This window comes from Zootoca vivipara, chromosome 14 (assembly GCF_965207765.1).
Source record: "Zootoca vivipara chromosome 14, rZooViv2.hap1.1, whole genome shotgun sequence".
NCBI classification, from domain to species: Eukaryota; Metazoa; Chordata; class Lepidosauria; order Squamata; family Lacertidae; genus Zootoca; species Zootoca vivipara.
The window spans coordinates 25,345,137-25,412,281 of record NC_142597.1 but is presented as its reverse complement, the minus strand read 5'-3'; the positions used below and the strand labels follow the sequence as shown (position 1 = coordinate 25,412,281).

General features: G+C 45.3%; 1 protein-coding gene across 1 annotated transcript; it reads left to right on the top strand.

Moving 5' to 3' along the window:
* The first annotated feature begins 24,848 nt into the window (after window positions 1–24,848).
* On the top strand, window positions 24,849–66,856 carry JAM3 (junctional adhesion molecule 3). The gene is made up of 9 exons (XM_060268585.2): window positions 24,849–24,980; window positions 51,076–51,141; window positions 52,457–52,570; window positions 52,782–52,934; window positions 54,763–54,965; window positions 58,826–58,925; window positions 59,042–59,171; window positions 61,130–61,184; window positions 62,403–66,856. Exons 1-9 carry the CDS (start codon window positions 24,929–24,931, stop codon window positions 62,436–62,438), a joined length of 909 nt encoding a protein of 302 aa, XP_060124568.2. The 5' UTR covers window positions 24,849–24,928; the 3' UTR covers window positions 62,439–66,856.
* The last annotated feature ends 289 nt before the right edge of the window (window positions 66,857–67,145 follow it).

Genomic DNA, 67,145 nt, shown 5'->3' with positions numbered 1-67,145 from the left:
TCATGTGAGTTTTATAGCACTACCAATGTCTGCATTGGAAAAGCCCTATTAGGGGAGGCAGGCAAAGGAATCCAGAGAGACTTTAGCTCAGTGGCAGAGCATGTGCTTTGCATGGAGGAGTTCCCAGGTTCAATCCCTACTAGCATCACAAACAATCTCCAAAATGGGGTTAGAGCCTCACTGCAGGGAACACAGAGGAATGAATATCGTGTGCTACAATTTGGTGTTTATTGCAAGAGAGCAGGGAGGGAGGAGAGCTGTAGTGGAAGAAGATACATTTTGCAGGCAGAAGGTCCTAGCTTCCATCCCCAGGATCTTTAGGTAGGGATTGAGAGAAATCTTGGGCAGCTGCTTCCTGTCAGTGTAAACAGTACTGTTCTAGATGCAATAGTGGTCTAACTTGGTAGAAGGTTTCCTAGGCTCCTCTTTGGGAAAGGACAGGACTCTACGGAAGAGCATCCATTTTGCACGTTGAAGGTCTCTGCTTCAATCCTTGGCATCTCCCAGGTAGGCTGAGGACATCCCTTGTCTAAAACCTTGTGGCTGGAAGCCATATGCTTTTGAACACTGGTTGGTGGAAACTCCAGGAGAAGAGAGTGTTCTTGTGCTTGGGTCCTGCTTGTGGGCTTCCCATAGACATCCAGTTGGCCACTATAAGAATGGAATGCTGGACTAGATGGGCCATTAGCCTGAACTGGCAGGCTCTCATTAGGTTCTTTTGTTGTTGTTGTTTAGTTGTGTCCGACTAAGTGCAAAAACGAAATAGCCCCTTTTTAGTAAATTTTTTAGCCATGCTAGTAATGAGTAGCTTTCATGGAAAAATACGCCTTAATAGTGTGGATGTCTCTTGGAGGCAAAATATGTGATGTTGGGGCTGTAAGTTTCACACCTACCCAATTATTTTTATTATTTGTTTTGTTTCATAAAATTTATACGCTGCTTGATTGCAAAAAAAGTCTCAAACCGGTTTACACAAAAAAGATTGAAAAATAAAAATAACCAATAGGAAAAATTAACAATAATTTAAAGCTTTTGAACATTTAAAATAACAATAGATGAAAAACAGATTGAAACTCATATCAACTTTCTAAAAATCTAGGCCAGCTTGCCTAAGCAAAAATGTTTTTAGCAGGCACCAAAAGGAGTGCAGCGAAGGCATCTGCCTGATATCAATAGGCAGGGAGTTCCAAAGTGCAGCCACATTAAATGACTGAGTTTTTACAATTGCAGAATGGGTATTATGTGGCACCTGTAACGGCACCAGTGCCATTGATCAAAACAGTCCAAGGGCATGTATGAAGTAAGGTGATCTCATAGTGAGGGCCCAAACTGACCAGAGAAGGTCCGTATTGTATTGAGATGGTTTTTTGGGGGGGAACATTACTGAAAAGATGCAGAACACCCAATGCGGTATCTTTAAACCATGTGAGTTTCAACCAGCTTCCGTGGGGGGATATTTTTCTCTCTTCCTCCAAAATACCAACATAAACGAAAAGTTGGTGTACCTGTAAGTTCACGTTTTAGACAGCAGTTCCCATCAGTTCTGGGGGAAATAGTGTCTCCCCTTCCACAGTAGCTCCTGATGCTGCTATTACTGTTGACCTAATTGAGAAGAACAGCGCAGCAGGAGCCTTCCAAGTCTTCTAAGGACGCTTCCCTCCTAACTGCTGCGCTCTTCTCCCTGTGACAGCCAGATAGGGGTTCACATCAGGCTTTGTGACTAAGCATCCTCCCCAAATACAGTTATTAGATAACCATCATCCCTCTTGGGGAGCGAGAGAGAACCAAGTGCGGTGTTCAGGCAGCCGAGAGACATCATGGATGATTAAAGGGGCAAAATGCACTGACTCACTCATCTCCACCGCTGTGATATTTGCTCGGTTCTCGGGCACAAGAACAGGCTGCAAGGGACCATGTGCAGTCACGACATGCACCCTCGGGGGACAGACACCTCGATGGGGGTGAGGCACGTGCATCACCCGATACTCCTCTATGTGGTGGCAGTTTCTGTGTCGTAAATTGTGGGAGCCGATAGCGGTGCCACTTTTCCTATGCTGAGCACTCCGCTGTTGTGCAAAGAGCAGGTGAGATTTTGCTCACAAGGAAATGCAGGAAGCTGACCCAGCTGGATTTCTGCCTCCTGCTGAGCTGTTCAAGCAGAAGCAAGGAACCTGTGGACCTCTGGAGATTGCTGGACCACAGGTCCCGTCATCCCTGACCAGGCTCAGAATTGTTAGGGACACAAAATGTCAACACCCACCCAGTGCTGTCTCCATACAGCTGTGTGCTTCCGTCACTGGGCTCTGTTGAAAAGAACTTCTCCGTGCGAACCAGGAAGTGACCCCTCTAGACAACAGAATGACTCTTCTTAACTCTGAAGGTATCTGAAGAAGTGTGCATGCACACGAAAGCTCATACCAATGACAAACTTAGTTGGTCTCTAAGGTGCTACTGGAAGGGACTTTTTTATTTTGTTTCTTCTTAACTCCGTGATTGTGATCTCCTGGGTGACGCAGACGCCATTAGGCAGTTGAATGGGCATGCGTACTCTACCTGTTTTCCTTTGGCGTCCTGGCCAGGCCTTCTACTTCTTCTCTTATCAACTGCCAGTCCTAAGGGCAGGGGAGTCAGCACTAGGCTATGCTCATCTTGTCTGGCAGTTAACCCTCTCTCTTCCTAGCTATTTCCTTCATTGGGAGCTGGCTGCAAACCTTCCCTGGCGGCTGGCTCATTCATGACAGGGGCAAGTTGATGAACTTGGGTAACCTCATGACTCCCCTCCTTCCTTGTGACAGGATGATGATGTAACAATGATGTATCAATGATGGTTCTGGAAATATATTCTGGATAGGGAGGGAAGGTCTTCAAAGAGCTTGTAACCCATGTCCGGGCTTCTTACTCTGTGTTGCGCAACAATAAAGATTGTGGTCTACTGACTACTGTTTTGTTCCCGTATTTGACTGGAACTTCCTTCTTCTGCTAACTGCAGAGACCCGCAGGCACTCGCACCCCGACGAGCTGGGCTGTTGTATTCTCGCACCCCAGAATTTTCCATCTCAGAATCCAGTGCCCGCAGACCCAGAGTCAACACCCAGCTGCACAGCCTTCCCCAGCTCAGGTCAGTAGTGGTACTGCTGCACTTTAATCAGTGGGAGAGCACGCGTGGGGGGCCGGCTGGGGCAGATAGACCAGGCAAGTAAGCTCTCCCAAGTCTCTTCCATTCCTTCCCTCTTCCTTGGCTTGAACAGAGCAAGGCAAGCACATGTGACTGGCACTGGCCTCACCCCTCCCAGGCAGGGAAGTCTATCTTTCACACTTCACAGAGCCCTGTTGGTGCCTCCCACATGCACTGTAAATTGCCCACCGGCAGAGAGTGACCCTGGGGACCAGGGAAGGCAGCAGTGGGGAGAACTACCTGTAGAAGGCAGGAGGCCAGGCTGCTGGTTGGTAACTGGACCTCATCCTGAGGGAAAATAAGTATAGAGATCAGTTCGGGGTCGGAGGAACTGTGTTTTGTCTGATTTTATTTGTGCCCAGTGGTGTTTTCCTTTTCTGTTTAATTTAAAGTGCCTTTTGTGTTTAAAATCCTGTTACTTGTAAATAGTCAAGAAAATATTTGTTATTTGTTTAAAAGCCCAGTCTGGTGCTGTGATCACAGTGTCTTCCCCTTCCAGTGCCTTAAGAAGGGCCCTGGGAGGGGGAAAGCCCCAAAATGTGCAGGTGCCAACCCTCCAGGAGAAACCCAAAGTTAGGGGTTTTCATCTCCAAACCCCAGGAGTCAGCCAGAGGGGTCTCTGTGCCCCTCAAGAAAGGCATAGGGAAGTCAGTGAGTGGTGGCAGCTACTGAAGAGTGACAGAAGCCCAAGTTTATCCAGTTGAAGATTTATTTTTATTTTTAGATTTTAATCTAAGCTAACCTAGCAGTTTGAAAGCATGTCAAAGTGCAAGTAGATAAATAGGTACCACTCCAGAGGGAAGGTAAACGGCGTTTCCATGCACTGCTCTGGTTCGGCAGAAGCGGCTTTGTCATGCTGGCCACATGTTGGTGTCAGCCGCCCTGAGCCCGGTTTTTGACTGGGGAGGGCGGGGTATAAATAAAAATTTATTATTATTATTATGACCTGGAAGCTGTACACCGGCTCCCTTGGCCAATAACACGAGATGAGTGCCGCAACCCCAGAGTTGGTCACGAGTGGACCTAATGGTCAGGGGTCCCTTTACCTTTATGAGTAAACGATTTGAAAGTGGTGCTAGCAAGCACAAGAGACAGAGACTCGAAAATGCTAAGTTAAGACCAATCACTGCTTTTGTGCGTTAACCATTCATTGAAGCAACAAGAGCCGGCAGGTCACTCTTTAAATCTGGTGGGCTATTCAGCTATGGATTACTGCCTTGATGCAGTCAACTGTTTGGGCATTATCAACTAAATTTATTCCTTCTTTTCATCCTCCACAAAGAGATGGGCGGTTCTAAAATCATTTTTGCCACCTCAGTCTAAAGTGCCTAAATATTTGTCAGACACCAGGTGGGATGCACACGCAAAAACCACAGAAGCTTTTTTGGAAAGTTATAGTGCTATCATTGACACCCTCAGTCATTTGTACTCGTTGTGTTAATGGGAAGGGGAAACCAGGCTCCAAGCTAACAATCTTTTGCAGAAAATGGAAGAACTGGAATTTGTGTTTATGCTGCATTTTTGGACCCGTACGCTAGGTCATTTTCACAAGGTCAGCTAAGCCTTTCAGAAATCAGACCTGTTATTGAGTTCTTGTGCAAGTTTGTACAGTTCGCTTCTGAATTTTTTCTTCTAGTCGTGAGGGTGGGGGATTGGGTGGGGCCTCACAAGTGGAGTAGCCTAGGGCCTCTATTTATCTAAATCCAGCCCTGATCCCTGTCCTTGACCACTGGCCATGCTGCCTGGGCTTGATGGAGTTGAACAACATTTGGAGGATCACAATCTCCACATCCTCATGTCGAAGGAGTGGGAAGGTGGCAGTCCTTCGATGCAGCTTTGCACATTTCTTCACTGTGCCCTGTGAAATCTCCCCCCCCCTCAAAAAAAATTACGAGTCACACTGAACACAGACCTCACAAACTGCAACAGATGCTTTAGGTGGAGAGAATGTAATAAGACGAGCCTGCAGGATCAGGCCAGTGGCTCATCAAGTACTGCATCCTATATTCTCACAGCGCCAAACCAGATGTATTAAAATGCTGGTGAATTTTCATGAGGGCTTTAAAAGGGGAGTTGGAAACAGAAATACTGCAAAATGTGGAGAACTGAATTTAAGATTGGGGGGGGGGCGACTGAGGGAACTGAAACTGATAGATCCTGCCCACTTCCCAAGTACACTTACATGGGAGTAAAACCCCATTGAACACAAAAGTGGGGGCTTACTGAATATGCATGCTTTCGACTGGGCTTTTTGTGTCTAGAGTTGGTCTCTTTGAATTAGGCAAAACAGAGGATTGGTCGCTATCAGAGCTAGCACATTGCAAATGATAGTGGTTCCCCCCCCCCCTTAAGTTGTTTTAAATGGGGAAGATTAGTCACTTAAATACCCTTTCTCCTTTTTTGCGAGGAGCTTGCGTGTTGAAATCTAAACAATAAGCAAATATGAGGCAAGTTAGAAGACATTTCTTTATTCCTAAACCGACTACCGTAGTTTTGAAAAAATAACTTCACTGCAGCGCTCCCTGCTGAGACGTTGAGCTACAAGTGAACGGCATGGCCACACGGGGGAGCCATGGCGCTGACAGAAACAGACCGTCGCAAACATAAATGACAGCTAAACCTCAATATCTTGATATCGCCTTTCAAATAATGAATTTTGCCTCTGGTATTTACACCTAATGTGACTGACCCCTAGTAAGGGGTCCCCAAAGGCCGTCTTGGGGGAATCATTGCAGGGTGTTGACAAACACCCTGATCCCCCACCCCTACATCTTTTAAGTTTCTCAAAAACCATTGAGAAATTCCCAAGTATGTGTTAGAAGAGCATATATTCAGGGTTGTTGATACATGATGCATTTCTACAGGATTACATAAAGTGGGAGGGGAGCACCGTCTGCTGCAGGCTGAAGAAAAACTACTTCCTGAAAAATCTCACTCTTCAATTTTTTTATTAAAAAAACCTAAGTTTCTAGTCCTTGTGGATGCAAAAAATATGCTTAGAAGTGGGTTGGCAATGCATGCTGCAATCTCAGGATCCAGTAAGATGTGTCTAAATTATAGTTACCAGTAGCTGGGAAGGGGGTGAATTTGAAATTTTAGGAGCACAGGACCCCCTTCAGACCTGTGTTTTTCTTTTGCCATTTTTTTATTGGCACAGTAATGCATTAGTGGTGGATTTGTATTGCAATCCCCACACACTCTTCTGTTTTTTTAGTTGTTCTGCAATGCTTCCCCAATGTCATTGCATTATTGTGATCTTGGAGGGTCACTCTTGCACTATAGCAAGACAAAACACACACATCTCTGCAACAATGATGTAAAAAAAAAGTTACAGGATTTCTGCAAGAAGTTACAGGACATGCATTGATTGGAAATGAAACAGCAGGTTTCTGCCCCAAAACATTTGCCCCCAAATATTGAAAGCAGGATTGCATATAACTGCCCCAATGTCATCAAGAGCGCAAAGCATAAAAAAAGCAAAACAAATGAGACACCAGGAGGGCAGAATTAATTGTTCAAAGTTCAATGGAAATTCTACAACTTGCTGAAATTGCATCCATTGTTGCAGGTCGCAGAATCCAGCTATTCTGTGTGTAGAATGTTAATTTGGCATAGATAGATGATAGATAGATGGAGTGACCAGATGCAAAAAAGAGGAGCAGTTTCTCCCCCACCCACCCACCATTTCTTTGATGCTTTTATAGCAGAGGAAGTTTCCAAAGGTCATAGATGCCTTTTATCAGGACAAACTCTGCCTGCTAAAATTCCCTCTTCTCCACAAAGCTACTGGAGCCACATTCTTTAAAAGCACCTAAGCTTGTGACTTCCATCACATTGTCATTATTTATTGCATTTATTAATCATCTGCTACATAAGTTGTCATGAAGTGGCTTACAGTTGCTAAAATCCAAGCAAACATACACTTTCACGAGTTTAAAGCAATCATAAAAACCAGTATTATTTACTAAAACTATTCACCATGAAGTATTAGAGAGAAAGACAAATCCTACCTTGCTCTACTAAAAGATGAGCACTGTAACAAGAAAGGTCATTATGCCATATGATCCTAATTAAGTGCCGAATTCCTGGCTAAACAGGAACCTCTTTGCTTGGCGCCTAAAACCTAATGCAAGCGGCAGGCATACCTCCCTGGGAAGAGAATTCCTCGGACAGGGCTCCATTGCTGAAAGTCAAAGTCCTGCTTCTAGATTTTTAAGAGCTAGCAGAAAGGAAACAAAGAAACATCAAGATGGCTGCTGTATTAAGCGGCACGAAACACTGTGGCCTGATTACCCACCACCACCACCACCATTTTTGTGGCTTTATTTTTTCAGGAGGAGGCCTTCAGTCATTACAACGTTCTAACCCGCAAGATCCAAATGCTCTGTTGGCATGTTGTGCTGAAGGCGTCAAGCAAACAGCCTTCTTTTAAACTGGCAGAATCAAATTTTGGAATCAATTACCTTCGCTGTCTCTTGCCTTTACCCAGCCTTCCAGAAAGCTGCCTTGTCCCCGGGGATAGCTGCATGCGTATTAAGATTCTCAGATGAGGCCCTTCTCTGACTTCCATCAGCAGGGGAGTTAGTCACACAGCCACAAGTGAGAGAGCCTTTTCAGTGGCTGCACCAGTTTAGCTGCTAAGCCTGGAAGACCTGCTCCTTGCCTTGCAGGCCTTTCCCACCTGGCCTGGGTGAGGCCCTGATTGACAAAAGCTGAGGCTGCTGAACAGACTCTTGGGCTGCGGTATTGTTTAGTTGGGGGGTGTTTGTTTTTTAATTTTAGATCTTGTGATTTATGTGGAAACTTTTCAGTTTGACTGTGTGTTTTTAAATGTTTTATTTATTGTTTATGACTATTTTTGTTATGTTGCAGTTATGTATTTTTACCACGTTGCAAGCTGCCTTGAGCATAGTTTGAACTATGGAAAGGGAGCATACTAATAAAATTGTGTGTGTGTGCGTGCATGCACTATGTCTTTGGAATGTTTCTTTGGATTTTTACGTTTCTCCCAGAATGGAAGGATACTGGAGACTAGAAGACGTAAGAGTTCATTGCAGATTATAGAATGCAGAAGTATCTTCTATTCTTCAAAAAAGAAACAGCAAGAAATCCTCCACAGGCTGAAACCTACTCTACCACACACAAACACACACAGCATCCTTCCCTGGTACGAGAACACAAGCTAAAGATACAATTTGTGTGAGAGTATGTGTACAGTCATCATTCACTGGACACAGTTACCTGGAATTAACATGAGTTGCAGACACGATTCCTTGAGCTCTCCTGTGACACAACCTTAAAAGTGCAATTTCAGCAACTAACATTTTCCAAAGATTTGCATTTCAGTTACTAAAGAATAGGGACCCAGGTGGCGCTGTGGGTTAAACCACTGAGCCTAGGGCTTGCTGATCAGAAGGTCGGCGGTTCGAATCCCTGCAACGGGATGAGCTCCCGTTGCTCAGTCCCAGCTCCTGCCCACCTAGCAGTTCGAAAGCACATCAAAGTTCAAGTAGATAAATAGGGACCGCTCCGGCGGGAAGGTAAACAGTGTTTCCGTGCGCTGCTCTGGTTCGCCAGAAGCAGCTTTGTCATGCTGGCCACATGACCCGGAAGCTGTCTGCGGACAAACGCTGGCTCCCTCGGCCTATAGAGCGAGATGAGTGCCGCAACCCCAGAGTCAGACACGACTGGACCTGATGGTCAGGGGCCCCTTTACCTTTTACCTTTTTACTAAAGAATACCCAGAATTCGCAAGCGAAACCATCACCCACCTGCTGCCATTTGGCATCTTTCTGAGCAAGGCTCCTCAACAATACTGACATTCAAAATTAATAATAATAATAATAATAATAATAATAATAATAATAATAATAATAATGTTTAGCCTTATGCAATGAGTTGCAAGTTAACCTGATCTCACCCCTCAATGGAATGAATTCTGGAAGAACTAACTTGCCCAGGAGTCTCATCACAAATGTCCTTTGAAAATAATAATAAACCACTGGTTTTCAATAGCTGTTCAGCTTTTTGGTTAAGATCAAGTGTAAAAATCACGGGTTTTCATTGGTAGCATGAATGCTAAAGTAGAGCTACATATGTTGCTTTGTGAATTTCCATTTTAGGATTAATAATGTGCCTTATCAGCGCTGTTAAGTATAAAACAGAAATGAATATGTGACAGTTTCATGTTGCAGGTTGGGAGTCAGAGGTGGGTCTGGACCAGTTGAAGACTTTGCAAGCTATTCAGAAAAGACTGAAGGTGGCTGCATCATGCTATCAAGGTGGCTCCTTCCAATGCCATTGAGCCCGGTTTGCTTGTCATAAGAGGTATTTATAGGAGTGTCTATAACAAATGAACCCCTAGGAAGATTTGGCTTATGGCTCTGCCAATACCTTGTGCAGAGAGAACGGCAGAATGGCCAACCCAAATAACCCCCTGTGAGCTTTATTTTCCTATCCCTTGTTGCTTTCAGCTCAGCTTTCAGGGCGAGGGGAGTGCTTGTTATCCACACCACGTTGCCAAGACTTTGAAGGCGAAGAGGAGAGGGCTGGGTGCTTGCAGCAGTGAAACAGACACTCAGTTTGTGTTTGTGTCCATGTGTGAGAGAAAGGTAGTGTTTGGCTCCTTCCTCCCCACAGGGCATCCAGTCACAGGAAGGCTTCTCAGTATGGTTGCCTGCCCCCCTCTGTGTATAAGCTGGCCTCATCATAATTTCGAGTGTGCTATTTCCAAAATTTCACAGAGCTAAGGGTGGACACTGAGCAGCGCTCCTTTTCAGATTTCAGCTGGATTGGTAACTTGCAATGAGACTTTAGGAATGATGCTGTTCTCTCAAGCTTCCTATCTGCAAAATGGAGATAATATCAATGCTAGCCTTTGTAAACAATCCTATAGAAGAGGCTGCAAAGATTGTCCACTAGCCTGCTGGGAGTTTGCAGATTAAGGGAATGCCATTTTCCCCATAAAAACACAGGAAGCTGTCTTATACTGTGTCAGAGTCGGAGTCGGACCATTAATCCAGCTAGGTCAGTACTGCCTACACCAATGTCAACTGGTCCAGGCCCCAGGCCCACCTCTGACTCCCAAGCTGTACCATGAGACCCACTTTCACATATTCACTTTTGATTTAAATTTAATAGCATGAATAACTGATAAAAATGGTAAAGTGTTATAGCCCAGACACGCACACAGTGTCCTTTGGTTTGGTCAGCCTTAGCTGGAGTCAAACATGGCAGCAGTGGCTTTTCCATGACCCAATTTCGATTGCCTAACAACCCACCTGTACTTTCCAACCCACTGGTTGAAAATTTGTGGTCCACACTGATTGGCAGCAATGGTACTCAGGAGTTTCTAACCAGAAGTCTCCCCGAGTCCTAACCTGGAGATGTCGGGGATTGAACCTGGGAGTGGGACCGTCTGCATGCAAAGCAGATGCTCTACCACTGAGCTACAGCTCTTCCCCTAGTAGTATCCTGCTATATTTCTCTGCTGAGCCTGGAGGAAGGAGGCTTCTCTGCCAGACTGCTCACCCATCCGCATGCTATTTCTTGGTGTCTATGACGACCCACACAAGTGTTTAATTGCAAGGCCTGAGAGCCCCCCCAAACCTAATAGGAACTGAGGAATTGCAGGCAGACAAGCTTACGTGTTATTAATAACCACATTTATTCCTAGCTGCGTATGCCCCACTGTTAAGCCACGTTACCGAAGTGGCTTGCATTAAAAGATTAAAATACGCTAACAATAAAACACGCTAAAAATGGCCAATGAAAAGTGCAGCTGTGTTAAATAAAACCGGCAGAAATCAAATTATCTATTTAGGGCAGCGTATCTGAAAGTTCAAAAGACGGAAAATAAAAAGGGATTATTTGGCTGGAGACTGCTGACCTGATTTTGGACACACCACCAAACTTCCAGAGAATGGGGATAGGGTGTGGGAATATCCTTTTCCTGCCCTGATGCAGCAAGAGATGAGAACGCCAGGAATGGGTGGCTAGATTTAAACCTAGGTCTTAGATAATTCGACAGATTATTGCTCAAACTTTCAAAGCACCATCCTCTGGCAGCTATAAAACTCAGGGATGCCTCTGTACAAACCCACTCTTTAACAGTAACTGATAGTGAATCTTGACCTTGTGTTTTTCAGAATAGCAACTGCAACGTGAGCCCAAGGTCAACTAAGGTTTTTTTTTCCTTTTCTTGCTGCTGTAAGCACATTGTTAAAGTTTTGCCTTCACCAAAATGCTGAGCTCACTGACATATTGTTTTTTCCATCTCCATTTTTAATTTGGTCATAAGGAGAGCCTGGCTGTTGGGTCAGACCAAAAGCCCATTTAGTCCAGCATCTGTTTCCCATAGTGGCCAAGCAGATGCCTCTGGGCAGCTCACAAGCAGGGAGAAGGAGCAAGAGCTAAGCCTGGAGGAAAGGGGCTTCTATCCTTTGGCAGCCCTCTTGGTTTCTACACAGGTAGCAGAAGATGAGTGTGAGGGAAATTGCAATCAAACATATAACTATGCATGAGTGCTAGTTACTGCGCGAAGGGGTTAAGATCATAGTGTAAGTCCTCCCAGGCTTGGCTAGATCACACTTCATCTCCTTCAGAGGAAAGGGTTGGCAAAGTGTTTACACACACCCCTCACCCTGGAAGAAAGGAAGTCAAGTTCCCACCCCTGTTCTTTTTCTCTCTGCACCATGTAACCAACAAAGGACATAGCTGTCAAGTTTTCCCTTTTCTCGCGAGTAAGCCTATTCAGCATAAGGGAATTTCCCTTTTAAAAAGGGAGAAATTGACAGCTATGACAAAGGAGGATGGGTGTGAGCTTGCTCCCAAGCTTAGAGCATTTGTTTGAAAGTGATATTTTCTACCCAATAGTATTTGCCTGTGTTCTCCTTCCAGCTGCATGGAACAATGCATGCATCAGACTTTTGAATATGTAAATAAAGCATTTTAAACTTACTTAACAGTGAGTGATCTGTTCAGTGCTAAGAGGGTCCTGTTTCAGCGGACTGAACAAGGTACCTAAGCAGGTTTAACAGCCTATTCTCAGCTGTGTAACGAAGTCGCGCGGAAGCCGTGCTGCGAGGGCGGGGGCACCGGAGCGATCTCCGCGCCTCAGCGCCAGGACGCCCGACCTGCTTGAGATGGCCCTGCCTATTCTCATTGTGCACAAGTTGTGACTTGATTTTAGACTCTGCTGGGGCTTTCTGTGTGCAAGCCCCACATTTTGAAACTAGACACACAACTGATTCTTTGGTTGTTCACCCACACATGTGATCCACAGGGATTCACGCTGTAGGCTATATTTAATTCCTCTGCAGAGTGGGGTGCAGTAGATCCTGCCACCCAACACTAATGGGGTATGAGCTGGCAATAACCAGCCCCTTTGGGTGAGAGGTCTTCTAACAACTCTCAAAACCCTTAACTACAGTTCCCATGATACTTTGGGAGGGGAGCTAGGACTGTTAAAAGTTGAATGCAAGGGCTTTAAGTGTACTTTTAGAAAGTTGGGAGATTCAGCCCCAGATTTCCTTCTTTGGGGCCCTGAGTCTCTTCTCTAGATGGTTGGTGAGGATCATAAATATCTTGTTGCTGTTCCTCCCATTTCCAAATGCAGGGGATACCCCACCATCAACTAATGCTAAGCTGCCTCTCTACACCTCCTTCCATAAAGTAGGCACTTGTTCTTTTTCCAGGATATTTGCAGAGCCAAGGCAGGCTCCCCTGAAATATTGATACCCCAAGCATCTGCCCTAATTTGCCACAATGTTTGTGCTAGCTCTGCATGTGCCTCTATCGCCACTGACCTTTCCTTCCTACCACTGGGTTTTGTATGGGCAATGCAGAAAGAATGACACAGCCTCACCATAGACACAGCACTTCTAAGCAGCAAGAACCGACAAGGGGGCACCAGTTATTAGTCATCATTAATAAGCCAAAGGCTTATTAGGCAATTAGCCACGGCTCTGTGATTATGCATTTGGAAACTAAGCTCCACCTTTGACCGCAAGCCTGTGCTTGAGTCATGGGCGTACCCAGGGGGGGCAGGCGGGGGCAGCTGCCCCCCCAAACGCAAAAAATTAACGTACAGTATTTTACAGACCATAACCAGCACTTTTCCCCTCCAAAAATTGAAGTGGAAAAGGGCAAACGGGAGACGTGCTTTGCTTTAGTGCTTTAGCGAGAGCCACTCGGTCTCCGCTTGCTTGGGGGGGGGAACACAGCTGTAACAAAAAGACATCAAATAAATAAAGCAAAGTGGCTACTGGTAGTTAAGCAGTTAAGACAATGGAGCAGGGAAATATTTGATAGCTCACCACTTCACCCTATTGTTCTTCAGTGGGAGTTGTTAATGAGCATTCAGGGATCGCATTAAGAGTTCTACAGTATTGGCGATTTAATGAGGGTGCAGAGGATTCAATTTGACTGAGGTGGCTTTGCAAAGCTAAAAGGAAGTGAATAAGAAAAAGGGTGGCTGTAGCTTAGAAACAGTGATGTTTATATATGCTATGGTAATATATCAATAGAATCATATAATTGTAGTCGGAAGGGACCATAAGGGTCATCTAGTCCGGGGAATGTCCAACAGGTAGATCATGATCTACCAGTAGATCACTGGATGTCTGTGGTAGATCACTGGTAGATCACTGCTCCCCCCCAAGAAGCCCTGCGCCCCTAAAAAACGGGGCTTTCCTCCCTAAAAAAAAAGCTCAATAACTTTGACCTGAACCACCAAAAACAGGGTTTTCCTTCCTAAAAAAAGCTCAGCATCGCTTTCCTACTCCCTAAAGAAGCTCCACAACTTTGACCTGAATCCCAAAAAAGGGGGTAGGTCACTGCCAGTTTTTAAAGGCTCCTGTACAGGCGTACCGGTATCTTCCTCTTGCTGCAGAGTTCCAGCATTACAGCGTCACCCAGAGACACCCACAAATGTGAGTTATCCCTCTCTCTATTTCTTCCTTCCTTCCCTCCCTCTTCCATCCTTAATAAAATACTGGGGGGGGGGCAGGTAAGCCCAACATAGAAAGCCCATCAACATGGGGGGGGAATGACTCTTTCAAATACGGTATTTACCAGTAATTGGGGGGGGGAGGCACCTAGGCCTCTAGGAGTTGGCTGCTATGCCTAGAACAATTCAAGAAAGCAGAATGATGCATACGCTATGGTAATATATCAGTCCTATATAATAAAGTCCCTGTGTCTCTGCGTCCAGTATTCCCTGTGTCCCTGGGTTTGCGCTAATGTGCATGTGCCCCACGTCCACAAGGACTGGACGAAGAGGCGGGACGTACACACACACACATGCTCTCCCCCCCTCAACCCTCTGCCTCCCGTTCCCCTGCGGCGGCGGACCAAGATGGCAGCATCGGGCTCCGGGGCCGCCGCGGCGGGAGCCCGGTCCGGCTCCCGCTGCCGTCGCGGGCCGCGGCCCCGGAGCCCGATGCCGCCATCTTGGTCCGCTGCCACCTCCTCCTGACAACCCTACCTGGCCCATGGGAGGAGCGGCGGGGCCGCGGCCTTCCCTCCCTCTCTGTGCTCGGCCGCGGGACACGATGGGAGAGCGCTTTGTTCAATTGCGTTCCCGGCGCGCCCCGCGGCCGAGCGCAGAAAGTGAGGGAAGGCCGCGACCCCGTCGCACCTCTAGTGCCCGTTTTCTTAACTGGCTGAATGAGACTAGTAGAATCATAGAATTGTAGTCGGAAAGGACCATAAGGGTCATCTAGTCCAGGCATGTCCAACAGGTAGATCATGATCTACCAGTAGATCACTGGATGTCTGTGGTAGATCACTGGTAGATCACCGGCTCCCCCCCAAGAAGCCCTGCACCCCTAAAAAATGGGGCTTTCCTCCCTAAAAAAGCTCAATAACTTTGACCTGAACCACCAAAAACAGGGTTTTCCTTCCTAAAAAAAGCTCAGCATCGCTTTCCTACTCCCTAAAGAAGCTCCACAACTTTGACCTGAATCCCAAAAAAGGAGGTAGATCACTGCCAGTTTTTAACTGTGAGTAGATCGCAGTCTCTTGGAAGTTGGCCACCCCTGATCTAGTCCAACCCCCTGCAATGCAGGAATTTTCCCCCAAGGTGGGGCTTGAACCCACGACATGGTTGAAATATTATGCTGATATACATCAACGCCTCAGAGCCATCGTGACTGCGGCCATGCCTTGCCTCGCCCTTGGCGGCCCTGCCACCCCTCTCTCGCCTGCCCGACCCTCCCGTCCTCTCCAGCCAAGCAGGGTAGCCATCGACGCTGCCAGCCCCAGAAACACAAGGTGGCTGCCGCCGCCGCCACAATGTCATCGGGCCCACTGGCCCTGTAGCCCCGCCCATGTTCCCACTTCATGGCCCCTCCCCTCCCATGCCTTGGCCCCGCCCCTGAACGACCATGGTTTGCGCGCCCCCCCCCCTAGTTTTGATCCTGGGTACGCCCCTGACTTCAGTGGTAGGAGACCTCTGGTTGACCTGGCAGTGCAGAAACAATGGTGGAAGTTGGTAATTTGGGAAATGCAACCTTCTTCTTCTTCTTCATTTGAAAGGGAAAGCAAAAAAATACATATGTTTTCTCTGGATTGCCAGTTGCCAGGAATAATAGCGCATAGAGAAGGAATGAAGGGGAAAGAGCCTGCTGTATGAGCAGAGGTTGTTTGTTTTGAGAGATGAAGGCATGTTGGATATTCCTGGAAGGGTTATTTAAAGAGCAGAAACATGGGCTTCTCCCTTTCTGTCTTGCTAACATTTAGCAGTTTGACAGCTCTGAAAGCAACTTACAGTCACTATTTAAAAACAGGATTTTAAAAATAATAATAGCATTACAGTCAAAAGGAGGAGGGGGAGGGACAGCCATGTTTACGCCACCTTGGGCTTCTTGGAGAAAAGGGTGGGAAATGAATGCAAAAAATAAATACAATAGCAGCTTCAGTAAATACCTCGCTTCTCCAGCATCTCAGTCCCAATGGAATCTGAACTTTGTCTCCGGCAGCTGCTGCTATTACTATTATTATTACTACTACCACTACTATTAAATATGTAATTTGTTTGTTATACAATGAACTTCTCCAAACCACTCACAGCATTTTAAAGACCATAAGCCCGAAGAAACAAATGCATTACTGTATAATAAACACACATGGTGGGATACCCAGTCACAGGTTTCACAGTGTCATATGTTTAGTAGGTTGGCCCTCTTGGGTTTCCTTAGAAGACAGGCAAGGTACCTTAAAAGCCACCCATTGGACCCTCCAGAATACTGTGGGTTTCAGATTTGGAGCAAGATGTGTACATCTTGTGATAATCAGTGGACTACCTTCCTTACTCGTTTTAAGGCAGCGGTGGGATGCTTAAGGTTCAGAGGCCGAATACGGCCCTCCAAGCCACTGTCTGGCCCTTGAACCTCTTCCCAGGCCCTACCCCTTACTGGCCCTGCATTGCATGCCATGTGTTTTTGCCTGCTGCCTGGAATATGCCCTTGGAAACTAGCCTACTATATAAAGGGAGGGGGGATTAACTTATCTGCCTACTTTTGCCTCTGGCCCTGTCCACCACTGGTTTGCTGCCCCTAGAAGTTTGTTTGAGGTCCTTAGGATCTGTAGATTCTGAAGGGTATGTTGGGAAGTGGAAGCAATTTCTTTCCACGGAGGATCAACAGACCTCATTGTATACATATCCATCACAAACTTGTGCCTGGAACATCTCGTGAATTTTTGCTCTACCCCCATAAAGCCTGTGCCTGTTTTGTCACTTGTGATCTTATCTTCTAAAGAACCACTTAGAAGAACTAGGGTCTCATATCTCAGCCTGAACCTGGTTCAGCTATCTCGAAAGCTGTGGCCTTATTAACATCAACCCAGCATGTGAGGATATTCTGGGAGGCTTAAAATGGCCCCTCCACCCAGCAAAAGCAGGGATTTGTTTTCCAGCAGCATCAAGGCAGGAATCCCCTTATCAAAATCCACAGCCTCTTCTTTCTTCTCCCTTTTCTTCCTTCGTGACTGCCATTTTGTCTGCTTACTAAGAGGGTCAAATGGCAAATAGTTTGCCAGTCCCTTTCAGTATTTTTGCTACCAGTTTGGTTTCACAGATTTTTGTTGAATAAACCCAAATATTTTAAACTTGGGGGAGGGTCCCCCCCCCATTTGACATCATCATCACCATCAAATTTCCGGTTACCTTCTACACATATGCCTCAGTGACATACAACGAAAACAAAACAAGTTAAAAGCACAACCACAAAATCAGCCAATACACTTAAAACTGAAACAGTGCAAGAGGGACTCTCCTGGCAAAGACTCCTTTATCTGGCTGGGAAAGCCTGTCAGAACAAAAATATATTCAGTTGTTTCCAGAAAGTGCAGATAGTGGCCACCTGCCATATCTCGACAAGAATGCTGCTCTACAGAACAGGGACTGCCACACTAAAAACCCTGCTCCATGTTTATTATTATTATTATTATTATTATTATTATTATTATTATTATTTGCCCTCCTTTCACCCTAAGGTCCTAGAGCAGGTTACAATATTAAAACACAATATTAAAAGAAGTTTAAAACAATTTACAATCACAAAAATCTGGTGGGAGGGTCCTAAAATGTATATGCCTCAAGTGTCGAAAGGTTATGACAGAGATCTTTGGAATTTGCAAGAGAAACTTTCCTGCATACTCCATAAGATGATCCTTTGCCCCACGAGGTGGCAAGAGCAGTCGGGCCCCACCCCTGACCCACCCCAGGCCATTGACTCCACCCCACGGACCCACCTCGTACCTCACTAGGTGCGGCTGCTGAAAGAAGAGTTGACCCGCTGGATGATGTTATCAAGAGAAGCTGTTGAGTTTCTCTTTAGCACCAGACAGTTAGAAAAGAAGGCCCAAGTATTCAAAAGTCAGTTCCTATAAAGTTACAAGCAAAACCTAGACACCTTTGCTATTTATATGTTTGAACCCTTTTCCAGAGAAAGAGAGAGGTAGTTGCAAGGGAAAGCCTTTTGTCCAGATGTAGAGCTGGGTCATGTCATCACCAAGGCGCAGCTTTCTGGTGTGCGTTGACTGCCCGGGGGTGGGGAGTAGCCTGTTTGGGCGCTTTTAGAAATACATCATTTGTGAGGTTCCATTATGTTTTGTTCTGTTACTTATTGTTTGTAAGCGCTTTGGGATTCGTTTGAATTAAATCAAATCAAATCTGAATAGCTCAACATCCTGACCTCTCCCCCCCCCAAAAAAAACACCTCAGGCCCACGCTACTTTGAAAGACAGTACAATAATGGTGCAACTGCTGAAACACTATGTTCTAAACTGATGGGGCGAGTCAAGTCTAACCTACCTCGCAGGGCTGTTATGAAGATGAAATGGGACAGCCCCAAACAAATACCATTGAGATTTGAATTGTGGGTGGAAATACTAATATGATAATATGAGGTGCCTTCATATTTCTCCTGTGGTTTCCTCTCCCTTTGTATAGTCTAATGAGGACCAAATAGCTCATCAGAACGAAGCAACATAATAGAAAGAGACAGATCTACGCCACCCCCTCATCCCCAACTGAGTCTCTTTCCCACAGCGGCTGGCTCTCCGCTCATATTTTATTCCAGTCACTTGTATTAGCATTAAGTAATGGAACAGAAGCTCCGTTTGTGTGTGAAAATCAATGTTTCACACAGTAGTGATTTGGCATCGTGGCTGAAGTGAGAACGTGGCCTGTGTATAACATTTATTGCAAATGGGCTTGCTTGTCTAGTTCCACATTTCAAATGGGCTCTCAGTAGGGATGGCAGATTAAAAGGCCAAGTGTTGTTATAATGCAAACACAGCAGTTCACCTGGGTACAGGGGGAGGTTTCTGAGACCTACAGTGACATCAAATGCCTCCTTATGTAAGGGATATTTGAGGCAACTGCTAAAGGAAGAGTCATTTTGAACCCTGTTTGCTTTTGGTTGACCGTTCTCTCCAGAGAAATAAAGCCCTTCATGGGACCTCGGGGGGAGGGGAGCGGCTGGGGTGGCGAAGGTTAAGTTCTTTTATTTAGTGTATGCTCGGGGAAGTTGTCTTTCTATTTGGTTGTTATGTTTCCTTGGTGGTAAGAGAGGTTGAGGTGGACTAGGGTGTGGTTGATCGTCTTTGGCTGGCTGCAGTGGGATTTGTTTGTGCATGGGTGAAGGGGTTTGTCGGGTTAAGTTAGCCATATTGAATCGTATGCTGTCAGTGGGTTATAAGCTCTTTCTAGTGTGAGTGGGCATTGTTATATTGAAAGATGTTCAGTAGGGCCAATTCTGGGGTGACCTCTAGTACCTGTTTAGTTATTTTGCTTATTTCTGGTATGACTGCGCACACTCCTTTTCTGACTGGGTCCTCAATTACTTGGTTTGGTGGGACACAGCATTTATGCATACATGGGATCGTGGGGAGGAGGTGCGAGGAAGAAACTATTGTGACATTGATTTCTTTGGTAACATGGAAGGGCTGTGGTGGGATCCAGAAATGGCAACCTGGAGCCCCACTGACCACTTAACTGCTCTCATCTCCACTAGCTTGGGAGCTTTTTCTGAGATGCTTGTGGGGTATGATAGCATCCTTTGTCGTTTGAGCATCTTTATCAAGATGCTAACAGAACTGCCTGCCTTTGATCAGTTGTGCTTCAAGGGAAGCTCACCAGTCCTCTGATTCTTTATATTTTCCATCCCAGACAGATGTTAACCAAAGGATCTCACAATAGTCATCTCCTTGCAGGAGCAAGGAAGCATAGGAGAATCAGATGCACCACAAGAGCATCTTGGATGGGATGGCTTTCAAAGAGGTATAGACAATTGCATGGAGAAGATGCCTATCAAAGGCAACTAGCCATGATGGCTATGCTCAGCCTCCCCTGTTGGAGGGAGCCATGCTTCTGAAAAGCACTGGAAGCCACAGACTCCCCAAACATGTTTCACAAGGACCCCTTCCTTCCCTCTGCCCCAGTACCTGAGCGTTGTCACATCTCTCCAGGGATTTGGCAAAGTACCGGTATATGTTGGGGAAAGGCCCCCTCCCTGCAAAGAAAATGGAGGAATCAGCAAGCGCCTGGCTCCCAGCCATGCTAGCACCAGTCTGGCACATGAGGGTGGGGGACATGGGAAGGAAGCATTCCTATAATATAGGACACTCAATTGGCATTTCAACTTACCTGAACTCTGAGCCTTTCCCCCCTTGTTCTGGACTGCCTCTCTCCTAAGGAAGATGCAAACTCTTGCTGGAAGCTACTCGTGGGAAGAGTGTTCCTATGATTCCCAAATGTTTCAGAAGCATATTTTTGTTCCCTTATCTACTTGATATATAATCATAGCATGGCAGTTGGAAGGGATCCCATCTAGTCAACCCCCCCCCCCCCCGGCAATGCAAGGCAAACTCCATCCTTCTGGTCACCATTGCAATTCTGCATCGTGTGGAGAAAGGGGAGAGAGAAATGTGTTGCTTACACTCTTGTAACACTGATATGAGATCCACACCATGCAGCCATTTCAATAAGTAAAGTCTAAAGGGCTGTCACATGGAGGATGGAGCAAGCTTGTTTTCTCCTGCTCCAGAGGCCCTTAGGGCCTGAAGCAGTGACTCTCCTTCCTCGGAGGTTTTTAAGCAGCGCTTGGATGGCCATCGGCCATGGATCATCTAGTTGAGATTCCTTCATTGCAGGGGGTTGGACTAGATGACCATCAGGATCACTTCCAAGTCTACAATTCTATGATGCTATGTTTTAAAGAGCATCCAATGCGCTTTTAAAGCACATGACTTCCCTCAAAATGATTTGTGCCATTGTGGCTTCCCTCTCACAGAGCTACAATCCCCAGAACCCCTAACAAACTACAATTCCCAGGATCGTTTGGGGGAAGACATTTGGTTTTTAGAACAGGGATGGAGAACCTGCAGTTTGCTCAAACCCATTTCCTAGGAACCAGGAGCAGTGAGTATAAAATATTGAATAGGGTTATTAAGGTAATTGTATCAGAATTATTATGGGAATGTTAAGGAGGGAGGGAGGGGGAAAGAGAGATTGTGGAATTCTGGTGGTGAGTGATGATTGGATGAGGATTTGAAAGGGCGTTTGAATGTGAGGCAGTTGAGAGTCAGTTGAGAGCAGTGGGTTCTGGAGGGGGTGGTTGGGCAACTAACTATTCCGTTTAGGATCAGTAGTCTAGTCGTCATTTTTGTAATAAAGCAGCATGTAAGATAAAGAGAATTTGAGGCCATAAGCTCAGGTACACACGCACCATCCTACAATCATTTAGTGAATCATCCATACAATCTCCTTTAGTGAGGGTGCAGTACCTAGAATCGGGACCAAACATTATTATTATTTTGCTCTTTTCTAGTTTCATAGGTTTATGTTCTGGTTCTAATGATGTAATAGGGGTCTTTAAATACTAGGGGCTGCCCCACACTCCATTTCTTCTTTTAAAAAACAATAATTTCCCCTCCCTCGTTTTCAAAAGCACATGCATTGACTCTTTCTTCAGGTTCTTCAGTTATATTTGTTGTGAGACATTGGTGTTATATGCAGTATAGGGTTGGGAAGAGATTTCAGTTTGCAAGTAGAGTATGAAAGCAAACACAGATGGGAAAGAAGTCTGATGCTGCCTCAATAAACCTCAGTTAGCCATAAAAAAGCTGATGGGAAGCCATCACAATGCAACGTATGCAGCAAAACTTTAAAGGAAACTCAGTTTGCCACTGTGAGGCACTTCTTGGCTTAATCTTATCAATAATTCTCTGCAAATACCAGAAAACAATTGTCTAAAGAAGGTTGGGCAAATCAAACTCTCTCCCCCCCTTTTGTGGCCAATGAATCCACACTTTTAAAGAATAAATAAATAAAGATATCACAGGGAAGAGAGTTGGCTATATTTTTCGTGGCTAGTTTAAATGAGTTCTTTGGTACTGTTATCACACATTGCTTTTTTTAATTTTTCAGATGGAATTGCAATAATCTCTGTCATGTTTCCTCCTCGCAACAAACCTACAAACCATTTTGCAGATGGGAAACAACTAAGGTCTAGAAAGAAAGCAACTGGTCCATGACCTCAGAAAGGGCATATGGAAGAGGGAAGACTTGAAAACAGCTCTCCCAAATGGACAGTTTTCTAACCCTTGGCTCTTGAGGTGCAGCAGAGCCTCATGCCAAAATCTGCTCATTTCTTTGTGCAATCATATTTCTGGAGTGTCCCTTTTTGTGTGTGGTGTGGACAAGAGCCAGAATTGCTGTTATTCCGTCTTAGCTCCACCATTAGATCTTGTAAACATTGAGATCAGATGTGTTTATACTGTCTGTACTCCAAGCAGTGGGCCTTTGGTGCCTGTATTGGTGCCTGTAATTGTATACCTAACCCTGTAAGGAACTGCATGTTAGACTCTACTAAAAGAGATCAGTTTTGTTAATCTTGCTCTACAGTTCCTAACTTTTTAATATTTGATGAGATTTCAAGGGCCAGCAGCCTTACACTTATTTAATTTTATTTATTTGAAAGTTTTATATCCATTATAGGAGAAGTGGAAACCTGGATGTAAGACTTAGCTAATAATATTTCCTCCCAAGCTCTCATTTCTTCATATTTTTTCCTTATGTATTGACAATGTTATCATACACCCTGTGGAACAGGCAAATGACCCTGGCTTTATCTTCGACTGTCTCTGGGTTGCCTCTCTCTCTCTCTCTCTCTCTCTCTCTCTCTCTCTCTCTCTCTCTCTCTCTCTCTCTCTCTCTCTCTCTCTCCTTTGTTCTCCATAGTCAGTCCCTTGCCAAATGATGTTGCTTCTCCTGTTACAACTTGTACAAAATGGCTGAATAGTTTCATTTCATTATATGAGGTATAAAAACATCCTTATGATCAAGTCTGTTTCCCCTGAGATTATAGTTGTTAATTGACATCCATTCATATTCGGATCCTCTTTATCAGATAGGTACATGAAATCCTATTTTATTCTTAGTAAGCAATGCTTAATTTCTAAAATAAGATATGCTGGACCTCAAGACTTTCAAGAAAAATGGAGTCATTTCTCCATAAACTGAGATGTGTGATGATTTGTTATATTTTTAACTAAGGAGAAGCTAAAATAATGGCACACTGCACATGCTCAAAGTCACTCTTTAGAATTGTTTCTCATATTGCAGGGCTGAAGTGCTACACAGAAAAAAATCAGGTTCTAACGGACTCCTGTCCCAAATGGCCATTTGATACATTATGTTTTCTTTGATGAGTATCTATTATGAAATGAAACATGAGGCACATGTGAAATGTGACTAACCCATAATTTGTAAAAAAATCTGCTTCTTACAGAAAGTCAAGTTTAGATACAACTCTCCATCATGCCTATTGCAGAATATAAGCCTGTTATTTATTCTGAGATTGTATAGGTGTTTAATTTAACATTTTACCAACTGCAATACTTGGTGTGTATTTCAGATTACTTATTGGTATTTATTGATTTGTTCTGATTTGTTGCTCTTTTATGGCATGTAGTTTAGGTTCTATTTTATAAGCTACTGTTTATTACTTTGAGTGCTTCTAGATAGGTCATAGCTGCCAAGTTTTCCCTTTTCTCGCGAGGAAGCCTATTCAGCATAATGGAATTTCCCGTAAAAAAAGGGAGAACTTGGCAGCTATGAGATAGGTGTTAATTGTGAGCTCAGTGCTTATCAAGGATGCACTTTTTTTTTTTGGCAGCACCATTTTGATGACATCATTGCCATCAAAATGTCAGCCTGTAATATCCCACTCCCTCATTTGATCCAGATTTATTCTTTCCAGGGAAATTGGGGTGGGTGGGTGGGATGATTAGTTAACACACACACACACACACACACACACACACACACACACACACACACACCTGTTGACAGCAACCTGTTTGCAACATCTGAATGGCATGTTTGCAGTATTAAGCTCCTCATTAGAAACACCCTTTGTGTAGAGAAGTAAGATAAAAGTAATTAACTAAACCACGTTAAACATTTCATTTCTTCTTAAAAGGGTCCTGTGGTGCTCTGGAATAAGTTTTAGGATGATATTCAAACTCATTTATTTCAATTATTAGTTGCTTCCTATGAAGCATCTCAAAGCAATGCCACAATAAAGGACGATAAAAACACCCACAATGAAACATAGAGGGGGCAACAACCATTTTACATATACAGTAAAAACAATTTAAACAATTTCAAGTCAAGTACACAAGCTCTGTTATTCTAAATATGCATGTGTGTGATTTATTTGTTAACTCTACACATGCATGATTAATATCGGTAATAACAAATAGTAAGTGAAAGCACCCTAACCAGTTCTCACAGTCTACTTTCCCTAAGTTCCTGGTCACTTTCTGGGGCGGACCTAGCATCTCTTGTCACCTGGATACTGTTTCTTTGGTACCTTCAACCACTTGCTTCGACACCGTTACTCCCAGGGCCCAGGCTCCCAAACTGTTTCCTTGTGGGAGGTGGGGAGCTTTGGAAAAAACAAACAAACCCATGGAGCTAACCGCCGCATCTATCCTTTCCAGGCTTCTTCTGCCCCTCCGCGCGACTGTGGATGCGGTTGCCGAGGCAACGGAGCCCCAGCATCTCTAGTCTCCTAGCAACCGTTGCCCGAGCAGCCGAGCGCTGCTAAGGCGGGCATCTCCCGCTCGCTCCCTCCTTCCCTCCTTCCCTTTCTCTCCTCCCACCCGGCGCTGGGACCTGGCCAGACGGGGAATGCGCAAGCTCCGGCCCGGCCAGGCGGACGGCTTAGTTGCATCCCCATCATGGCGCTCAGGCGGCGGGCGCTCCTTCTCCTGCTGTTGCTTCCCATGTTCCGTGAGTCTCGTCCGGCTGGGGAGCGGGAGAGGTCCGGGGTTTGGGGGCGGCGGGGAGATAACGGTAACTGAAGGGACCCCAGTTTTTTTGGGGGGGGGGAAATAACGAGGCTGAGCGGTTTGCAGCGGACGGGGTGGGGAGATCATACTTCAGCCCCCTCCCCCGCCCATCATTGTTTTCAGCAGCCACGAGTTGGAAATTTGAAGGGGCGGGGGTGCCTGGCTAATGTGCAAGCAGGGCGGGGGGCATGCGTGAGCTTTGCACCCTTCCCATCATCGAGGGGCGAAGACTGCCTGGGACAATAGAGGCTATTGAGGGTGGCTTTTGCATTCACAAACGTGTGGCTTGGTATGGGTTTCTTTTTTAAAAAATGGGGGTGGGATGCTGAGTTTTGCAACAGAGAGGGCAGCAACATTTATTGAAACTAGAAAGGCGCTAGAAGGGAGGGATGAAAGGGAAAGTTTTAGCCCACTTTTTTAAAGTGGTGAGAGAAAGTCTCTCCCCTTTCTTTGGTGGTGCTCTGTGCTGATAAGACGTACTGTACTTAAAAATAAGATGTTGGTGTCTGTATGGTATGGAACCTCACAGCAGCCCTGGAGTAAAAGACATTGTACTAACGAAGTATCTAAAAGTTAACGAGGTGTAAGGTTTGGAAACATTTCCGCAGCTCAGAGTCCCGCGTCCCCCCGCATATTTATTACACTTAAAAATGTGTTTATTTAAAGTGTTTTGATCCTGCTTTTCTGCCCCCAAAAGGCACCCAGAGCTGCTTACATATGTCAAGGATGAGATAGTGTTTTCAGATTATAAACCCAAGGGCAGGGACTGAGACAAAAGGGAAAGGGTTTTTTTGGGGGGGAGAGGGGGGTTTCCTGCACTTAGAATAAAGTACTAATGAAGATTCTCCCTAGCTGTCCAGTCCATCCCATCCAAGTAAACAGAGACACTCCTGTCGTGTGTGTCTGAAGAAAGTAAAGCTATACTGTAGATTAAACAAAGTGTTCTGCTTTGGGACTCTACTCCCCCCCAACCACCCTAAAAGGACCCTCTAAAAGCAACCAGGGTTTTCCCATGCTAACTTTGTGAGTCAAGCAGTTATTTTAGGGTTGGGGTAGGGGGTATGATGGAAGTGACTAGACTTTGTTTTAGTACAATGCAGGTAGAAAAAAAATGAAATTATGGGTCACTATTTTTATAAAAGTTAAGTGTCCCTTTTAAAATTGGCATTAGCACCCATTACTCCATCTGCATGTAATTTTTTGTGTGTGTATGTGTATTCAAAATATATGCATGCACACAAATACCCCACACCAATATTTAATTATAAAATAAGAGGAAAAGGCGTGCCCCCCCCCCAATCCAATGACTTGTTTTTTGTCTTGGTACCTTTGAAGAATATGACAGTGAACCCCACCTCCCAGCCCAATAAGAAATAAGGGACCTTGCTTCCCTAAAACTCTCTCCATAACTCAAGCACCACCCCCACCTTTCCATAGGATGAGGGAATCAGGAATGTGATGGTTGGCCAGGCAGGCAGAGTTGATACTGGATCCTATTCACTTGGCAACAGAGACACCCTTTGTTCCTGGAGTCCACACAAATGTTTGCAGCTTTAATTGCAAAAACATTTGTTAATTCCATTCACGAATGAGTTGGGACTTGCTTGTCGTCTGGCTATTAATAAAGGCCCCAGGGAGGGAGTTGGAGAGCGGCAGTCACTGTATGGGGCAGAGGGGGAGGGGGGGTCTTTCTCAACCATTTGTGTCCTCATCCCCAGACAGACAGTCAAAATAGAGATAAATGTGGTGTTTTTAATCCTGCTTCTTACATCGAAATCATTCTGTGTAGGAAATAATACTTACCTCCTGTGTAAATTATTGCTTGTGATAACCACACACAAATGTGTGTCTTATCTTGCGACTGCCAGAAAAATACACAATCTCACATAGGTTTCTTTCTACAAAGAAATGCCCCTCTGGAGTAGGCATTTTGAAAAGTAGCCCTCAAAGATATTCTGCTACTACTTTCCCAAACTTTATTTCAGTTTCTACAGTTTATTATGCCTTTGGTCTGGGGCAGTAACAACAGTTTAAATAACACATCTGAGCTTATTTGCAAAACAGGTGTGAAATACCAAAATGTGTCTGTTAGAGAATGTGGAGCAAGTTATAAAAATTATGACTCATACCAGACTGGTGCATATAGCATTCAGCACTCATAGTTCTTTACAGAGTGGCTTTAAAGCCCTAATCTCTTCACACTGTAAATTGCAAACATCAGTCTACAGCAGGCAGGTTACCGAACATGGGACCCACATTTGCCATTATTTGAAGATCTTCACTAGCTTTTTTTTTCTGGACAGAAGTAAAGGTGCTAGTTTTAAATGGCCCCATGATCTTCAGATGAATGGCAGTACTGTATACAAATTTAATAAATAAAATTAATAAAAATAAAAACAATACAGCTCTAAATAAATCTAAAACTAGTTTATCTAAACAACTGCCTTCTCCCATAAACCTTGCCTTTCACTAGAATCATTGCTCCTGCCCCGGAGGATACTGGGGACAGAGAATTCCCTGAATCTTCCAATTTTAATTGGAAAAAAGTCCAGGAGGAGGGGTTATCCCTGTGTATGTAAATAAGAATGATTTGCATAGGGTTGTTTGCTGTTGTTGTTGTTTAATCGTTTAGTCGTGTCCGACTCTTCGTGACCCCATGGACCAGAGCACGCCAGGCACTCCTGTCTTCCACTGCTTCCCGCAGTTTGGTCAAACTCATGTTAGTATCTTTGAGAACACCGTCCAACCATGTCGTCCCCTCCCCTTGTGCCCTCAATCTTTCCCAACACCAGGGTCTTTTCCAGGGAGTCTTCTCTTCTCATGAGGTGGCCAAAGTATTGGAGCCTCAGTGAGCACTCAGGGCTGATTTCCTTAAGAATGGATAGGTTTGATCTTCTTGCAGTCCATGGGACTCTAAAGAGTCTCCTCTCGCACCATAATTCAAAAGCATCAATTCTTTGGCTATCAGCCTTCTTTATGGTCCAGCTCTCTCTTCCATACAACACTACTGGGAAAACCATAGCTTTAACTATACGGACCTTTGTTGGCAAAGTGATGTCTCTGCTTTTTAAGATGCTGTCTAGGTTTGTCATTGCTTTTCTCCCAAGAAGCAGGCGTCTTTTAATTTTGTGACTGCTGTCACCATCTGTAGTGATCATGGAACCCAAGAAAGTAAAATCTCTCACTGCCTCCATTTCTTCCCCTTCTATTTGCCAGAAGGTGATGGGACCAGTGGCCATTATCTTAGTTTTTGTTTTTTTTATGTTGAGCTTCAGACCATATTTTGTGCTCTCCTCTTTCACCCTCATTAAAAGGTGCTTTAATTCCTCCTCACTTTCTGGCATCAAGGTTGTGCCATCTGCATATCTGAGGTTGTTGATATTTCCTCCGGCAATCTTAATTCCTGCTTGGGATTCATCTAGTCCAGCCTTTCGCATGATGAATTCTGCATATAAGTTAAATAAGCAGGGAGACAATATACAGCCTTGTCGTACTCCTTTCCCAATTTTGAACCAAACAGTTGTTCCATATCCAGTTCTAACTGTAGCTTCTTGTCCCACATAAAGATTGGAAATCAATGGAAAAATAAAGGACGGGGGGGGGGGACCCTCAATAATTCTATGCCACATTAATGAATGGTTTTTAGTTTGTTAATTCTGGAATTTAGGATTCTTTTTTATTAGCTGCCTTGAAGACTGAATCTGATGAAAAGACAAGGAATGTAGGTCTGTGTGTATTATCTATGTGTATACTATGCATGTATGTATTTTAAATAAAACATATACATTCCCAACAAAGGACAATAACAAAGAGGAAAGATAAGATATTCGTAATAAGGGATCAAGAAAATTAATAAACTGAAATAGGTATATACTAATTTTCTGCTTACCAGTCTATAAAGCCAGTTCACAACAATAAAACAAATAGCACTCTAACAGTGGAATCTCATACATGTCCATTCAGAAGCAAGACCCACTGAGTTCAGTGAGTTTTGTTGTTGTTGTTGTTTAGTCATTTAGTCGTGTCCAACTCTTCGTGACCCCATGGACCAGAGCACGCCAGGCACTCCTGTCTTCCACTCTCAGTGAGTTTTACTTCCAGGTAAATATGCATAAGATTGCATCCTAAATCACAGTGTGCTATAATAATCAAAACAGCAAAAGACAGACCGCAGTAATAAAACAATAAAGTAACCAACATCATCTAGAAATCTATAGCTGCAGCAGGCCTTTACATAAAAGCTTGATAAAAACAACTGAAACCAGTAAAAATACTAGGCGAAATAATTATTTTTTAACTAGGATACTAGTGTAGTCACTTATTTTAATGCTTGATGTTTTATGTTTTTAGATGCTGTAAGCTGCCCAGAGTGGCTGGAAAAACCCAGCCAGATGGACAGGGTATAAATAAATAAATAAATAAAAATTATTATTATTATTATTATTATTTATTATATTCACCACCACCTCACCTGCAGGTGGGGGCTCCTGAAGAATGGATCAGATGAGTTCACATAGAAGAAGGCCCATGCATATGTCAGGCTTTTGGGTTCAGTTTGGGATAAAGATTATGGATTCACAGAAAAAAACAGATTTTGAGGAGGGATTTGAGGGAACAGAGAGACATAACCATATGCATAACCACCACAACCATATTAAACCATAAAAGCAATCAAGTGGGGGGAGGGGTGTGTCCCCCCCCCCCTGTCCAAGAGGAATTCTAGGTTACCAGGCTAGATCTGTTGGAGCTGGTTTATATATTTCCTCCCATATGGGGGATCAGCCAGCGTATGCTCCTCATTTCCAGCATGTTCTGCAAAGTGCTGAACAGAGCCTCAGTTGAATGTCTGCTACCTCTCCCACATTCCATCTTGTGACTAAATCCATGGCTCCAATTGTCACATTCTTTTCCAGCATCTCACCCTTGTTTTATATAGCACCTAGCCAAATTAAGAGTTCTGGAGAACTTGAAAGCTTGCATATATTATTCTGTCACAATTTGGTCAGCCAGACAAAAAAGTATAGCCCTAATGTGGGTTTTGGAATTTTACCTAAATTTTTTCTCTCCTCTGTCAGATTCTTTAAAAAATGTTGAGTACTACTAGAACTACTACATCTTCTCCATGGGAGTAAATTTTACTGAATCCGTGAGACTGATCTCCAAGTCAACATGCACAATGTTCAAAGTGCTTTATGGTTCTTTGCTTCTTTATAACCGCAAGACAGATACAGTAATTCAAGCCAAAAAGTGAGTGACTTGCTATAGCCCATTCCATGCAACTTCTAAACGAAGTAGTGATTTAAATGGAGTGTCCTATGCTTAAACCCAGCTGTTTGGCCACTGCCCTGCACTCCTAATTTCTTATAACCCCACCAACTCCTTAACTTTGGGACATAATCGTCATAGCTGCCAAGTTATCCCTTTTTTAAAGGGATTTTCCCTTATGCTGAATAGGTTTCCTCGCGAGAAAAGGGAAAACTTGGCAGCTATGATAATCGTCAGTGAGGATTTGCATCCTATGGTGTGCTAAGATAGTTGAGAGTCATGAAATTCTCTGGAGTCACAAGTGGGTTTTGTGCCTACAAAGGTCTTTTTGTAGCGTTGTAGTAAGAATATCTTGAGAGTCCCCACAACCCCCCTTTTTTAAAAAAAAAGTAACATCCAGCTGTCGTTCAAGCAAGCAAGTGCTCCAAGCCAGCTGTCTAGGCCCGTGGAAGCTTTTTGTGGGGTTGTAGATTTTAGACTTGCAGACTTCTCAATTGGGAAGGAGGACTTGAATGCCAAGAATGTCATTAGGGCAAGGAGCTGCATGCATCATTAATGTGCAGTAACCAGAACAGTTGCATGCAAATACAAACTCATTCAGCTGAGCCAAAATTGGGCGTTTCAAATGGCAAGTTCAGTAACATCCTTTAGGCAGGATTTGGTGTTTTTCATCCAGCAGTAAATAACCAGCAACTTTGTCAAACCGTAAGAGAAGCATCTGTGCGTTCCTCTTGCCTGGGTCCACTCTGCAGCTGTTGACAAATAATGTGTGATACTAGCAAGCTGCCTTTTCCTCTTGACATTTATCGCAACTGTTTTTTGTTGCTCAAATACTCCTCGATTCGTGGAGAGGTGTGTGTAAGTGTGTGCAAACACTGTCCATGCCTCTTTACTTCTCTGTGCTGAAAGTCAAGTGACCCAGCTATGAACTTTGATTCCTTTCTCTCTCTTTTTTTGACCCGTCTTTATTAATATTGCCCAGGATTAATGTGCATTGTCTGGATCCCAGTGGTAGTGGGTTTACCTCCTTGATGATTCCATTGGCGTGCTTATAATTTGAGCTAACAAAACAAAACAAAGTCTGTGAGGTTTTGAAGTATAAATATACCTCTTTCTAATTCCCAAGTTCATTTGGTTCCCTTCTGGTTCATTTAAGGCTCTTCTGCTGCTGTCCATTTAGCCGTCCCTTTTTCCAGTTTTAAAAGTGGTCTTCAGATTTTCTCTTTTCAAGGCAACTTTCCCCACATCGCGTCCCAGTCAGGAGTTTCTCTGGATAGTACTAGAAATCCCCAGTTCTGTGCACAGCTGTCCTTTGTGATGATCCACCAAGGCTATAGGCTGCAGTGTCCTCCTGAGCAGCAAAGGGTTGCGGCGAGGGACGTAAGAAGGCAGCAGTTTCCATTCTGACCTGTATTTGTCACAACCGGCGCTGTTTCCCTTTGGGTCTCATCGAACTAATAGTGCACCTAGAAAGCGCCCAACACTGCCAAACCGCTGTGTACAGTGGAACCTTGGTTGTCGAATGTAATCTGTTCTGGAAGACCGTTTGACTTCTGAAACGCTCAACAACCGAGGTGCAAAGGGCTGTCTGCAATGTCCATTGAGAAAATTGAAAAACATGCAGCGGAAGCCATTCGACTTCCGAGGTGTGTTCAAAAACGGAAATGTTTGGCTTCCGAGATGCTCGAAAACCGAGGTACTACTGTATTGGGAAAGGTTGGTAACAATGAGCATGAGTCGTTGTAGTCAGTGATGGGAGAGTGTCTACCATCACTAATCTTCTTGTTGAGTAACCCTTGATACACTGCCAAGCAACACCAGCATTCTCTGAAACACAGTTTGAAAAACCACTGGCCTAGAACAATGGTGAGTTGTTTGTACTAACTTTTGCTCTTTAGCAAACCGCATCTCTTCTTTGGCATTCTTTGCAAACTCCCTTTATTTTTGTGCATGTGTGTTGAGGCAGAACTGGATGCTGCTGTAAATTTAGAAGTAATGTTTCACAGCTGATTGCACCCATCCCCACTAATCCAAGGAATGTCAGTGAATCATTCCCACCCCCACCCCGCAAAGCAGGGGTGAGCTGTAGTGTGGGGTTGGAGTGGGGGGAAGAGATAGGACACTCGATTCCCATAGGCCAGTAAGTGCTGATTCAGAATCCCCCACATCTTCTGTCTTCCCGTTATGCAAAACCATTTGTTGCAAAATGGTTTGGGGCAAACTAAATCTCTCTCTGCCTGAGATGCTGAACATTTAATGCTGGCTGGAGGCTTGTTTAGAAGTCGCATCCCATAAAAGCTGATGAAGCAAAGACACAAAATTAATTAACGTGGTTCCATTCTCAATCTGTTTCCTCTTCCAGCAGGAAGATTAAAAGCATAAGGCATATTTCTGTTAGAGGGGAAAACAACAACTCTGTGATAGGTTATCCCCAACCCAAACAATCTTCGCAAGAGATTGCCGCCACTTGTCTTCACAGATTATGGATGCCACAGCCGTTTGACCTATCAGAGGAACAAAACAAGTAGAACAGCAAGGGACTTATTGTAACTGTAATTTAATCATAGGGGCATCATTCCATTGAAATAATTACACTAGGTATCTTATTTGTTTAAGCCAAAGCCAGCACAAGCACTTCTGGAAAAGACAATGTCAACACACTACAGTCATACCTCATGTTGCATCCGCTGCGGGTTGCGTCTTTTAAAGATAAGAATGTGGCAAACCTGGAAGTAAACACCGCTCGTGCATGCGCAGAAGCATGCAGACCGCTTCCGCGCATGCGCAGAAGCGCTGCTCTAGTTACGGACTTTTCGGGGTGCGAACGGTACCCTGGAACGGATCGGGTCCGTAACTAGAGGTACCACTGTATCGCCAAAGTACAACATTAGGCTGATAGCGAAATGTGTTGCAGAATACTGAACGAGGATGTACTGATTAATTCAGGCTACTAAGTGGCAAAAATACATCATCTCAGATTTGCCATTCATGTGAAGCTCCTTTTGTTCATTGTGACAGACAAAACACTTCCCATAATGCTTTCTGATTATTATGGTCAAAGCTTCTGAAATGTGGGTGATTCGTAGAATGCAGAAGCAGGTGGCAGCTGAGCTTTCAGAGACATGGAGAGCGGCTTCGGCTGTTCCTTGCTGCTCAGGAGGACAAGAAAGCATAAGTTGCCTGTACTTTGTTTCCCTGCCATAACTGCATGAGAAATGTATGCCCGAGCATCACTGCTGCCCAGTCAGTGTTCAAAACTCCCATTTTTCTAGGTGCATTTTGAGACAGGGAATATCATTAGTGTGAGCAGTTTCTGAGCTCTGGGCGTGATACTGCGCCTAAGATTTCATATTAAAACTGCAGAGTGAAAGGAAAGGATGACCTTTTTCTGCCCCCCCTTCCAAAAAAGAGAGAGAAGTTTTTAACCTATTATTTAGGGAAATCGCAAAAAAAAAACCCCAACACTTCCAATACGGGCTGCCATACGCCCGGGGTTTCCTGGACATTTTAGCTGGTTTTCAAAAATTCTTCCTGGACGCCATTTTCGATGGACGAATCCCGACTACGTCCGGGAAATTCCAGATACGTGGCAGCCCTAGCCATAATATAATTTAAAACATATTTTACTTTAGAAGCCAGTGCAGCATTTATGACTTCTGAGTAACAACTAGTCCAATCCACTAGTCAGAGGCCTAGAGAGACCTCTGAGGCCTTTTCTAGTGAACAGATAAGCCTGCCAGGGCTGGACTCTTTGCCCTGTTATGGAGGAAGGCTGAGACCAGCAATTCCTTGTTCAGATGGGCACTGTTTGCCCTGCTGTAAAGGCTCTACTTCTTGTTGAGAAGTACAAAGTCTGGACACCCCATGAATGTGTGTGTGTGTGTGTGTGTGTGTGTGTGTGTGTGTGTGTAAAATTTACACATGGTGGGGGATAAGTTTGCATAAGCATTCTTAAGCATGACCTGCTGCAATTTAGCTTCAGCCCATCTGTGCACCCTGAATGTTGGTGGCCTTGTTTGCAATAACCCATCCTGGTTTAACCTGGTCTCCCTGATCAAACGTGTCTGGGTTTTTTTCTTTCCCCCTGCCAAAGTACACACCCCTATGAGGAACGGTTGCAGTGGATGCAACCTTTTAGTTTTGAGAAAAGATGAGTAAGACAGGACACGATAGAAGACTATAAAATTATTCATGGCGTGGGGAAAGCAGACAGGGAAAAGTTATTCTCCCTCTCCCATAATGCTAGAACTTGGGGACATTCGGCGAGGCCGAATGTTGGAAGGTTCAGAACAGACAAAGGAATGTACGTACTTCTTAATGCAGCTCATAGTTAAACTATGGAAGTTCCTCACGCAAGAGACAGTGATGACCACCAACGTGGATGGCTTTGAAAGGAGATTAGATAAATTCATGAAGGATAAAGGCCATCAGTGGCTACTAGCCACAGTGGCAATGCTCTACCTCCACGGTCGGAAGCAGCAATGCTTTTGAATACCAGTTGCTGGAAGCGACAGGAGCAGGGAGTGCCCTTGCGCTCAGAATCTGCTTCCAGGTTTCTCAGAAGCATCTGGTTGGCCTCTGGGAGTACAGGATGTTGGACTGCATGGACCCCTGGCCTGATCCAGCAGGCTCTTCTTATGTTTTCAGGTCCTCTATTTGAAGGGATCTCCAGCCGAAGTCTATACAGGAAGTCTCCCCAAATACCATTTCCTGCACAGTGACGAAAGATACTGCAAAACCATCCCTATTGCAAAGTTTTTTGGGGAAATACTTTTCTCCTCCCACCTCTAAGGCTGTAGTGATCTTCCCCTGCCATTTTTGAGTCCCCAAAGTATAATCCTCCAGAGCTTGGGGAAAAAAAGACTGATAGGCTCAGCTTGGGGACATTTAAGCAATCAGACATATGGTTACAAGCAGAATTTCTTAAGTCCTGCTAATGGCAGATGTAGGCACAAAGCCCCCACTCCCCAGCTGGGATTTCAATGTCAGGAAATGACAATGCATGCTGGGCGTTCCTTCCTTCTCCTCTCCAGTGCAAATTATTAGTTTGCTTAACAATGCACACATTGCAATGCAATATTGTAAGGGTCTGCTCGGAGGTGAGTTCCATTTAATTAAATGGGTCTTACTCCGCTGTCCGACTACTGCTCTCTAGGTCTTCAAGCAGGAATCTTTTCCAGTCCTTCCTGGAGAAGTTGGGGGCTGAACCTGGGACCATCCCCATGCAAAACAGATGCTTTGCCACTGAGCTACACCCTGCCTCATGCTGTGTGTGCAGTGTGTTGGCAACTCATCCACAGCAGTGGTTAAAATTAGCATTTCAAAATAAACACCCCTTTAACATCTCCAAATCAGTAGCGGCTGTTTTTATCCTTCATCCCGGAGAAATGACAATCTTTTCAACATGCATATACTGTAATTGCCTCCCAGTCGTTTTCCTCTAAAAGATCTACTGAGCATTATACCTAGATGTTAGCTATGGCCACATCCCATTATCCGTTCCTTTATTGTGTTTTGCAGCCAAAATCTGGCTATATGGAATGTCCTGATCTAGAGACAGCAAAAACCTCTGAATACTAGGTGCAGAGACAGCCAATAGGAGAGGACAGTTGCCTTCCTGTCCTGGTTGTAGGTGTTCAGATATATTTGGCATCTACTGTTGAATACAGAATGCCACGTTTGCACATTACACTAAACCAGAATTGCTGGCTTACCCTGGTTTATTGTGAACATGCAACCCAATGGGAGTTGGGTGTGCTTAGGCTTAGGCTGGCAAAGACAAGACTGGAGCTGATCCGACAGCCATTTTCAAATATCTGAAAGGCTATCACATGGAGCATGCTTGTTTTCTGTTGCTCCAGAAAACAGAAAATGCTTACATCCATTGGGTGTAAACCAGGGGTCAGCAAACTTTTTCAGCAGGGGGCCGGTCCACTGTCCCTCAAACCTTGTGGGGGGCCAGACTATATTTTGAAAAAAAATATGAACAAATTCCTATGCCCCACAAATAACCCAGAGATGCATTTTAAATAAAAGGACACATTCTACTAATGTAAAAACACCAGGCAGGCCCCACAAATAACCTAGTGTTGCATTTTAAATAAAAGGACACATTCTACTCCTGTAAAAACATGCTGATTCCCGGACCATCCGCGGGCTGGGTTTAGAAGGCGATTGGGCTGCATCCGGCCCCCGGGCCTCAGTTTGGGCACCCCTGGTGTAAACCAATGGATTCAAATAACAAGAAGTGAGATTTTGACTAAACATTAGGAAGAACTTTCTGATATCAAGCGCTGTTTGACGGTGAAACGTACTCCCTCGGAAGGTGGTGGTTTTTAAACAAGGGTAGGATGACCGTCTGCCTGGGATTCCTTAGCTGTGATTCCTGCACTGCAGGGGGTTGGACTAGATGGCCTTTGGGGTGCCTTGCAGCCCTATGATTCCATGAAATCACACCCACTTTGCTGCTTAGAATGAGCAAGAGAAACAAAACCAGAAGTTGCAGTTAAGTTTGGCTTCCTGTCACATCTGGACCTGATGTCATGATTTGCTTCTCCCCATCAAGCTACGATTTGTAAGCCAATTACAAACCGTGGCTCAAAGCTGGCTGGTGATCCTTCCTGACTTGTTAAAAGAATAACAAAATGTGAACATCGCAGTGACTCCATCTTAAGTGCAGTTTCCTGGTTTGTTTCTCCTGCTTGTGCTGGGGAGAAAAAAAGCAGGAACGATTGGACTATGTATAAAACCATAGTGGTCATTTACTAGTGATGTGTGGTGTTTTTTTGGGGAAATCTTCCATTCTTCATATTTAAGAAAATGCAAATCATTGAAAATTGTTGGCACACCAATATATTTTAGCAACCTGAAGAATTGTGCATATACTCTTGACTCACATCCTTCTTGTGAGAATCACCTGAAAAAAACCCATTAATTACAGCTTTGGAAATGTTAAGCTTTCCTAATAATTGTATTTGTAATTGACAGCCATTCATTGTTATGAATGAACTTAAGACATAGCAAATCTTCTGTATCAAAATTCAAGCAATGGAAAATTTTCTGCTCCAATCATTGTCGTTCACAAGAAGCCAGCAACCCTGAGTTATCATGTGATGTGTGAAATACCCAATGGTGGACTTTGGTCTGATTCATCAAGGCAATTATTACATTCTTGAACTCCTGCAATGTGTGAACAAACAGTTTTTTTGGTGTTATTTTCATGTGGGTAGGTGTGGTTTTCTTTTCTTTTCCATAATAATACCTTGGCCTCTCATTATCTCTTGCAAAAGATCAGATTTCTGGAATAATTTCCCACCCTGGAACAAAGGAGTGGCGGCATAAAACTAATTATATTTTATTTGCCTCTCTTAAAATAAAAAGAGCACCAGAACTCTTTCATATATATATATTCTCTAGGCAGACAGGTATTTTAAAATTAACAAAGCTGTTTTTATATATATTTATTTATATAAATACTGTATATAAACAAAGCTGTATATAAACTGAGCAAGTTTAGCCTGGGGAAAGATTTCATAGCTGGGTTGTCAACTCTAGGAAACAAGGCCTTGATCCTGCAGGTGCTTAAGAACATATGCCACAGTTAGTCATACAAGATAATCTCAAAGGGGAACTATTCACTTAAGACTCACAAATTACCCCAAGACATCCGGCATGGAGATGAAGGTGAGGAACATCTTGTGCTTAATTTCTGCATTCTGGCATGCTGCTCTAGTAACAAAGAAAATTTTAGCGGCTGTGGACATTTATTTGTTTTTAAAAACAACCTTATACAGGTGTGTCTCTCCCCCCCCCCCCCTTATGCACAACCAACTCACACGCAACCGCATATACGTGTGACGCCAGGAAGTAAACAGATTGAAAGATTCAAACCAGGAAATGGCGGGAGACAGCTGGAGAGTCTTCGTTGCTCATGAGGAGACCCTCCCTGTAGCGTTAGCAGTGAGGGCAGAGGAAGCCCCAGAGAGACTGGAGGTATAGCAGGGCTTTGTTTAGGCTGCTCAGCCTCCCTGCCTAGCAGCTGGCATGTGGGGTAGCGCAGCAGAAGCAGCCTCTTTTCCATGAGTCCTCCAGCTAGCCCCAGAGCTTCAACTCTAGAGAGTTGTGTGCAGAGAAAGTTGGAGAGCAGGAGAAAATTGGTGTTTTGGAGGCTTTTTAGAGGGTGTTCCCCACTTACAGAGTTTTAACTTATGCATGTGGGGCCCCAGAACATAACTCTCACTATTCTCAAGCAAACTGTGGGCAGCAGAGGGAACTAGTGAAGACTGCAAAGACTTGTTTCAGGTCATGGCGACCCATATACGGTAAATTGCTCTTTTAAACTACAGCCCAACACCACTGATAACCATATAGCATAATCACTAATGGGAGAACAAATTGGAAGGTCAGTTTCAACTCTGGGGTACATCCAGGGTTTTTTCCAGCCAGAAATCATTGGAACTCAGTTCTAGCACCTCTCAGGTAGGTGCCATTGCTATTATAAGAGAGAGAGAGAAAAGATGTTTGTGGTGAGTTTTGGCACCTTTCCCCCCCTAGAAAATTAGCACTGAATAGATCCTTATTCCAAAGTGGCCTGACCTGGACAATGTTGCCTCTTCAGATTTACCAAGCCAAATCAAAAACCTCTATCTCTTAAACAGTCGGAAGAGTAACCCTAAGGGCTTTTATACCCATGGTGGTTCTGAAAAAATAGTTGGGCTTTAGGTGGTCTGAGAACAGAAAATCCACAATAGCAATGACTGAATGACGGTGTCTTGTCAGGGATGATGGGCACCTGCGATCCTCCCAAATCCCATCAGCACCAGCCAGCCTGGCCAGTGGTCAGAACTGATGGGAAATGAAGGACAACAGCAGATGGAGGATCACAGGTTCTACATCCCGGAGTCACCATAAAAAAAAGGTGAACAGTGGATAGCAATCCCACTAGCGTGGAAGCATGTTAGCTGCCACTGGACTTAATTTTATTGAGGTGAAATTGGGTGTTCCCCCTGCTACCATTCTGTTCTTGTTTTGAGGGAGGCAGCAGAAGTTCTTCTCTAGCTTGCTGACTGGTGTGTCCTCTAAGCCTTCTGTGGCCCAGGCCCTTTGTAATCCTTCCAGATGGAGGTTGTTTATCTTCGGAAAGCCTTGACTTTACAATGTAATGCCTTCGTTCTGCCATCAACGAGGTGTAGAGGAATACCAGGCTAGATTATCTCACTTGGCTGCTGAGGTAGTCGTCTATGCGTTGCCTGCCTGGGGCCAGAGCGTGCCTCCCTTGTGTGGGTGTGTTGCGTTGTGCATGACTCTCAGTGCATGTTTGATGCTGGTTCCTAACGTGTTCCTCTCCTCCTCTCTCTATAAAGGCTCTTCTGATATGCCAGACTCAAGGCCAGCTGTCCTCACCCAAAGTCCCAGCGTGATTTAATAAGCTTCTCTCCCACTTGGGGTTGGGAGAAGGGGTGGGTGGGTAAGCCCTTTGAAGTTTCCTTAAAAGAAAGGGGGGAAAGCTGGAGAATTTTTTCTAAAAATAAAATAAAATGCACACACTTCTGCTTTTCTGTGTCTGGTACAGAACACTTTGTACCGCATTCCCTCAAGCTCCGATTTGGTATCTGTGGGCTACTTTTTCACCGTCCTTCCTTCTCTAGACTCCCTTTGCTTGTGGCTTGGTTACTAGCCCTGAGATAAGCAAGGGGTGGGTGCGAAGCATTACAGTTCCCCCTACAAAAACCCCTTACTTATTCCTCTCTGCCAGATGGCCTCTTAACCAGAGAGGCCATCCTTATTTTATTTAAAGTATGCGTACACCGCATTTCAATCTAAAAGCGGCAACATCACTAAGGTGGAGATAGGAACATAGAAAGCTGCCAGACCATTGGTCCATTTTGCCCAGTATTGTGTGCACTGACTAGTAGCAACTTCCCAGGGTTTCAGTGCTACCTGGAGATGCTGCCAGGGCCCAAACCTGGGACCTTCTGCGTTACCACTGAGCTGCAGCCCTTCTTGCAAGCAAAATAGGAAGTTGCCTTCATACGGAGTCTGTTTGCTTGTCCATCTAACTCAGAATTAAAGGTAAAGGGGCCCCTGACCATAAGGTCCAGTCGTGTCCGACTCTGGGGTTGCGGCGCTCATCTCGCTCTATAGGCCGAGGGAGCCGCCGTTTGTCCGCAGACAGCTTCCGGGTCATGTGGCCAGCATGACAAAGCTGCTTCTGGCGAACCAGAGCAGCGCACGGAAACGCCGTTTACCTTCCCGCCGGAGCAGTCCCTATTTATCTGCTTGCACTTTGATGTGCTTTCAAACTGCTAGGTGGGCAGGAGCTGGGACCGAACAACGGGAGCTCACCCCGTTGCAGGGATTTGAACCGCCGACCTTCTGATCAGCAAGCCCTAGACTCTGTGATTTAACCCACAGCGCCACCTGGGTCCTCAGAATTACCAGTATATAAATTGGCAGACAGGCAGGCTTTCCAGTGCTTCGTAGAGAAGCCTTTCCCAGCCTTACCTGGGGAATAATAATAATAATAATAATAATAATAATAATAATAATTGTTTTATTATTTGTACCCCACCCATCTGACTGGGTTTCTCCAGCCATTCTGTCCATCTAACTCAGAATTAAAGCCAACATCGAACATTAAACACTTCCCTACGCAGGGCTGCCTCCAGATGTCTTCTCAAAGTTGTATAAGCAGTTACTTATCTCATTGACATCTCCCATGGGCTGCTGGTGGGTGGCTAAGAGAGTGACACCCGGTATAGAGCAGTGATTCCTTGAGTCACTGCATTGTTTCTGTATAATGCAGCCACACAGCATCCCCTGCGAAAGGAAGATGGTGGAATGTTGCAGCCTAACTGCGTTGCTTGATTCCACCACCACGACCCCTTTGCTGTTTGACTGCAGTATTCCCACCCCTTTCCTAACCAGGCTCCTGTACTTTTGAACAGCTGCCTGACCGGGAGAAAGGCAGCAGCTGAAACATTCCCATCGCACCATCTGCATTCTGGAGATGGTTATTTTTTCAAAATAAAGACTTGCCCCATCACCTACTTTCATATTTTCCCATGAGCAATGGAATGTAGGATTTACTGCTAAATCCTCTGTGCTACTCCTGCAATGCCCAGCCCTGCTTTGTGCCACCTAACCCTAAATTTCCCTTTTATTTAGCCCAAATACGGCCAATAGCTGCATTGCACTGGTGTGCAGTTATGTAGTGAGAATGCAGCTGTTTTGACATAACTTCTGTGTTAGTGCTACGAGGAACTCCTGCTCCAGCGAAGGAAGGGTTGCCAACATTTTCCTAACTCTTCAGCTCGGTTTTTAACAGCAGCCTGCAACATACGGTAGAAGTTTATTGAGCAAAGCTTTTCCTGGCATGAGGATAAAATAATAAGGAAAGCTTAAAGTTCCTTACTTTTTGTGTGTTGAGCAAGTGTTGAAGGCCCTGGAACTGGAACAGTTAAAACCTAGCAGTCCTTCCTTACCCACAAACTCTCTAAATGGCCTTGAGTAAGCCATGATCAACCTCCTCCCTCTTGCAATGTGGAGATCAATACTAGTTTGTACATTACAGATTTGTTGTGCAGATTGCTTGAGAGAAAGTATGCGAAGTGCTTTGGCACCTTGAACCATAACTGCTATTATAATTCTTTTTTTGGCGGGAAGAAGGGAGGGGATGAGTACTACTACCTTGGTGGGCCTAAGAAAGGCGCCCAGGCACAATTGAATTAGTGCTAATCAAGTTGGGCTCCTTGGCCATATGACCTGCTGAGCTGTCCTGCTATTCCAGGTCAGGTGCCCTGATTGTACCGCGAGTGCCATGGAGTCGGGCTTGGGTATCTTAAGGGCAGATCGGTTCTCATTAGCTCCTCATAATTAGATTGAGCTTCCCAGATCTGCTCGCTTTCCTAGGAGGGCTCCAAGTAGAGGAGAGCTCAGACATGTGACAGGCCATCGGAAGGAGAGGGCGTCCCTTACCAGATGAGCTCATGCATTATTCACATGGCCTGCTTCGCCCATTTCGCTTTGGAGTGCATCTTTGGTGATGCACACAGTGGATTCTGCCCAGTAGCATCTGAGCTCAGACAGTTTGGAGTGTCATCTTCCATATGGGACGGGGATCACTCAGTAGAGCAGAAGTGAGAATGTTGGCATGTGCCGCTTCTCACCACGTAGAGCTGCACTCATGGGAAAAGCTGAGCCTGCCCAAACAATGCCTTATTGTTGATCTTGTTGTCAGAGAACCCATACAGACAATTGATCTGGTTACCTCCGGGGCTAACTTGGTTGTCTGAATCACCACCCTGAATGTTACCCCATAGCAGGTGCAGCCATGTGGCAGAACTTGTGGTGAAATGTTCTTTATGCGGCCCAAGAGGGCCGTGATTCCCCACACAGACCTAGCGCACGTTGCCATCTCTGCAAAAACGCTAAACTCTCTCACACCACCCTGCGAGGCGGAAGTGACGTTTGTGATCCGACGCCAGATAGAAGGCTCCATTGTTGTCCTTAGTTCCTTGGCCAAGGGAGATGTGGCATGAGGGCATCCCTTTGTGTTAGACTGTGGAAAACGCCACAGAGAAAGAAGGACATGCCGGTCCTTCAAGCCTCGCAGCTGCGGAGGCTGCAAAGGAAACCGAAAGGGAGAGGTGCCCACATTCCCAGCTGCGTGCATCTCTGCCGTCAAGGACAGATGTCAAATATTGCGTGGTGATTTCACACGGTCGAGACCTCTGCTGAACCTGATGCTTTGAGAGAGCAAGGGCAGGCCCAGCCCTGTCAAAGCCATCGCTCCCAGCGCGGGCTGCAAACAAGGCGAGCTGCATTTTCTTCTTCTTTTATTTTATTAAAACAGTCATATCCCACACGTTTTATAGAACACAGTCCTATAAAATTATGCAAGGAGTGGAGAAAGGGAACAGAGAATAGTTTTTATCCCTTTCTCATAGCACTGGAACTCAGTGGACATCCAATGAAGATGAAAGTTGGAAGATTCAGGACGGATCAAAGAAAGGCTTCATGGGAAGCAGTGATGGCCACCAACTTGGATGGCTTTAAAAGGGGATGAGACAAATGCCATGAAGGCGAAGGATATCAATGGCTACTAGCCACAATAGCTATGTTCTGCCTCCTGCCTCCACAGTTGGAGGCAGCAATGCTTCTGAATACCAGTTGCTGGAAACGATGGGAGGGGTGAGGACTCTTGTGCTCTGGTCCTGCTTGCAGGTTTTCCCATAGGCATCTGGTTGGCCTCTGTGAGAACAAGATGCTGTTCACAAGCCTCCATAGATGTGATGCTCAAAGCAGGGAGGCAGGCCTCTGTGCCAAAACCACTGTTGCTGTTCGTGGTGGGAGTTGAAGAGTCATTTGTGCCACTTCAGTTCGTGTGAGAATGACTCAGTTGGCAGCTGCGGCTGCTCTTCAGCTGTCCTGAGGAAGGCTGCAACTTAGTGCTTTGCATGCAGGGAGTCCCAGGTTTGATCTCTGGCGTCTCCAGAGATCCAGTGTGATATAGGGGTTAAAGTCCTGGGAGACCAGAGCTCAGATCTCCACTCTGGCCACGAAGCTCAGCGGGTGACCTTGGGTCAGTCACTGTCTCTCAGCCTAACTTACGTCACAGGGTTGTTGTGGGGATTAAATGAGGAGGGAGGGACCATGTACATCGCAAGGCGATCCTTGGAGAAAAAGGTGCAATACAATGCAATAAATTAATAAGATAGGAATGGGAAGGTCCCTTGCCTGAAATCCTGGAGAGCTGCTGCCAGTCAGTGTGGGCAATACTGATCTAGATAGATCAGTGGTCTTGCTCAGTATAAGGCAACTTCCTACAACCCCTTTACAATTCAAAACTTGGCCAGGTTAATAATTACCGTAGTTGCTGACCAGGGTTATGCATGCATTTAGAATTAACTGTCAAATGAATGTGATCATAGTTCTGATGTGGATTTGCTGAAATGCCCTTTGCTCGCAATGAAGGAATGACGGCACCTCAACATTTGAGGCCGAACCATGAGCGCAGGTGTAGCTTTGCTTCATCTCAGGGCGCGAGCCGAGTGACTGTGGGAAAAGGGGGCCTCCGACAGTGATAACATAAGGAACACTTGGCACATTTGGAAAACGCTAGGCTAAAAATAGCAGGAGAGAGCAAGGGGACAAGGAGCTTGAGGATTTGGAAGAATTTGTCTCTATTGCTAAATGCTCTGTTTTGACTTTGCTTTGGTGAGGCAGTTTTTAACTCCTTTCATGCTAGACCAATTATGGGATTTCTGGCAGGGAACACAGCCCAAATATAGGAGTGTCAGGCAGGGTGGGGTCCACAACTGAGTAGGAAATACTTTTCATTTTCCCAAGTTCTTTCAGCTTGAAAGCTCTTTTTGTTTCCTAACAATTTCTTTTCCTGCTGTTGATATTCCTATCATAGATTATTCTGATGGATTTCTGGTTCTTGGCATGAGTATCTGATTTGTAATATTTTCCAGACAACAAAAGAGCCCAGAAAAGATATTTGCGCATACACAACACACACACACACACACACACACACACACACACACATATATATATATATATATATATATATATATATATATATATATATGCATGCTACAGCTCTTCTTCTTCCCTTCAATATGATTTTGTATTTGCGGAACGGCATGTAATTTTGCAGTGCAAACCCCAAGACCTGTGATTTTTACCACCTCAGGTGAGAATGGGCCAGCTTTGATTCCCACACTACAAAATGTGTGTGTGTGTGTGTGTGTGTGTGTGTGTGTGTGTACACAGTTATTTGAACATGATTAATGCCAATGAGTATGGGACCCAGGTGGCGCTGTGGTTAAACCACTGAGCCTAGGGCTTGCTGATCAGAAGGTCGGCGGTTCGAATCCCTGTGACGGGGTGAGCTCCCGTTGCTTGGTCCCAGCTCCTGCCAACCTAGCAGTTCGAAAGCACCTCAAAGTGCAAGTAGATAAATAGGAACCGCTACAGCGGGAAGGTAAACGGCGTTTCCATGTGCTGCTCTGGTTTGCCAGAAGCGGCTTTGTCATGCTGGCCACATGACCTGGAAGCTATACACTGGCTCCCTCGGCCAATAATGCGAGATGAGCGTGCAACCCCAGAGTCGGTCACGACTGGACCTAATGGTCAGGGGTCCCTTTACCTTTACCTAATGCCAATGAGTATTGCCACTCTTGATTTAAAATAATAATAATGCTGTGGACTCTGGGTAAACTTATCTTTAGTGGCCTTACCAGTAGGTGGTGGCAGGTTTACTAATTCACCAGAGTGATGCTAGGACAGGGACATTGCGGGAAATGGAAAGGTGGCTAGACCCTGCTGCTTCACGCTGATTGGATTTAAGGGTTAGAAAAAAGTAACGAGAGGGGGGCTTGGGGCAGGCATTGGCAGATGCCCAAGAATGCCGGCCCCTTTAAGCTTTGTATCTTGTATTTTACCCCAGAGAGAGAAGTTGAAGCTTTGCAGTCCAGCACTTCCTTGCGATTCCATCATTGTGATTGGTAGAAATAGGGATGCAGGAGGTTAGTACACATAGGAATTGGGGATTAAACGTTGACATTTTAGTCCTTCGTTATTGCTTGGAACTCAGGCACACACTGACAAATATTGAAAAGCCAGAAGTGTACAGGATCATTGTCCTTGAACTAAAGACACTCCGCTTTCGCATTTTGCCATGTGTGTGAGAGTTTATCCTAGAAAGTGCTGGCACAGGCAGGAATGTGTTTTGCCCATCTGAGCTGAAGCAGACTAATGAGATCTTTTGCAGTTTATAATGCATAAAACTTCCAAAATCTACAATTGGGTACGAAAGCATTGCCCAACTGTTGATTTGGGATTTCCCCCCCTTATGGGACAACATAGCTACCTTTGCTTTTTATAGGCTGAAAGCCAGTTCACACTTAATTTTTCTGGTGATTGGCAGATGAATGTGTAAGCTACCTTAATTGAAAAGCCTTGCTTGGAAGGTAACATGAAAGTTTCGTTTCGTTTATGGTGTTTGAACTGTGATAGCCGATGGTATATTGGATCGCAGTTGCAAGACTGGGGGTGGGGTGGGGGACACTGATTCCAGGACGGTTTTTTGCAGAGCAGGAGTGATTATGTGATCTGCCAGAGCATCTTCTCGAATATTTGGATGATTTACAGACTTTCTGGGCCCTGGAAAATGAGTGAGGTGATAATGAGGCTTTCAAGTTTTACTATTGTTTGTGAGATGAGCATAGAACACATTGGGAGAATGGAGAAAATAGTAATTGGAGGCTGTACATTTATTTCCTTTCATGCTACCAACTTAAATGGTAACCGTCTTTGCAAGATGGTTTGCATTTCCAATTAAAAGCTAAATGTTACATTTGAAGCTCCATGTTTTTATTCAAGTTGTTGAACCTATGGCAGCGCAGAAGTAAGCACCACTGTGTTTAAGATTGCTGCCTGACGGCCCTAATAAACTGAATATTGTGCTATGTGCTGCTGTGCTTTGGGTGTGTATCTGTTGGTGTGTGTGCACAAACATAATCAGCACATCTGCCTAATTTTTTTTGGACTCTCTTTAGCAGCCTGGCTGTGGAGGCTGGCATGATGAGCCCTTGGAAATTTACCAGTACACCACAGGGATGGCTCCTTTACATATACAAGGCACCACTGGATATTGCAAACCACAAGGAATTGACATGTATGTGTGTGAACCAGCAAAAAGGGTGGAGGGAAAAGTGCCACCATTATCTCCCCCCCCTAGGTTTTTCCCTGGCTGGGGGTCTGAAGAGTGAAAGAAGGCCTTCCCCAAATAAAGAAGAAAGAAGGCCTTGCAGATTTCCACCAAGATTTCAGATTTCAGATCCTGTCAGGTGTGACCCAAAACTGACACTCATCTGGTCAATTTCTTTTGCATGTAATTGGAATTTTCCTTTCTCCTGATCCTAGCTGTTCAGATTCCCCCCCCCCCCCCCAGAGTACAAAAAGAAACCAGTGAGCCGGGTTGGGGGGGATGCTGTGTTTGCGTGTGAGAAAACTAAACAAAACTGGGGGGAAATCCATTGTCTCCCTTGATGTTTCCGGCCCCTGACCCTTATTGTTGCCATCTGCCCAATCCCTCCTGCTTCCCATCAGCAACCCTACTGCATGGGTGGGGGAAGGAAAGGAGGCAGTAGCATTAACAAAACAAAAAAAGCAAAAAAGAGAGGGTGGACAGTACAAGATAATGCTGATAGAGGAGTTTCTGCTTGCAAAAGCAGAGTCAGATGAGGCTGGTGTAGCGCCTGTTGCCCGCATGCCTTACTAATGAGCTTTTGGAGCATCTGGCCAGCTGTAGTTGGAGATCTAACCTGTTGGGTTCAGCAAGGCAGGGTTTTTTGTTTGTTTGTTTGTTTTGGTTTACATATCTATGTGAAAAGGGAAGAATGGGAGATGGAGCAGAGGAGGGTGCCACAACAAACTTTTTGCTCATTGCTTGGCAGGTTCTTGCCCTCCCTTGTTGCATGCGTGTCTCACCACATGTTGACAGGTTTTTGTTTTTTTAATTGTTTGGCAGGGCCCTTGTGGGGTCCTTGCCTCCATCATAAGCAGAGAAAAACACGTGCCGCCTCTGATTGTGTCCTGCTGCTGCGTGTGGGTGGTAAAAATAAAAATCTTGCAAGTGTGGGTGTCCTGTAATTGCAGCAAAGATGGATGGGGTGTTTCTTGAAGCTGCTGGGCTGTACTGGGAGGGTGGGCTTTTTATAACTCCTTATCAGTGTACAGGGTGACCGTCTGTTTCCTATGTGGTTGTTCGTTTGTAAGCGGTAGTCCTTTGCTCTTGCTGAGCAAGGGGTGATTCAGTCCATAGTGAGAATTTGTAATTTATGTATTACATTAATTTATGTATTGCATCTTGTCTTTCAAGGCAGCACAGGTGGTTCCCCCACCTTTTTATCCTCGCCACGACCCTGAATAAGGGATCCACCCTGTAATCTTTGCAGTGCACCAATACCTAGATGGGATCTGATAGGAGGGAGGGGCTGCAACACACTTATTATTTGCTGGGTGCCGTCAGTAGTAAGCTTAGATAGTACCTCTGGGAGGCAGGTAAGAGCTGGCCTGCTCAACAGTGTATGGGTAGGGCAACTAAGGCGCCGGGGCCGGGGCCGGCCCAATCGCCTTCTAAATCCAGCGCGCAGACGGTCCGGGAATCAGCATGTTTTTACATGAGTAGAATGTGTGCTTTTATTTAAAATGCATCTCTGGGTTATTTGTGGGGCATAGGAATTTGTTCATATTTTTTTCAAAATACAGTGGTACTCGGGTTACGTACCTGATTCGTTCCGGGGTGCGGTACATAACCCGCATAACACTTCTGCGCATGCAGAACGTTTATGCGCATGCGCGCGCAGCGAACCCAGAAGTAAACGCTTCCGGGTCCGCCGCGTATATAACCCGAAAAGTACGTAATCCGAGGTACAACTGTATAGTCTGGTCCCCCAAGGTCTGAGGGACAGTGGACCGATGGTCTCCTGCTGAAAAAGTTTGCTGACCCCTGGTAGAGTAATTGAATTTCAAATGCAGTGCCATGCAAGAGCTGGTTCAAAAACTGTGGGGGAACCAGGCAGAAAGGGACAAGTCTATGTTCTCGTGCCAGTGCTTTCAATGCCACAGGGCAGTTGTTGGAGCAAGCCACCGCAAAAACCCTTGATGTGCATGCGTGTCCAGTTTGCCTTGATTTGTATCACTCACTCTCACTGAAAGGCGCTTGCGCTGTCCATAGAGCAGCAGCCAAAAGAGCAATGAGCCGCACTTTGTCCAGTGATCCTGTGACTCTGTCGCACTTTGGGTGTGCTCTAAACCAGGCACCCCCAAACTGCGGCCCTCCAGATGTTTTGGCCTACAAGTCCCATGATCCCTAGCTAACAGGACCAGTGGTCAGGGATGATGGGAATTGTAGTCCAAAACATCTGGAGGGCCGAAGTTTGGGGGTGCCTGCTCTAAACTGAAGCAACGGGAGATTGAGCAGCGCTAGACTCCCTTGCCTTAGAGGTTCTCAGGTTGCACTAGGTAGTTTGCAAAGGGGGGGGCGGTTAGGGCTTTGGGTGTTCTGCAGTTGTGGCTCTTCACTCCATCCTCCCAGCTATTGGACAATGGATATATTATTACCAGAGGATAAGGCATATTGGAATGTTCATGGCAAAAATAAAGAAGAGACTTGTGGCATTTGAAAGGTGCAGGCAGGCAGATGGAGCCCAAGAAGATGCTCTCCCACAACCTGCCTGCCTGCCTGCCTGTGCCTTTGTCGTCATTTGAGCTCAAATGGTCTGAAAACCAGTATCGCAATCTGAGCGCCATACCAGATTCAGACAATTTATCAATACACCACCCAGCTCTAGTCCCCACCTAATTTACCTTACAGGGGTATTGGGAAAATAAATAGAAGGGAGGAGGGGGAAGACGCCCAACTAGGCTGCCTTCTTAGAAGGAAATGCCGGACACAAATAAATGCCGGACACAAATTCACCACCAGAGTTGGCAAGTTGCTCAAGCTCTCCAAAAAGCGCTATGTAACTCTTATCTTTAGGTCAGAAAAGCGAGTGTTTGCTTGGCAGCCTCCCTCCGGGAGGGGACATGTGGAATACAGTGAGCAAAACGGCCTCTCTCCTTGCCTGGCCTCTGTGGTGACATCTTTGTAAAAATGTCAGGAGGAGTTCAGAGGGATTTTCCTCTGCTTACTCTGGGGCTTCTTTTCAGTGAGTTGCTTTAATGCCTTGGATTTTTGCTGGGATTAGCGAGATGTATTTACCTCAGAAGGGGGAGGAAAGCGAGGGTATAAAAAAAGACAGATTCTCTTAAGTCGTAGATTGGAATCAAAGCTGGAGGAATGAAAGGAGAAGGGAAGGCCCTCCCCCCACCCCACAGCTTCTGTGTGGCCTGGAGCCTGTTTTTGAAGTACAATAATACACTGCTGGCTGCCTTCTTTGCTTCCATCTTCTAATTTATTTATTTTTCATTTGTTACATTTACACTTCTACCACGATGGAACAAAAGGGTGGTATATGTGGGGTTCCTAGATAAGCAGATTTAGACCTGCTTAGCTTCAGTCAGGTATCTACACCAGGTTCCTGTAACCAAGGGATGAGGTGCCTATGGCCTTCTAGACGTTGTTGGATGCCAACAGCTATCAATCCCAACCCCTTTTCCCCGCCAAAAGCCAGGCTTGAAGGCCGTGATCGAGCCTTGCTTGGATCAGTTGGGATCCTCCTTTGCAGCATGGCTTGAACTTAAGCTGCACAGCAAAGGAAGCGAGTTTCCTGGTGTCCATTTGGGGAGCTAAGGACCTGGTCTGCCAGGCTAAACAGCATTTCACACCCAATATAAATGCCCATGCATGAACACCTAAGGCACCATGCAGTGCACAGACTGCTACTTCACACCCTGCAGGTGCTGAGGTCTAATTTGAACTGTTGATGACATATTGTAGAACAATTATTTTCCTGCTACTATATCTTTAAGTGGAAGAGAAGTCAATCACTTATCTTCTATTAAATTAGTATTGGGCCACCTGCTGCGGAGCAGAATCATATAATTGTACATAACTACCACCACCCTAACCCTGCTAAATATAAATCTGAGTAGGTGGATCAGCAACGATTACATCAGATTTTGCTAAACTTGCCCCTTTTTTATTTCCAGAGATTTGATGGGGTGGTGGAGAGCTTCAAGTGAATGTTTCCAGGCCAGAAATGTATGAGGTGCCTTTCTTGATTCTTATGCTGCCACTTGTTTGTTTTTCATAGGCTACAGAATCTTGGCCGTAGAGCTGTTTTCTACTGACTTGAACCCCGTGGTGCAGGAATTTGACCGTAAGTGTGGCAAGGCAAAGAAACATTGGAAGCTACTTTTTGCGGTCAAGACTTTTGTTCCATATAGCTTAATATTGTCTACACTGGACGGCAGAGGCTGTTCACAGTCTCTGAAAGAAAGTCGAAAAACACAGCTTAGCACAAACGTGGGGGCTTCCGGAGAGGAGATAGTGGCCGCTTAGCTCCCCTTTTGGTCCTGCTGCTGTTGTGAGCCAAGCCATGGCTTGGCTTAGCGTGTAGGCCGAAACCAGATTCATGGTTCATTTTGTTCCTGATAAACCACAAGCCGCAACCAAAGTTTGTTCTGGGTTGGGGACAAACCCTGAGCCTGGGTTCGGATGGCAGCCTAAGCCAAAGCAATGCTTAGCTCACATCAGTGCAACAGAAAACAGTATTAGAAGAAGGCCGAAGTTACTGTGATCTACTCTCCAGGATCCCATGCTTCTGCACCAAGTCATGCCTTGGCTTGTGTGTAAACTGAACCAGAAGTCTTCCTCATCCCTGCTTGGATATGGCAGAGCTTGAACCTGGGACTTTTTGCATGCAAAGCATGTGTTCTGTCACTGAGTTATGACCCTTCCGAAGAACTGGATGGCGAGGAAAGCCAGACTTCACCCGGATGTTAACCAGGCCTGATCCTGCTTCGTTTCAGTGCCAAACATTGTCAGGTGCCATCAAGCTACTCACTGGGACAGGACCACCCAATGTGGTGCCCTCCAGATGGACTTCATCCTCCTGTCAGCCTCAGCCAGAATTGCCCACGATCAGGAATAATTGGAGCTGTATGTAGACCAGCACCATCTAGAAGGCACCACACTGGCCAGCCGTGCCAGTGCTTGCAGGAACCAAACAGTTCCGAATTGCAACTTCATCAGGGCTCCTATGCCTTTAATGGGCAATACATAAATGCTATAATAAAATGAGAGTTCCACACCACCCCCTCTGCACACTTTCTCCCAAACCCAAACCCTCTGATCCCTTTAAGAAACACCCCTCTCTGTCACCTCACACCCAGCATGTCCAGCCAGTTGCAAGAAATTGTTGGCATGAACTAGAGTCACTAGACTACTGTTTTTTGGTTTTTTTTTTTGTATTTTCTCCCAGTAGTTGCTATCTGTGTTGGCTGCTCATGTGCTGGCTTGGGTCCACAATCTCCCGTCCAGCAGCTTCTGAGGTTCAGCAGATTTTTCTCCACTTGGGAGGCAGAGGGAAGGCGAGGTTCTTGGCTTCACCGGGCGAGGCTTTTCCCTCGGAATGTTACAGAAATGACAAGATGTTCCTTCTTAATCTGTGCTTGTGTGTGTTCTTGCTGCAGGTGCTGAGCTTTCCTGCATCATCACTTCCACCAAGTCAGTCAATCCTAGGATTGAGTGGAAGAAAATTGCGGGCAAGGACACAAGCTACGTGTATTTTGACCACAGGATGCAGGGTAGGAAATGTTTGCAGCAATTTTCTTCTTGAGGTTTCATTTCAACCCCCGAGCAACTTTCTGTTCAGAGTTTCTAAAAGCAGATGGGTGCCTAGAACTTTTTGCCGTTTCCACTTAACGCTTTGTGAGCCATGAGGGCTAACTTAAGATTTTCAGGGGGCCAGATGTATCAGGGGAACACCTTCTACCCTTCTTCCTTGCCTTTCTCTAGGAGACTGGGTGGACCGTGCAGAGCTCCATGGGAGGACATCACTGCTCATCCACAATGTGACCCGGGCAGATAAAGGCATCTACCGGTGTGAGGTTGCGGCTCCTGAAGACACGCATATTGGAGCTGAGATCAACATCAACCTGACAGTTCATGGTATAAGCCTAGATATTCTCACATTATGCACGTACGTGGGGATGCCTTTTGTTCAAATCACTTGGTGCTAGGAATGGCTTTCTTCTATCCTGTTTCATTTCTGCTGGCACTCAGTCATAGACCTGCACATCCCGTTAGTGCATATCTCCATAAGATGTACTGCTTTTTTAAAAATGTAAAATATATCTATATATATATATATAAATGTAGGCATTGCGCATGGAGGTCACAGCCTTTCCCCGTAACTGCTGAACCGTAATGTAACAAATTTGGCCACAACGTTCCATGCCCATCAGGGAGGGATCTGGCATAATTCCCCCCCCCAAAAAAACCCATACCTTTCACACCTAAAATAATGATTAAACACAAAAAGTGGTGCTCAAATTAGACGTCACCACCAGAAGCTCTGAAGACTCTAGCAGCATCCAATAGAAACGCAGATCGCACGCTGCCACCTCCAAAGCCGCGCCACCAGATGACATCACAAAATTCCACAGCAACCAACTGAAAACAGTCCTTTTGCAGCAACAAGGCCCAGCTTTTTCAATAGGCTGCAGCATTGCCAAGCAGGGAAAACTGAGTAGGCTGCACCATTCAGTAGGCCACAGGCAAAAACAAACAGAATAGGGCCTTTCACAATGGGGGAGGCACAGGGATGAGGCACAACAAAGGAAGGGGGAAAACACATAGCCATGGGGGGGAGAGAGGGCCCTGAGTCAGCCGAAGCAGTGGGGGGGGGGTTGGGACAGGGAAAACTGAGTAGGCCGCAGCATTGCCCAGCAGGGAAAATTGAGTAGGCCTCACCATTGCCCAGTAGGCCACAGGCAAAAACAAACAGAATATGGGCCTTTCACAGGGTGGGGTAACCACAGGCATGAGGCACAACAACGGGGGAGGGGGCTCACAGGGATGGGGGGAGGTAGGACTCTGAGTCAGCCAAAGCAGTGGGGCGTGGGGACATTTTCAGGAACACATATGGGGGGAGTCTTATTTTTGAAACTTACAGTAGGTTTGGGACAGGGCAGGTGAGGGGACTCTAAAGGGAGACTCTGAAGGTCCATTTAACAGAAAAAGGTCCATTTAACACAAAATCCCACAGCACCGTGTGGCCGGGACAGCTAGTTAGCTATACATTCTTTGGAGAAGGAGAAATATGTGAGTACATGAAAGAACCTTTTACCAGTCTCTCTAACTCACTGCTGTCTACTTTAGGCAGAAGAGTCTTCCCAGAGTCTCAAGGGGAGGTTTCTCCCAGCCCCGTCCCCTGAGAATCCTCTTAAGCCAAAGTCCCAGGAGCTCAGCTGCAGAACTTCTGCTCTGTCGCTGTGTGATAAGGGTTGATTGATGCCAAATGGACAGTGAGACAGCAGATGATGCCTGGCAAGCTTGCTATGTTGGTCCCCTATTCAGCCTTGATGTCTGCCTAGCTTCTGAGACCAGGAGCAGGGAGCCATTATTGTTGTTATTATTTAAAGCAGCTAATGTGCTAAAAATCAACCAATCACCAATTTCCCAATCCTCGCAGATCATGCTTCTTGAGAGCTGGCTTGGTGTGACCTATGGCCTGTCCCTGCCTTGCTCTGTTGCTGCCCTGCTCTCTGGCTCACGAGACTGGGGGGCAAAACCACACCCAAGCATTGTGCATGTTTTTTGTAATGTTCATTGGAGTGGCGCCGCTTTGTGTTTATTTTGTAACCAACTTGGAGCAGTTTGGCTTCTACTCTATTCAGCATGAAGGGATGAATGAAACACATGCTGGGTGGGATGTCAATAGTGGCAAATTGTTAACCAGTCTGACTTACCTAGTGGGCATCTCTTTCCCCAACAGTGAAACCAGTGGCCCCAAAGTGCCGAGTGCCCCAGTCAGTGCCTGTGGGTAAATCCGCTACTCTCCACTGCCAGGAAAAGGAAGGCTTCCCTGAACCAACTTACAAATGGTACCGTAATGGTGAAACTTTGCCTCTTGACTCCAAAGCCAGCTCCAAATTCCAGAATTCCTCCTTCACTGTGAACACAAAAACGGGCACGTTGGTAAGTCTCACGCGGAAGGCAGGCAGGCAGAGGAAGGGTGGATTGTGCTATCATTTGGGCAGTTTGTTGGATTGGATCTGGGTTAGCCAATGTTGGTGCCCTCCAGATGTTGTGAACCAAAAGTCCGGTCGGTCCTATCAAGCATAGTCAGTGGTCAAGGATTATGGGAGTTGTAGTTCAGCAACATCTGAAGGGGCACAGTTTAGCCACCCCTGAATTGGATGGTCTTCTATTCACCCCTAACTATAATGCTATTAGCCTGTTCAGACATTCACTGAAATGAATTATTTTAATGAGGACATATGGGCATCCCCCTGGACTTAACCGTCCAGGGGTCCTTTACCTTTACCTTTGATGCTCACAATGTCACAAGTAATGTGGCCGATGTGCATAAATGTTTACCCAGAAATACCTGATTTGCACGATCCTTTTTTTTCTTGGAAAATGAGTTTCAGAGGGACTGTTTAATTAACCAGTAGTCGCTTCTCACCCCAAGGTCTCCAAGCGACCGACACACACACACACACACACAAACACAAACACACACACACCATAAGGGAAGGGAAGAATGGGGGGGGGTTGTACAATACACCATCAATATATTGTCTAATGTTAACATTTATAAAAGAACACACCCGCCATACAAACTATGCTCAGATAATAAACAAGCAATGCTCTGACCCACTAATTAGCAAATAAACAACTATTTTATTCCCCTTTTAACCTCCTGCTCCACCCAAAAGGCTGGTTTCAGGCCAGCTCTTGAAAATCAGCTGTGGGTGGGTCCAGCATCATCCTCCAGGGATACTCCAACATCTCTCCACTCCCTTCAGAGAAGAGCTGTAGCAAAGCAAAGCAGGAAGATGGTAGCAACTCTTTTTCCTGCTTTGCAGTTGGTCTGGCTTACGTTTTTGCCTGTGTAAGGATGTCTGTGCTGAGTATGTGCACCTGCTTTCTTATATACAGGTATGTGTTGGGAAGTTTGCACATTTATGACTGATGGTTCATGGTTGATGATATTTGGAAAAAAAACACAGTCTGCTTCTCTATGCCTGGTGACAGAAACTTGAGGCCAAGTGGGGTTGTTGTTTTAACCAACCACCTGACCTTGAACACTTAGATCTTTCCCCACAAAAAAAACTGGGTAGCCATTTTAATAGCGCCCCTTCATTCATTTTAGAGGCACCTCAGTTTGTCCTATAAATCCAAAATATATTTTTTACCAGGCGCTTTATTGCACAACGTATCATTTGAGTGTGCAAGGGAGCACAGAAGGTTCAAATTAAGAGGCAAATTAGTATAATTAATAAGAAATATGCCTATTCTTAAGAAACGAGCTCGTTTCAAGCGCAAAACCTAAAATATATTATTTCTTGGTGGCTGCAAATTCATTTCTGGCTGAGTGATGGTATATGGTGTTGTCGCCCCCCTTTTTGGGATGGATGTTAAGAACTTTAGAAATAGCACAAATTGCTAGATTAACAGATGCTGGGGGGGGGCGGAGATTATTTCTGTAGAGTTTTTCCCTTTTCCCATAAATCGTTACCTTTTTAATACGTATCAGAACGCATATTATAATGCTGCAAGACTGGGTGCTGTTATATTTTATGTAGAATACTCATTCAGAAATTAAAAAGAAAAGAAAATCTGTTTCTAAAAAAAGCTCTTTGTCCTAATGGCTTATTCTTATGGTTTAGGTCAGCCTTTCACAGACTGGTACCCTCCAGATGTTGTTGCACTCAGGCCCTTTCAGCTCTACCCAGCCCGGCCAAAGAACCATATAGACACTCAAGTTGCTGCTTTGATGGCTGTCACTCAGAGCAGTGTTTCACTTTGGGAGAAGGGTCGTATCTTAGTGGTACAGCATCTGTTTTGCATGCAGGAAGCACCAGGTTCAAGCCCCGGCATCTCCAGGTAGCGCTGTCTGAAACACTGGAGAGATGCTGCCGGTCAGTGTAGACAGTACAGAGCTAGGTGGACTAGGGGCATGAATCAGTATAAGGCAACTTCCTGTGTTCCTAATGGGAGCTGGTGATGCCAAGCTGGCCAAACCTTAGCAATAATGGTTCACTTACAACTCAATCACACTTGGGGTCTGGAGGTAATTGACAGGGCATTGCCATGGTGGCTTGAAGTGAACTTTTATCTAGTCCAGTATTCTGCTTCAAACAATGAGAACTCCCTCCTCCAACAGATGCTTTGTTAAAGCTCACAAACCGGATGCCAAAGACAAACTTTCCCCCTCTGTTATTTGTCCCCAGCATCCTGTTATTTGTAGGTATACTGCCTCTGAGCCTGGAGGCTCTGTTAGGCTATCATAGTAGCTAAACGATAGTCCTTCCCTCCACTGGTCTGGCCAGTCCTTTTATTTGTAAGCCATCTATGATCATACCTATTACCTCATTTTGTGGCAGTGACTCCCATAAGTTAATTGTGCATCAAATAAAGGGGAGAAATATTTCCTTAATGCTTGCCTGTTTCATTGGGTTACTCTTGAGTTCCAGTCACTAACAAGAGAGGGAAAAAATGCCCTCCCCGCTGGCATTCATTTTCTCCATTTCACTAATTGATGCTATAACCCCACTAGCATTTGTAGCGGAGCACCTTTTCCCCAACGTTGCACACGAAGAGAGCGAAGGAGCTGCCAGCCTCTCTTTGATCTTTTCCCCCGTTAAAATGTTCAGTAGTTCTTCCAAGTGCTAAATATAGGTACAAAACGTAGGAGACACTTCTGTCCCTTCAGCAGGCACTCCTCTGCCAGCCTCAGTTTACACTTTGGCACGAGAGGGCTTCCTCAGCAGTTTTCTACCAGGGGAGAACTGGTTGCTGGTTCGTTCCTGGACCACCGGCCTAGCACAGCGTGGGGAATGTTTCCATTATTCATATCAAGTAGAGACAGTCAAAGTGCCAGGTCATTTCTGGGGCTCCCTGCATTCCATGGACCTAGCAGGCTGGGGGAATGTTCTGCATTCCCTGCAGATCAGCTTTTTATGCTCTCGCTCTCAGCCCCATCACTTTTTATAATAGTTAACTTGAGTGACCACTGAGAAACAGGAGGGAGGCATCACCAGCAAGGCTCGGTGGAACCTAGAGGTTTCTAGAAATACAAAAACTGGGGAAAGCATTTGACTGATGACTAAGCATGGTCAGTAGTCCTGGAATGTTCGCCTGTCAATTGGAAAAGAAAACCAGGTGTTGGAAATGGAATGGAATGCCTTGGAAAGGGGGTACAGCTCAATGTCTGGATCTCTGAAAACGAACGCTCCAATTTGGAGGAAGGCTACACACTGCCACATTCCATTTCAGGCCCCATTTGTAGCCTCTTAATTCTCCAGTTAGAGTTCAGAGCCAGTTTACACATTCGGGGGGGAAAGGCATGTGGTGCAGACATCTGGGACCGTGCCATTTCAGAATGCAGTGTTTTGGAGGGATATTATAGTTATTACTCTGTCATCCATAGACATGGTGCTTTACAAAATACGATAGGACAGCCCTTGCCTGTATATAATTCAATACAGTGGGGGAGACGAAAGGAAGAGGAAGGAAATGGAGGCAAAGGAAATGGGAGGGGTATGCATTTATTTCATTCTCTTCATGTAGAAAATGTCCCTGTATGCAGAAAGCATGCTAGGCTTCAACCTTCCTCTCTTTTAAGTGCTGCGTTTTCTACACGCAGGGAGTTTTTTTTTAAAATGGAAGGAGCCTTCAAATATGTGACCTCCCCCCTCCAACCACACCCCACCCCATTCTGAAAGGGTACAATCTCATAGGATGTACTGTACAAGAAACACTCTGAGTGCTTGTGGAAAGCTTTCATAAATACCACCTATTACTGGGAATCGTAACTTGTATTCGTGCAGGTCTTCAGCGAAGTGCAAAAAGGAGACACAGGCCGTTACACCTGTAGAGCGACGAATGCCGTGGGTGATGCCTGGTGCGAGGAGATGGAGATGCAAGTCTGTGAGTCTAAGAAGTGCCCGGGGGGGGGGGGGTTTGCTGGTGTTCAGGGGAGGGTGCAGTCTTTCCCCCGCAAGCAGGGAGGGGCTGGATGTTCATGGCTGTCTTCTCTCCTCCAGATGACCTTAATGTTGCTGGGATTGTTGGAGGGGTCATGGTGGTCCTCGCTGTCCTTTTGCTGACTACGGTGGGAATCTGCTGCGCCTACAGGAAGGGTTTGTTTGTGAACAACAAGCAAAATGGAAATAGGTAAGCCTAAGCAACTGATTCCTCATCTCACTCCTTTTCCCTCAGGTGATTTTCTCTCAGCAGAGGGCGTGAAAGACCATGCGATTAAAGCCAATCTGCATGCACACATGGGGACTGGGTTGCATGTAAGGCCAATGGCTTTAAAGAGCAAATGCCTCAAATCTGGTGCAATGAACTGAGCGCTCATAACACAAGGTAAAATACCGTAATTCTAACAAAGGGGCACACCAACGGCTGCAGGACAATCAGCTCACGTAGGCAGCTGCCTTCTGACAGAAGCACAAGCAATGGCCTGCTCTCCCTTTTTTGAACGGAGAGAAACATTAAAGGAAACGGTCCTTGGCGATATTGCTATTTCAAAGTGTGGGAGGGACGACAAGTCAGTGGCAATGTGTGTATTCTGCATGCAGGAAGTCTCAGGTCCAGTTCGAAGAATCTCTAGTTTAAAACGATCTGTTTGCCAGCTGATGGGAAAGCTCTCTTTCTACCTGAGAACCCTGGGGAGACACTGCCAGCCAGAGCTGGCAATACTAGGCTAGGTAGACAAATTGTCTGACCTGTGATGAAGCATCTCCCTGTGAAGACAGTGCCAGCCTTGTTCTTTGGGTGGGTGTTCACATTCCCTCATCAAAAGAAATAGGGGTGGTGGTGATTTAGAAGCTGGGGGATAAGCTTTGACTGGAGCAGATTGACCCATCCAGAGAGATCCAGGGCTTCTGGAATGCTGTAGGTCAGGATGTGGGGAGCACACAAGTGAAATAAGGCAGGATGGAGATGCAGGGCCCATTCTCAACAGGACCCCTGTGCCCTGTAATCTGTGCCTGTGCAGTTTTGCACCATGGCTTATGAGCACAGGAGTTTTAACTTACTGGCACTGGGCAGAAACCTTGTGCCCAGAGGCCTGACTTCTTCATTTCTGTCACCTGGTGCTCAGCTTTTCTGTTAGTGCATCTGCTGGGTGACGTGAAATGAGGCAACTTTCCTGCGACCAGCTTCAGTAGCGAGTGAGCCCAAAGGGAGCAGATGGCTTAAAATTAGTCACAACAGGAAATGACACCCGAGGAAGAGGAAGACCCCGGGGCAGTGACCAGAGAAAGATAACGTTGTTCCCATCTTATTTGTTAAAACTGACTCAGGCTTCCGAGCTGCCGGGGCTTAAGAGTTGGAGGTCACCCTTGCTCTTAGAGCAGCCGTTGAAGTGGTCCAGTTTGGGTAAATCTTCAGTTCGATGTTTCTGTTTAATCTCAGAGCATATAAATAGCACAAAGAGCAGGAAGTGTGTGTTATTTGGTTTTATATAATCAATACCAAGACAGAAACAAAGTCTTCTAAACTCTCGAAAAAGTTGCTTTCCCCAGCTGTTCTCCCATGATGGAGCTGTTCAAAGGTGTAGGTCTGCTGAGAGTGGAGTACAAATGAGCCCACTGTGCAGAGCACACAGCTCACCAGGGCTGTTCTTGGGTCAGGGAGCATTCCCCCACCCAAGTTTTTTCTCCTAGCCAAATGCCAAACTGCCAAACCACCAAGTTCTGCCTGAAAGGTGGGTTAGTGCCCACATCTTTCATTTTCCTTCCTGTCCCTCCCAACTTCACTCCTGTCAGCACTTTGTCTTGACTTCTCTTTGGACTCCTTCAGTGTTGCTCCAAATGGGCATTCTCAGAATTCATGTCTGCTCATTTCAGCGCAGTGGAAAGAAATTTCGATTTGCCATCATGGGAAAACCTTTTTGGACTTCCTGGCTTGTGAGAGTACAAGCTGCAGCTACAGAGGACGGTGCTTCCTTTCTGAGCTCCAAACCAGCCTTTGCATTTTACCCTGTGGTTTTGTTTACATCGGTAAAATCATGTGTGAGAGAGCGCACACACAGTCCTCCCAGCAGCAGATGCTTGAAAACCAGTGATATAACTTAAGAGCCTTCTTTCTGCACCGCGAGTAAATTGTGTATTCCTCATTTCCAGCTACAAGACTCCAGCGAAGCCAGATGGCGTGAACTACATCCGCACAGATGAAGAGGTAGGAAGTTCCCTCGGGGCTCAAAGTCAATAGATACATTTGAAATAGGTTAGATCTCAGGGCGATGCATTCACTGCAGTGTTTGAGATGAGCCAGGGGAGGCAGCTCCAAAAGGTGGATACATATATTTAAAGGGTACCCTCCCACATAATGCTCATTTAATAATTAGGGGAGAGTTCTAGGGCTATGTGCCCTCTGGATAAACAAATTCTATGTTTCCATGAATTCAACTGCTGGACTGGGGAAAGATAGATTCTGTGATCTGTATGAATTAAGAAAAAATGGGCCTGATTTGCATATTTGTTTCTTATTTATAAATTATGTGTTTCACTGCCCCCCTGCCCACTTTTGCATGAAGTTTTCAGCCTTTGCGAGTAGTGGGTGAGAGGACGCAATGAGCTGCTTTCCTCAAGAGTACTGTAGATTAAATAATTATATCCTGAGTAATTTTGTTTGCACAAGGTGTACAGGTTCATTGCACACAACTTTGGGCCTTTAAGTGCAGAGTAGATGTGAATCCGGGCTTTTATTTAGCTTCATGAGGCAGAACAAAGCACCTTGAAAGTTAAATGGAGGAAGCCCGGTCTCTGCCCCAAGCAGCTTGCAATCTAAATTTCAACACTAGGGAAGCCGACAAAAGAAAGGGAGGAATGAGTGAAGCGAGGCAAGTAAGGGAGGAATGTGAGCGAGTGCCATTAACAAGCACCCTTACTGCCCATGTGCGGCTTGATCTGGTTGCCACTTTCCCATCCTGTCTGACCTTCTCAGGCAGGTGAGAGAAACAAAATATCTACCCTGCAGCAGAAACACACAGGTGACTGCTTTACGGAGCCCTGGAGTCATTCAGAACCACAAGCTAAAGGGTGAGCTGCAGCTTCCTTGGTGTGACTCCACCTACAGGAAGAGGCCAGGGAAGTCTCAGGAGATTGTGCTGGTTGGAGCACTACATGTGGTAGGTGTGAGTGGGAGGCTGAGGAAGAGGAAGAACAGAGTGCTGCTTTCTTGACTCCATCGCCTCCATTCTGAAGCCACAGGACTGATGTAGCCAGAACCCCTCATAAGTCTTAAGTGTAGGATAAAAAAATGGCCTATAATGACTCCGTTCCATAGAATGACTGCTTTAATTTAGGCTGGGGCAAGCAGTTGCAGGAGGTGTACCCTATAGAACTTCTATACCCCCCCCACCACCTGAAAACCTTTCTTGTTTCTCCATTCCAGGGTGACTTCAGGCACAAGTCCTCATTCGTGATATGAAACGGCAGAAGAAATCTGGATTTTGCCCATCAGCAAGAATGGAATGTGGATAGAACCTCCTTCTGGAACTCTTTATGAAAGAGCAGCTAACAAACGGCGTGTGCATGGATGCGATTTAGAGGAAACCGAACAAATCATCCATGCGTGCGCACACACACACACACGCGTGTGCATACCTGGTTTTTATTTTTTGGCCAAAGTCGAGCAATGATTTCCTTTTCTTTTAAAAAATAACCAAACCAATCTCTTCTTCCCTGGAAAGTGCCATGTAGATCAGCACAGTCCAGACCCTGTGGACAAGGAGAGGACCTATTTGACCTTTGGCAGGAGAAAAAACAATTCCCTAAAAGTATCTGTGGGACCACATTCCTCCATCATTCATGCCACTGGAGGCTGTGGAGCTGCCTCCTGCCAGCGTTTTACAGACTGCCAGGCTACCAGCACTTAAAAGGGGAAATCTTAGAAATGGGCTTACACTACTTCCTTTTCCATTTCTTCTCTCTCTCTCTCTCCTTTTTAATTCACAGAAGTGTTAACAATGGCAGTAGAATGAAATTATGCCTAGAGAGATCAGAAAGGCCCTACTGGCTAGCTAAGCATCTGGTGACCTGATGCTTTGAGTTGGGTTCCTGCGCTCTCGCAGCAGCTGTGTGTGAAAAGCACAGAAGCAATGTGTGCTTTCGTTTTCCTAAAGCTCAAATAATGGAAACAGCAGGCACTTCCAGAGCCCCCCCAGAAACTACGTTGCTGCCAGCCAATCACTGTAATTCTTGCCAACGGTGTCCACTTACTAAACATGCACACAAGGCACCAATCAACACATGGAGATGCCAGGAATTCCAGGATGGTGTCATAGGATGCAGTTCCCATGACAACACACACTGCACAAATAGGATGCCATGAATGGGCTACTGCACCTTCTTCCATCAAAGCATCCTAGGGCTTAGGAGGCTACCATAGTCTTTATTGATGTCTTTTGTGCACCATGCCCTTTCACAAAAGTACTCTAGGCGTGGCACCCTCTCACGAGTCTAGATATATGCAAGCCACATTCCTTGCTGAGGCTTATATGCTCTTGACACTCTGCTGTGATTTTCTTCTGAGTCAGTTGCAATCCTCCATTGTGTCTAGGAACAGGCAGTGAGGAAGTAAGTGGGACAGCCATTCCCTTCTCCCTGTTGAGTGTTCGTTTAGGTATGACAAGGTATTTCGTTGTCGTAACTTTATGCTGGCGGAGAAGGCAGATTAAGAGGGTGGGATTTGGTCTAAACTAGCCATTCCTCTGATCCTACACCATCTCTGGCTCACGCCTCCCCGCCTTGTAGTTGTCATGCCATCACCACACTTCACTATAACAGCTTAATTTGGGCTTAGGTGGTGGACGTCAGATTGTAGTTCTGGCAGTGAACCTCTGTACCAGCAATGACAGAACTAAGTGAATGATTCTCACATTGAAAAATAGCATGCCTTCAGGAAGGTTAGGCGAAAATCCTTCTTGCTGGCATTCTAGATTTCTCTGTGCAGGGTGTCCCCCCCCCCCCCGTATGGTGGAACATCTAGTCACGTGAGCCACCCCTACCTGTATTAGGAAGTGGTACGGCGCACACATAGGTGAACCACCTTGCCTTTGAGTTATCCAGGTGTTAAGGGTTTTCTTGGTGATGCTGCCTTCAGCCAGCCAGTGTAACTTGTGGATTCAATTATCATGTTGTTAGAAAGGCTGGGATTTGGAGGGTGGGGTTGGCAAAAAAAATAATTGTGTGAATCTGCTTTATCTGCATGGGAGGCTTCTTTGGTCATTCCATCTTTTTTATTATTCGGTAGGCTGATCAGATAGTGCATGGTCAGCTCAGCCTTGTCAGTTTCCAGTGCCACAAGTTGGTTGTCTCATCCTGCTCCTCCACCACCCCCACCCCTGGTTTGGCGTCTCCAAATTGAGGTTTTGCCCACAGCGAAATTCCCAAGAAATCCACCGAAAGCAGGATAGAGTGGGACAGAGAACCTTTGCCGAATTTCCCATTCAATGTCCCTGCAATGTTTCAGCCGTTTTCAGGCCAGCATGAGAACATTTCTTCCTTGTTTTACATCACCTAATCCCGCTAATCCGCATTGAGCAATCTTGCCTGTTGTGCACCCCTTTCCATGCCAATCAAAGCATACAGGTGCTTCACTGGACAGGTAAGCACAAAAGCCAAACCTCCTTCCGTGCAGCAGGGCTGAAATTCCAACATGGCACCAAGACTGAGGGCAAAGCTTTTCTACTGTTCCTCCTTTTGTAGATTCTGCATTCTAATTTTTTTGCAAAGATATATTTTGATTACTTAAAAAAAGTGATTAATGTTTCTATTTAAGATGTAAATAGGTTGGTAGGCCAAACAGTGTTTAAGTAATAATGTAGCTTTTTTTTAAAGGATTCTTAAGTTTTCTTTAATGACAGGTGGGAGATCCTGTGCTGATTCAAACCATATCAGTATTGTTATCAAAGAGCACAGAAAACTGTAGAAGTCAAGGAAAGCGGGCAGCTTGTTCTCTTCCTGTTTCCCTTTATTTGGGGTTGGGGGTGGTTGGGGAATAAGACATAATGTAGTCTGCAGGAAGAATTGCTTTTCTCTATCAGTATTTCTGCTCTTCCTGCAGCAACAAAATGGACCAGGATGGAAAAAAACTGTACAATTAGTTGCAGGAAGGGAAGTGTTTTATCAGATGGCAGCCTTCTGATGTGTCACACTGAACGGACAGGTTTGTGGTACAACGTGGCGTTAGAAGGAAAAGCCCCAAATGTGGGCAAGACTTTTGGCACACCCAGGGCAGCTCTAACCCTTTGGCTGTTCCCTTTGAATCCTGGACACTTGTAAAAACAAAAGAAGAGGAAGAGTTGCCAAATGAACCTGTTAAGTTTTAAGAAGGCAAAAGCCGCCTCCCTCTTAATCTCATGTGATTCAGTTTCAACTCAAAAATACTTGGGTCACAAATTAGAAAAGGAGGTTGATTGAGAAAGTACACAGGTCCCCCCCCCTTTTTAGTAGTAATGATGGGGGCTGCCAACGCATGTAGCTATAAACTGATAATTCCATTTCTTGCCATGTTTTATTCCGCAGTCTGGGAGGGTGTTGGGGGCCAGTCATTGTGCTGCAAGAACAATTTCCTGCTGTGGGGTGGGGATGGGGAAGAGGGGCAAGCGTGTGTTTCTTCTTCTTTTTTTTAAAAAAAGCATAGCGTACTTTTGCAGCAATGGTGTTTTTCAACTACCAATTTTATGGTCTTAACTTTGGATGCAGACAGTATTTTATATTTTTATTGCATTTTTTTATTTTTGGATTGTTTTGTGTTTCATTTGTTCATGGTCTATATTAATCTGCCTTGGAATATCCAAAACGGCGAGTGGATTTTTCTTTTCTTTTCTCTTGGTATGTGTGTGTGTGTGTTTAAAGAGAGTTTGGAGATGTCATTGATGTGTTTCATTTCTTTGCAGGAGCCCAGATCCCAGATCCCTACCCTCTTTTCAAGCTAAGGTGGCAACAATAAAGGGGAAGCTGTAACAGGGCATTTCACTGCCGCTATCTTGTTTTGATTTAACCATGGCTACCTCTAAGAGGCATTCAACCAAAGCATAATTTTCTTCCACTGCCGAAATGCTTCCCCCCTCTAAACCTCAGTGATAGAATAGGGTTGCCTTCAGAATCAAAACAGCTCTCCTTTCCACTTTCGTTTGTTCATTGTGCTGCTTGGCAGAGAGCAGAGCAAAGGCTTGCAGTATTATAATTTATTAGAATGAATCGAAATGAAGGGCTAGCACCACCCATCCTTGAGACATATCTGCACAATGCAAGCCCATCTGGGATTCGCAGTCATGATTTGCAGGCTGGGGAAATGGTAGTTCTGCAAGAGGCATAAGGTATTAGCACAGGGATGGGGAGCCAGTAGGGTCTTCCTGATGCTGTTGGATTCTAGCTCCTTTTAGCTCCAGCCAACATGGCAAAGTCAGGGATGATGGGATTTGGAGTCCCAACAGCATCTGGAGGGCTACAGTTTCTCTCCAGCCCCAAGCAGAAATATAGTCCATCCCCTTTGCAAAGCTGCCACTGTAGGATATTGGGTAGCTGGAGCCTAGGTATAAGGGGAACATGGAGGTTTGGTTCTCAGTAGGCTTGGGAGCAGGGAGAGGACTCTGTTAAACCAAGCTGGGGGATTCAGTGTGTGCTGTCAGGGCACCTGGCTAAGGCTGAATTGATCTTGGGTTCAGTTCTTTTAGCACTGCCACTTTGCACACAAAGTTGCAGAATTTTGGATGGCGCAGTTTTAAGAATGCAGTTGGAGAAACCATTTTCGAATGGTCCTCTGTGGCTTAAAAAAAAAAAAACAAGCCACCACCACTACAGATAATGAAGTCTCACCCAAGGAGGAAAACAATGCAGTTGGGTATACGCAGTGAACTTTCCACTTAGAAAAGTGTTTTCCCCCTTTTAAATAAATGAATGAATGAATTTTTCACTTATATTCTGAAATGCTACTGTCCATCCTACCACCTCTCAGGACCATACTGTCCCATTCTGAGTGGGTGACTATGCAGCCCCATATCATGTAAAAGGAGGGGATAGAGTGGGGGAGCATACCACTTCAACCTGCAGGTGGTGAGGGGATCCTTTTTTGAATGCTCTACTCCACACCGATCATGCAATAAATTAGCACTTCAGGAAGAAACGGTTC

Coding starts and splice junctions, on each gene's coding strand:
- JAM3 (XM_060268585.2), top strand. CDS start 24,929: ATGGCGCTCAGGCGGCGGGCGCTCCTTCTCCTGCTGTTGCTTCCCATG. Junction 52,571..52,781: donor TTTTGACCACAGGATGCAGG/GTAGGAAATGTT, acceptor GCCTTTCTCTAG/GAGACTGGGTGGACCGTGCA. Junction 54,966..58,825: donor ACACAAAAACGGGCACGTTG/GTAAGTCTCACG, acceptor GTATTCGTGCAG/GTCTTCAGCGAAGTGCAAAA.